Here is a 72089-nt window from a genome sequence, read left to right as displayed (position 1 = left end):
ACTGTCTAATCTTTGGAAGACACGGCAACAATTTAACATAAACATCTCATGTCCAATTGGATTTATTCAAACATTGACTGAAATGTCAATTAATCTTTCATTGCCTGGAATGCTCTGTTCCAGAGGGAGGAGCTTAGGCTTTATAATGGAAGTATTTTGCTCACTTATGGTAGTCGCTGGGGGACTGCTGAGCTGACCCTCCCCTTATTTTTGTTTCCTCTTTATTTTCTATTTGATGTTTTTGTAGTTTTCTTTTGATGTAAATAGTTCTTGTGGTCAACTACAATAAATGGGATTTTTGCACCTTCACTTTTTGACTGCGGCTTGTCATTATCTTTGTATGGCATTTTTTTAGTTTCAACCGACGCACTTATGCGATCGTAGCCCAATGATCGCTGGACCTTGTGTGGCCAGCTCCCCCGACGGCTCCACTCTGCTCGGGCCTGTTCATCGCTGATTGCAGCTTTAACTAACTTTGTATCTCAGTAAGAACAGCAGCATTTCCTGTTATTTCTGTCTTTGGCTGCTGGATGTTTTATGAAAGTCATTTCTGGGGACCATGGGAGGCATAAGAGGGGGCAGTGCGGGTTGAGGGTCCGGCGGTGGAAAGACTGGAGCTGGTTGCAGGAGCTGCCCTAAGGGGCACTGTTCTACTGGCGGGGCGGGAGCCGCCAGGCAGGGTAGAGGAAGTGGCTGCCAGGCTGAAGACAGCCTGCTGCTGCTCAAACTCTTCTGGCCAGAGCTTGGGCCTTCTGTCTGGCTCCACTGGCCTCCGCCTCCTAGATGACGTCGGACATCTTCTGAGCCGTTAGTACCCTGGCCTTGGTGTTATTCCTCCTTACTATGTCGAGGTTTGTAATTAATCTCAGCCAGGAGATGGGCCAGGTCCACTGAGATCCTGCCCGATGTTACCAGGGGACAGGTGAGGTAGGGATTGGGAGGAGGCGCAGGCAGATTCTGTGGAGTGGGGATAGGGGGTGGGCTCAAGGGATGGGGGATTGGGGCTGGTTGACAGTGGGGAGGGGGAGTCATGATAAGGGCAATCAAGGCAACATCAGGCATAGCCCAGGAAGATGCCGATGAATTTGCCAGTCAATGGCCATTGGTTCCAGAGGGTAGAGGCCAGACTTCCCTAGCCAGCAGTCTCTTAGGATCCTTGACAACTCCTTTTTAAAAACCATGAAAGAGTGGCTCACTGCTGACAGATCTCCTGTAACACCAGATAAATCTGCCTTCAATGGTCTGGAAAAACTCACATCCATGGGCTGAAGGATATGAGAAGTGTGTGGTGGCAGGCACAAGAGAAAGACCTCCTCCCTCTGTGCCGCCCGCACTAGCTCTGGATCCAGGTGCGACCAATGGCTGTCCATTATGAACAGCAGTGGGCGCTCCTTGGTGGCAAACTTTAGAAAGTGCCTGACGAACCACTTCCTACACAGCTCACTGTCCATGTACCATTCCCGTAGATAGGTGTGGGGGACCCTTTCTTTGTTATAGGGACCCCCTGGATATCCCTTCGTATAAATGACAAATGGGGGATATCATCCCCAGCCGCATTGAGACAGGCCAGGACGTTGATGTGGTCTCTGGTTCCCTGGACCTATCTGTAGGTGCTTGGTCCCCCGGGGCACAATGGCTTGTCGCATAGTTGAGTCAAGCTGAAACCTTTTCTCATTGCAATTGTAGAGTAGAAGGGGCTTCTCCCCCAACCCGTGGGCCCCCTCCTGGTGTAAGATGCCCTCGCAAGGTAAAAAATGTCTCGGGTCCTGGCAGTGAGGCAATGGTGGTGACACTAATGGAAATCGATCCACCACGTCTGGCTAATCGTGGCCTTGGGTGTTTTTGGGTGGCGGGTGTTATGAATTGCCAGAGCGTGGGCTTGGATTTGAGGCTTCGTCAGTGGAAACCCATGAGTGGCAGAGTGCAAACAGTATTCTGCAAACAATCCTTTTATACCCAGCTGCTGGGTAGAATCTATATGTTTACCAATCAACATTTCAATTTGCAACTGTCAAACTGGCCTTCTCACTTTTGGCTGGAAAATGGATGTGGTACAGGAGGACAATACGAGGATGGTGTATTGGCGTGCTTCAGAGTTGTAAGCTACGTTAACAGTAGCAAGTTGAAAATGCTATGCATGCTCTGAAATATAAGGAAACCCCTGACAGAAATGCGGGATACAAGGCTGTGAATAAGTCAAGTTTATTATAGCCATTTCAACAATATGATAAAATACAGTTGATAGGAATGTGCTTTGGTATGCTCACATCACAATGACAACACAACATACACAAGAGAAGAAGGCACATAAATAACAGGTAAAATAACACTAATAAAGTGCATGGTAACAGAGAGTAGCAGCAGGTTCAGTAGTACAAAAAGTGCAAAGAGAGGTAGGCCATGGTTATGAGGTAGACCATAAAGTGCTTAGTGCATGTTCAGGTGACAGTGAATAGCTTGTGGATAGGTACTATCCCTAAAGCGTGACGTTTTACATGTGATGCTCCTATACCTCTTCCCTGATGGTAACAGAGTGAATAGATGGTGTGCTGGATGGGAGGGGTCAGAGGTCATGTTACTAGCTTTCCTGCACACATACAGTTTCTACCCAGCAGCTGGGTAGAAAAGGACTGTAGAACCTGATAATGTAATAAATTCCCGATAATGTAATAAAAATCTGCACTTGAGTCCATTGAAAATGTAATAAAACCTGATAATGTAATAACTCCCCGATAATGTAATAAAGTGCATTTTCCAATAATGTAATACACCGTTTTACCAATAATGTAATAAAGTATAACATTAATGGGAGGTTATTACATTATCAGGTTAGCCTTCATTTCGCAAGTCCTGATAATGTAACAATTCCCCAATACTGTAATAATTTAACAGCAGACCACCCATTACTTGGGTTTAAGTGGTCATACTGTGTAGGCAACTCTAGCTCAAGAGCTCTAGCGCCACCAGCAGGTCAAAGTTGAATGTTTATCAACTTTTGACCCGTTCATCCGTTTTTCACAAACGAGGTATCCAAGACACACGCATGCATTCAACTGCTTCTTGAAATCTAAAGGTGCTTGGTGTTATACTGTATTACATTATTGGTAAAAAGTGTACATTATTGGGAAATGCACTTTATTACATTATCGGGAAGTTATTACATTATCAGGTCCTACAAGGACTGTTATAGTGTGAGGCTATGGTGGGTAGACCACAGCCAATGATTTTAGAGGCCCTGCGTACTACCCTCTCAAGCTGTTGTTTTTCCTGGCTGGTCGCACTACAGTATATTCTTTAAATATAGTAAACAATTTTACTTTCAGGGGGTTCTTCAGTGACACATGATTGATTTTGGAAAAAGGTCCTCCAGCTGTTGGGTTAGTCAGAAAGGTTTCAGTAAGAAGCCAAAGGTATATTCACAGAAGAGAGTCCACAAAGGAGACTGACTTTGATTGTGATGTATGTTGGAAAACATTCATCTGGGAATCAAATCTGAAGACACAGAGAGTCTACACAGGACAGAAACCATTCTGGTGTGGTGTTTGTGGCAAAAGATTTAACCGGCAGGGAAATCTCAAGAGAAAAATGAGAGTCCACACAGGATATACTTGACTAAATACTAAATACTAAACTGTGTAAAAGCATGTAAGAGGAACTTAAATATATCCAGACCATTATAGTACAGGCCACTCTACAATAGGTTACAATGATAATAAAAATGAAGGTTTTAGACTACTATCAGGGTTGCTTGGTCAAGTAGCCTACTGAACTAAATATGATTTTAAATTAGGCAGCTTAGTTTAATTCCTTTATTGTACATGAAAATGCCTAGTAATGCAAATTCTCTATCCATAAATATTCCAACTTTAAACATAAACAACTTTTTATTTTGCAAGTGTTGTTTTGTTGTGTTAAGTTTTCTCATTAAACTTGCTGTCACCTGGACTCAACCATTATTAGGGACACACACACACACACACACACACACACAGAGGTATTATGAAACACGCATATACTATAATATTACATTATATTCTAGTATATGCATGTTTCCTTTTTGAGTTTGTGAATGATCTTTAATGTGTGATGAATATATATTAAAAATTAAAATAAATAAGGATTTGTTTGTCTGTGCAATATGACCGCATCATATCTAAAGCATTTGTCACTCATTAATTTGTAGTTAATCAGTTTGGGTGTTTACTGCAGTATGACTTTATTAAGTAATTAGAATTTAGAGGTTTTCTGTTTAACATTGAAGGTACTTAGTTTAATATCCAGCAAATTAATCACAATTAAAGCCAGTTTTAAACGTGATTACTTGTGAAATTCAAGAGATTAGTTTTATTTTGAAAACCTAGTTTTATTTTGAAAACGTCCGGTTTTGTATTTCTTGTTGTCACTGTGCATTTCTTGATCTTTACCTTCTAACGGAAGTGGAACTCGGACTGAAAAACTGAGTTCGTCTGTAATTCCACAGGGGGCGCTGCAGGTGACTATAAAAGCAACTTTTCACAGAAGATCATTCTTTCATCCGAAGAACAGACGAACATTAAGTAAGTCAGTAAATGGATTTTTGCTGTCAGTGGTGTGTGTCTGGGGCTGTAGCTGTTTGAGAAGCGTTTTGCTTTTACAATATTGTGTTGTAATTGATGCTTTGTTAATAGAGAATTTCTGGCGGCCTTCAGAGCCGTTGTTGGCCTCGGCAAAATGGCGCGTCAATAAGAAATTGTAAAACGGGCAATATAGTTTTCAGTGGTGCAGTTCTTCAAACATGAGTTTGAGGCTGGCAGACATACTGCAGGCCTTACCGGACAGCCCGGTTATCAAAGGTTGTAACATGTGCTCTGACCGGTGTCAGAGCACATGTTTAGCATGTGTTGGCTGTTTAGCATGTGAAAGCACAGCAGATGTAAAATGTCAGTCGTGTTAATTAGCAGCTAGAAAAGTCATAAAAAAGGCATAAAGCCTTTGGGCTGCATTACAATCTGTGTATTATTCATTCTTTCCATTTTTCATTTGGCAATCAAAAATCAAATAATGAAAAATTGACTGGTTATTTCATTTTTTTTTTAAATTTTATTATAACACACAAAAAAAAGGAAAAAATGCTTGCTTTTTCATATTTCAATATTAGGCTCAGATCAAAAATACGAAATGGAAAAACAGGCACCAGGACTGAATTTGATTTTAATATTTAATTGGTCTGGTTTACGTGACCCAGAAGTTTGACTGCGGTCAAGCCGTCACTCACTTCTCCGTAGTCAAATCAGCCGACCAATTTTATATTAAAATCAAATTAATTCCTGGTGCCCGTTTTTCCATTTCGTATTTTTGACCTGAGCCTAATATTGAAATATGCTGGGGAAAGCATTTTTTGTGTTGTAATAAATAAAAAAAATAAAAAATAACCAGTCAATTTTTCATTAGTTGATTTTTGATTGCCAATTGAAAATGGAATGAACGAGTGATACACGGATTTATGTGAATATTGTATTTAAATTATTTTTTTTTTTTTTCTTTATCAGACAATGGCAAGCCTGATGGAGTTTGTGGCCTCCACAGAGCTGGAGGTGGAGGTCGTGAGGCAGCAGCTCCAGCTCCTGAGTGTTTCTAGTTGAAGATTGATGGATGGTTTTAAGGATAGATAGATGAATAGATAGAACCATATCTTAAACAAACCACAAGTGACCCGCATGGACCTGTACACCAGCAGCAGACCACAGGGAGATCCATGTTGAGGTCCTCCAGGCCCTCAGAGACTTCACAGAGAACAGTAAGTGCTTGTGTTGTGATTTGTACATTAAAATATACTCACAGTAATATTCCTTTGTGTTTTGAGGCTGGATAGAGCTCGAAACCGTTCCATGAATACAGTTTGTCAGTGAGTAATTTTAATGAGTGATCAAGGTTAATTAACCATTGGTCAGTTTTCCTCAGTGGCTGATATTCTTACTAAATGAATAATCAAATCAAAATCACTTTATTTATCCCTGAGGGGAAATTCAGTAGGACATGATACTAAAGCCATCCTCATTATTTCACTCAAGGACACATTAAACAAACAGCAATTGTTTGGGCTTCTGTAGACCTTCACTTTCAGCCTGCAGTTTTAACCTTTTGATGCACAACATATTGACCCCCCTTGTAATGCACAACATGGGTCAAAAATGACCCACATTCATTCCCCATGTTATTTAATATGTTTCTGTGCTCCATCTTTTCATATCAACTTATTTTATGATTGAATATTCCAAGTATTTTTTTTAAATATCTTGTTTTTGATAATGACAGATCATTATTTCCATTTTGCCTCTCTTACTTTATGAAGAAAAAAAGTTTTTGTATTATAGCTAACTACTTGGCTAAGTAGCTTGCTAAGCTTACTACTTGGCCAAGAAGTTAGCTAAGTAGTTAGCTTAGCAAGCTACTTAGCCAAGAAGTTAGCTAAGTAGTTAGCTTAGCAAGCTACTTAGCTAAATACTTAGCCACGAAGTTAGCTAAGTAGTTAGCTTAGCAAGCTACTTAGCTAAATACTTAGCCAAGAAGTTAGCTAAGTAGTTAGCTTAGCAAGTTGGCTAAGTAGTTAGCTTAGCAAGCTACTTAGCTAAATACTTAGCCAAGAAGTTAGCTAAGTAGTTAGCTTAGCAAGCTACTTAGCCAAGAAGTTAGCTAAGTAGTTAGCTTAGCAAGCTACTTAGCCAAGAAGTTAGCTAAGTAGTTAGCTTAGCCAGCTACTTAGCTAAAAACTGGATATGGGTCATTTTTGACCCATGTTGTGCATTAGAAGGGTAGTGACACAAAATGGGATTTTATTCAAAAGTGAATTAAGGAAAACATAAAATTATGATGTATGATGATCAAAAACAAACTTATTGAGGAAAACCTGGAATACTGAATGAAAATAATTAATTGCAAAGATATAGAACATAAAAACTGTATTGGGTCACTTTAGACCCATGTTGTGCATCTAAGGGTTAATGAATAAAATGAAGTATATAAATAAAATGTTTGCTATGGTTCCTAATCATCATAAGTCATCTGTATTTCTTCTTGATGTGTGTGCAGACAGAGGATGAGGAGGAGGCAGAGGAAGGTGAGATGGTGCAGGTTTGTTTTAATAAGTTGTAAATGTGTTTATCACTGTGTTCCTTTTTAATTATTGCTGTTAAAAAGCTGAATAAAACCATGTGCAGTTTTAATCGATACCATTTCATCACAATATTTATAATTTACACAACATTTAAAAAAGGCTTTAATACATAAATGCTTATCTTGGTTCCTTAAAATGACAGTAGAGGAATTTATGAGCACTGTTACTCATGATTAACCCTTGTGTACTCCAAAAAAAAAAAGTGTAACACCCCGTCCTCCTCAGGGGTCAAAAAGGACCCCATGACATCAGACTGGTTTTAAGACATATAGGGAAAAAAATATCAACAGCTATATTTTTTTCACCTTGAACTATAATTTAATTTTTTTTTCATTATAAATGGTCAATTTTAGTCAACTATACAAAATTAGGCCTCATATCAAGAGGGAAAAAAAGTAATGACATTTTCAATAGTTATAGTGAAATAATTTATTGATGGGAATGTACAGAGTAGGTTATGTCAACTTTTAGTGAAACTTATGTTCTGGAAGAATTGTTCATTTTTGGGTGTCAGCAAAAATGAAAAAAAAGTATAACACCCATCCTCCTCGGGTCAAAAAGGACCCCATGACATGGTTTTAGGACATGTAGAAAAAAATTATTACCAACTTTTAAGGCAACTCATGACCAACACATTGATATATAATTTTATTATTATTATTGGTCAGTTTTAGTCAAATTCTTTTGACCCCTGAGGAGCACAGGTGCGACAAAAATTTATAAAACACGTAAAAATGTATGAAAGTTGAAATATTATCTATAAAGAATGCAGAGGGGCACATATGCCGAAAATTTCCATAAATTCTATGAAAGTTAATCTTAATGGTATGTTGAAAATGACTTGGGGTCAGAAAGTAGGACACGAGGGTTAAGGGGACATACGGATGCAGCAGACACATATTTGTCAATTAAGTCTAAAGTTCTTAAAATATGTTTTCTGTTCAGTGACATTTGTAAAAACTGTACATTTTATTTATGCTTTATTAATCTATCATATGCATGTGGAGAAGAGAGGGTGGGAGAGAAAGAGGAACAAAGAATGAGAGCAATATCAGCATTAACACTGTGATGAAGCTGGTTGTCTGTTAATATGTTTGTGTTTTGGTTGATGTGCAGAGACGGCTGGCCTTCTGGTCGTGGAGCAGGAGGAGGGGAATGGAGAGCAGGAGGAGCAGCAGCAGGAGGAGGAAGAGTGGGAGCATGAGCAGCCAATGTTCCTTTCATTTTTATTTAATTAAAAATAATGGTGAACGCCACAAAAAGGCACTGTTTATCAGAGCTGGAGGTGGAGGCCGTGAGGCAGCAGCTCCAGCTCCTGAGTGTTTCTAGTTGAAGATGGCTGGATGGTTTTAAGTATAGATAGATGAATAGATAGAACCATATCTTAAACAAACCGCATGGACCTGTACACCAGGAGCAGGCCACAGGGAGATCATGCCCCAAAATATCAGGTTTTTGCAGCTGGAGGCTGCAAAGATGAATAAAATGTCCCTGGAGGAAGAAGTCGAGCTCCTCCAGGCCCTCAGAGACTTCACAGAGAACGCTATCATGAAGTTGGTTCTCTGTTAATATGTTTGTATTTTGGTTCACCTGTGTGCAGAGATGGCTGGCCTTCCAGGCATGGAGGAGGAGGAGGAGGAGGAGGAGGAAGAGCATGAGCTGCCAATGCTTTTCATTTTTATTAGAGCCTGAGAGGATTCTTTTCCTTTATTTCATCACTTTGAGTAGTGTTAACTGTTTTCCTCCAAAGAGTTAGTTCAGATAAAGCATCTATGACTCCTTTTCATTAAACTTTTTTTTTAATGATTATTTTTGTTTGTCTTATTTTTTTTTAATGTAGTAATAATAAAGTCCAGTATTAATACCAGCAGTTAATGTTTATTAACATTTCACTGATTTGAGAAAAATCAAATCATGCATTGCTATTCCAACCAATCTGTTGCATCTTCTGAGCATTTCTAAACCCTTTCAAGCAAAGTGTTATTTTGTTTAATGTGAAATAACCCTCATTTACTAACACAGTACTAGTATATACACTGTAAAACTTTTTACTGTAAAATTACAGTAAATTACTGGCAGCAGTTTCGCCAGTAATTTACTGTAAAACTTACAGTAACTCTACTGTTTTATAGAAATACAGGTCCGTTTACTGACAAACTGTCTCGTAACGCAGAAAAAAAATAGCATGACATTTAAATGTTTAACTATAAATTATGTTACAACTAATCCATTTAAACTGTATATTAGGATTACTGAAAAAACATCACATTGTGATTATTTCAGCCCAGACAAAAAAGAAATAAAATAAAACTTGTCTTCTTTTCGAAAATAATGACTTAACTTTCCTGACATGCTCAGCTGAAAACAGTAAATTCCTGAAAAAAATATATAATTTTGATCGTTGGAATGCCTGAGCAATCATAATCCCACAATGCATTGTTTTCACAGCAATATACTGTACAATCATAATACAGCAGGTTACTGTTAGAATTTGACTGTAAATTTACAGCAAAGTCTTACAGTGTAGTCCAGCCCAACTCTGCATACTATCTTTGAGATTAAAATGCATTTCAAATGACACTTGTTGTTGACTTGTGTAAGGCAAGAGTTGCTTAACTATAGTTGTTTTTGATGCTGTAGTTAGTTGCTGAAGTGGATTTTATTGAGAAATGTTTGTTATTCGGTTTGCCTCGTTTATATAAAGGAGGGCTAACGAAACAATGGAAATATTTTAATATAAAGCAAACCAATACAACCTTAATCATCAGCAGTTTAGTCGGCACCTCACTGACTAGCAGTGCCTAAAAAACTGAACCTAGTAGATAAATGATTTTTATAGGGGAACTTATTTTGTATTTGATTGGATTAGTAAGATTAATACCCTGTAAGCTTTAATAGCCAGATTTTCTGAATGCAAACATATTACAAATTGTCTTTTTTATTTATTATCACTAATAACGGAGCCATGTTAATGCTCCAAATCATTTAACCCTCTGGAGTCCATCTATTTATTGAAAATACACATTTTATTTACAGTAATAACTCAATTTATATAATATGTAGACAAGCTGAGAAAGCCAGTTAAAGTTCAATCATAGGAGCTTTCACAGTGCAATTTATGTTTCTAGACCATTTTTAAAATGTGAATTTTCTTTCTACAATGAAAACTTACAATTTTTAATTTACATGCAAATACTGTTTTGTAGTTTAATTATTTTTTCTGCTGTTTTTGTGTGTATAAATGGTACTTTTTTTAAAAATGGTACATTTGCATAGAAACCTGTGTCTTTTGTTTGTATTTTGGTTTCCTGGCAGCTTTATATTTGTAATTTAAAACAAATGTAAAATCTGACTGATAGCCAAATTTGTGTCCAAAAAATAGGAGCCATGGATGTGATGTAAGGACAGACTTAACCCTTTATAGGGCACTCCTGGAAATTGAAAATGTCAACCCTCAATTGAGTCATTATTATTACTATATTTAGTATCGTCTCTTTCCCACAGCAACCCTAAATAGACAATAACACATCATTTGCATCAATCACCACTTTATCTTTTGCCTTTAAACTATTTATCTTTTTAGACTACTTATTACATGTTGTCCTCGACCCCCGCTCACTGAACACAATCTCACAGTTCAGATCAGAAAAACTCAGTTGATATGATGAATTTTGGACAAATAATGAAGCAAATATTTTATTGTTACAATATGTTTATTAATATTTTATTGTTACAGTATGTTAATGTTAATGTTAATGTAATATTTTTGTATACTGTTTATTGTATCCTTTGGATCCCCATTAGTCTTCATAGAGATGAAGACTATTCTTCCTGGGGTCCACATTAAATCAAACAATTTTTACACAATTACAGCATTTACACAGATAATAATATGAGGTCATTCATCCTAACATGAGTATAATGGATATTAACATGAGTATAATATATATTAAGTAGTACAAGACATGATTACAAAAATTTACATGATTATAGAAGAGTATACGAGGTAAGCATAAATTGTACCATGATGTTCAATGCAGATGTATTAACATACTTGAGTTCAACTTAACATGATTTCATATTTTCATAGAAGACTATTGCAGCATAAAATTATGACGAAACACTGCTTCTCTCAGTTTCAGTTTAAAACTCGACGCTCCACTGGTTGTGATCAAGTGTGGGGGGAACATTATAAGACTATAAGCCAGTCTCTCCTCCACCAGCATCCATGTGAGTCTCTTGTGCATACTCCTAACACTTTCTCTAAAAGAGCACTGCAGAGCGAGGCGTGCTGCCCTGTTTTGAGTGAGCTGCAGTTTAAAAAGGTCTTTCTTTGAGGCACTGGACCAAACTGTTGGACAGTAATTCAGATGAGACAGAACTAAGGAATTAATTAATAGTTTAACAGTTGATTCATTCAGCAGGTAGGTAATTCTTCTGATGTTAGAGATATTGTAACTCATTTTGGACATTGTTGATATGATTCGACCAAGATAAAGTTTCATCCACTGTTACTCCCAACAGTTTGACTTCTTTGACCTGGTCTTGCCTTGCTGGTATGAGGGTGTGGCTACGAGAGGACGTGATAGAGAGAGGGCGTCTGAGCTGGATGGCAAACTGCCAGGAGTTTCCTCCTCCTGCTCAACGGAGCGTTTATGTGTAAATTTAAAGGAAAATAAGCTCCTTTGCTTTGCCATGTTTAAGTTTTATTTTAACTAGCCTGTCTGTATTTAGTTTGCTTGAAAAGCTTGCGCGCAAACTTCATTAATTTCATTGGATCGCTTGCTGGTGGCGATGCAGCCTGTGGGCGGGCTTAAGAGTCCACACGTGGGGTAGAAGCCGCTGATTGGCTGAGAAGCTTTCACTCACTTTCCCAGGCTGGATGAACAGCGGGAATAAAATCACTCACTACTCACGATAGGCCTGGGTCAAAATGGGTGGGCCCAGGCCCACCCGGGCCCAATAGTAGCGTGGTGCACACTTTAATGCATACGGCATGTCATTGACAAAGATGGAGTATAGTAGCGGCCCAAGGCTGCTCCCCTGTGGAACCCCACTATTCAGCATTGCAGTACTTGAGAGTGTGCCATTAAACATGACACATTGTTGTCGGTTAGACAGATAACTTTTTAATATTTTAAGTGCTGAATCATTTAATTTATAAGCTGACAGCTTAACAACTCATGATCTATAATGTCGAAAGCTGCGCTGAAATCCAACAGCACTGCACCTACAATTAATTTCTTATCATTACTTTTTAACCAATCATCCATAAGCGATGTTAAGGCTGAGCAGGTCGAATAACCTGTTTTATAAGCATGTTGGTGCTCAGAACTAATGCAATTTTCGTCAAAATACTTCTGAATTTGAAGAAACATGATTTTCTCCATAATTTTGCCTAAGACAGGCAAAATGCTAATTGGTCTACTGTTTAGGTCCTGATAGAGGCTCTCTATTCTTTTTCGACAATGGAGTAATCTTTGCAACTTTCCACGGCTGAGGAAAGACACATACATCGAAACACAACTTAAAAATATGAAAGCTCGGCCTCACCACTATTCTAGCCGATAACTGCAATAATTTGGCATCTAGATTATCAATGCCACAGTGATTATCACATTTAATTGATAACAGAAATTTCTCTAGCTCCTCTTCCTTGATCATACTGAAACTCAAGCTGCATTCCTTGCCTCTTTTTTAATAATGGAATCTGAAAACGCGCCATGCCTCAGCAGCATTTGAGATCTGATTGCGTCAACTTTTTTAATGAAATAATCATTGAAATAATTTGCAATATCCTTTGGTTTTGTTATAAATACACCATCACATTCAATAAATGTAGATGTATTTTTTATTTTACCCTTACCCACAACTTCATTAAGTATTCTCCACATTTTTTGTTATCATCCTTACATTCTGCAAATTTAGATATATAGTATTGTTTTTTCTTTTGTTTGTTCATTTTAGTGATTTTGTTCCTCAGTGCACGGTAAGCATGCCATTCCTCTGGGTTTCCATTTTCAATAGCAGACTTCTTTAGTAGGTTTCTTTCTTGAATATAGGTTTTTAGTTCGTTGTCAATCCAGGGTGCTTTAACTGATCTCACTCATTGTTACTTTTAATCTAAGTCCTTTGCTATAAGTTTAAAGGTCCATTCTGACCTCCTGAGTGTGTAACAGTCAGCTTCAAGCCAGAGACTCCTTGGAAAGTAATAACTTGATACTTTAGGATTTGTCAGAAAAGACACAAAATTACCCAAAAAAGAATCAAATTAACCATAAAATGATCAAAAAAAGACACAAAATGACCAAAAAAAGACAAAATGATTAAAAAAAAGGCACAAGATGACCAAAAAAGACACAAAATGACCCAAAAAAGAAACAAAATGACCAAAAAATTACATAAAATTAAGCAAAAAAGGACTCAAATTGACCAAAAAATGACCACAAAAAGATACAAATTGATTAAAAAGAATATACAAAAAAGACACAAAATAGCCCAAAAAAGAAACAAAATGACCAAAAAAGACACAAATTGACCAAAAAAAGACACAAAATGACAAAAAAAAAGAAACAAAATGGCCCAAAAAAGAAACAAAATGACCAAAAAAAACCACAAAATGACTAAAAAATACACAAAATTATAAAAAAAAAAGTCACAAAATGACCAAAAAAGAAACAAAATGACCAAAAAAAGACACAAAATGACCCAAAAAAGACATTAAATGACCAAAAAGACTAAAACACATTAACACATGAACACTTTAACACAGTGGAGACAGAGCTGACTTCCAAAATGATTTGGCGACCCCCAGAAATCATCTCGCCACCCCAATTGGGGTCGGAACCCCAAGGTTGAGAATAGCTGGTTTGTATGAGAAGCACACATAAGTTAGTTGTATACTTTTTTAATAGAATGACAATAAAGGAAAGCTTGAATCTTGTGTGATTTACTGATTGGTCAGATGCCACAGTGTCACTATCTGATGGAGAAATCCATGTGGTTCTATAAACTCGCAGAGAGCGAAGAGAACTGTTATAGATGTCCGCTCAAGTTACCAAATATGGTTCTTTGCCTGATGAAGGGTTAACGATGCTAAACAGAGACAGAAATTAATGCATACTTCAGATTGGACTTCAGAGGTTTTATACATCTCAGCCAATTCTTGAGCTTGCCCCTGCTGTTTACTCCCCAGGAGCGTTCATGGCCACTGGTCCAGCAGAAACCACAATCATTGGCTCCTTCCTCTGCTCCACAGCCTCGACGTCTATCTCTGCAGACAGACAAACAGACGTTGTCAGTAGGGTTGTCACGATACTAAAATTTTCAACTCGATATTCGATACTCGGTACCATTTTCGATACCACAAGGATAAAAACAAAGACCCCAAAATTATTAACAAGAAAAATGCAACATGTCAAAATGAACGGAACCACGGGTTAAATATTTATAATAAAAAACAGTTGTGCAAAAAGAAACTGCAACTATGATAACAAGCTTCAGGTCTGAGATAGTGCAAAAAATAAATAAATACAATAAACAATAACAATTAGAACAATATTTTGAGGTTGTATGCTGTGCACAATATTAGGCAACTTGAAAAGTCGACTTTTCTCTGCTTCATTCTGGGACTTCCATCCATCCATTTTCCTCCGCTTATCCGGGGCCAGGTAGCGGGGCATTCCAGACGTCCCTCTCCCCAGCCACAACGTCCAGCTCCTCCTGGGGGACCCCGAGGTGTTCCCAGGCCAGGTGAGACATATAATCCCTCCACCGTGTTCTGGCCCTTCTTTTCAGTAATAGGTAAGTTTGAAACGAAAGGTCGGGGGGTATCGATACTTTTGAAAATCAGTATCGTATCCAGATCAGGCGGCAATCTCCGTGTCTGAGCATGGAGGCCAACCAGGAAGTGCCTTAAGCCTGCAATCCACCAAAAATTCCAGCAGGGGGCACTAAGTTTGGCTGCAAAAAAAATTAGCCCATTCATTTCAATGCAAAATTTGAAAACTTCTCACTTGATGTATTACCTCAGAAATTTTTTTCAGGACAACACTATGGTCTCAATCACTAGTAAAAAATCATCTTCAAGACAATTTGATGTTAATAGTTCTAATAATGGCCCCATTTAGAAGAAAATAGAAGATAAAGAATCGTATGATTTGGGGCGTGGCTACCTTTGATTGACAGGTCACTAACAAGGCAAGCTGTCATCAGGAGAGAAGCAGAACAATGCGTATCCATGGCAATGTGTCAATAAAGTTATATATAACGTTATATAGATATAAAAAAGTACGTTTAGCGGTTTGGAATCGACACTCAGTAGTGGTTCAGAAAGTACCTACCCAAGGCAGGTACTTTCTGAGACGCTACCTGAGACGCTAACCGGTCATGTTGGATGGATCTTGGGTGGATCCTCTCTCCCAAGTCACACCCATAGCGTCTCACTAGAGTGAAAAGTACCTAATGGAGATGTGCCTAATGTGATTTCTACAAAATTTCAACTGATAAAAGACTGAAGGACCAAAGACTGGGATACTTGGTCCTGTGGTGTATTTGACCCACCTGTGAATGCTCATGGAATTTTGCAGCGCAAACCTGATGAAGCTTCTGGTGAAACGCATTGTTCGCTCTCAATAAAACACGGTGAAGTCATCCCAGTGTGCAGCTGTATTCATTCTTTATCTTCACCAAAGTTGTTCCTGCATCCTACCAGCACCTGATAACCTATACTGGCTGTGCACAGAGAGCTTTTCTCTCACAGTATCTTAGTCAGTTCAGTCCTTGTTATAGTTTCCTTAATTTGTCCTTTAGGTGGAAACTCAGTGTCTTTTCTTCTTTTTGTGTCATCCCTTTAATCAAAAACTAAAAAATAATTAAATAAAACAATGTTCATCTACCTGGGCAGTGTGATTTTTTCCCTTTTGGTGAGGTGCTCCCTGGTTTCCCTACTCCTTTGTGCTTCCTTCAGAGTCAGTAGAGTTGGAATTGAACACCACTGCCCTTTGACACGGTTCTTACCTCGATCTCCACACTTGAATAAATAACATTTGTGTGTGCTGTTTTGATCAGCACATCAAGAACAGCATGTACAGTGCATATTAAGTCAATAAGCTGCCATTCATCTTGTCTCAGAGCATGAATAGACATGATAAACAGTCAACACAAGGGTTCTTTGTTTAGGAAATTGGTGCTGTTACATCAGACAACCATCAGTCATTTTAAACTTCAGTCAATAAAAGGAAGGTCTTCCGTATCACTAGTCATCCCTGACAGTTAGAATGGTCAGAGTAAAAGGACAAGAACAGAGGGCCTTGTTTTTAACTAAATACTAAAAATCAAAAAGGTCAAAAGAAAATATTTTAGAAGGCCTAAACTATATATATATATATATATATATATATATATATAATTGTCATGAATTGTGTTGTTTCATTTCATTTGGGTGGAGTTTTTGTCCTAGCACTGGCTACATGAACAGAGGCAGGCACCAAATTGTCTGTACCTCTTTGAAAATTTAGTACCAATTCAGGTGCCATTTTAAGTCATACTCCCCCTCTACTCTTATGCCTGTCAATCATCTTTTCCCACCCTCTTTTTCAGACCCTGCATTCCGCTTATGGGAGAGAAACGGCATACTGACGTTCGATGAATAATATATATACAGAGCTTTTAGTAGCTTCTCAGACCTGTTGGCTTCACATGATTTGATGCCCAAAAAACACTTAAATTAGACAATGTGTCTCATTTTTATGACTTCCCCTCTCCAGGGCTGGACTGGGACAAAAAATCAGCCCTGGCATTTTTGCCCCGACTGGCCCACCACAACTGATAACTCACAAAGTATCTTACTGCTCTCCTAACCATGTAGATATCTGAACTATATAACTCCACACTACACTACATTTAGGCTACATAAGATGGCCCTCATCCTAGATTGTAAAAACACAGGAAGTCAGAATAGATAAGTTTCATTCTTTTTTAATATAAATGCAATAACATGCAGCAACAACAACAAAGCAAGATAATAGGCCTGCAGGAAAAAAATTAAAGAACACACAGCACTGTAAAAGTACAGTGGAAACTCCATGCTCACTTTAAAATGGTGCTCTACTAATGCTCAAGAAACAAATGTTTACATATCTAAAAAGATCCCTTTGGGTGGGCAAATTAGCCTGCAGAGACAGAAATGTCCTACTAGCAAATGTAACACTGTCACACTAACATCATAATTTTCACATCCAACAGCTCGTCTGTTTATCAACTCCAGATCTATCAACAACTGATCAAGCTAGCACAGACAACAGCAAATCAGCTTCAAACACCAACAGAACTGAGCAACATGAAATTATGACGAGGCACTAGAATGTTAAACTGGTAACAACAGCTAGCCTAGCATGTTGCTGTGCCAGTCAATGAACTTCAACCAATTAAGTCATTAAGTTAAAGTCCATAACTGTTAAGCTCCATTAAAATTTCAGACAAGTCGTTCAGCCCAAAAGTGTTGCCGGCCCACCAGGCATTTGCCCGATATGCCAGATGGCTAGTCCAGCCCTGCCCCTCTCCACCTCCTAAGCAGCCATGGGAAGACCTATTTAAACTCAAACCAACTCAGAGGTCACTTGTTTCCCAAATGTATCAGGGTCTTCTGTCATTCGTTCAGAGCACTGCTTGAGAATCGCTGCTGCCTTGGAGCAGGAGCTGGAGGAACATTAACAGAATACTGTATGTACTGCCTCAAGCGAGGGAGTTCAAGTATCTCAGGGTCTTGTTCAGCAGTGAGGGTAGAACGGAGCATGAGATGGACAGGCGGTTTGGTGCAGCATCAGCAGTGATGCGGGCGTTGTAACGGACCGTCGTGGTGAAGAAGGAGCTGAGCCTAAAGACAAAGCTCTCGACTTACCGGTCCATCTATGTTCCAACCCTCACCTATGGTCATGAACTTTGGGTAGTGACCGAAAGAACAAAATCACGGATACAAGCGGCCGAAATGAGCTTCCTCCGTAGGGTGGCTGGGCTCAGCCTTAGAGATAGGGGGAGGAGCTCAGACATCTGGAGGAAGCTCGGAGTAGAGCCGCTGTTCCTTTGCGTCAAAAGGAGGCAGCTGAGGTGGTTTGGGCATCTGGTAAGGATGCTCCAGGGCGCCTCCCGTTAGAGGTGTTCCGGGCATGTCCAACTGGTAGGAGGCCCCGGGGAAGACCCAGAATACGGTGGAGGGATTATATCTCTCTCCTGGTCTGGGAACGCCTCGGGGTCCCCAAGAAGGAGCTGGACGTTGTGGCTGGGGAGAGGGGCGCCAGGAATGCCCTGCTTAGCCTGTTGCCCCCGCGACCCGGCCCCGGATAAGTGGACGAGAATGGATGGATGGATGTAATTCTTCATCATGTGCCCATTTGGGCCCGATTCAGTTTAAAATTCTTCAAAGATTGCATCTGTCAAGTTCAAGGCTATCAAAAACGTATTCATTGAGGACACCGGTGTTAAGTGTGGAGACGCACCCTGCCACTTGATTCATGTGTTTGTGTTATACCCCAAACTTGAACATTACTGAAACTCCATCTTTAGAATCCTCTCAGATGGGAACGGACCACACAGTAGTAGATGCTGCCAGCATTCTACTGTTAATTTACAAGACAATTGTTTACAGTGTAAAGTGACAGAAGGATAGTACAAAAAGCAGCAAAGATGCAAAAGATGCTGTTTGGTTGTAAACCGTCTTCATGTTGTTGTTGTTGTTGTTGTTGTGTGGATGGTTGTGGCAGTTGAACGTGGCGGTGTGTTCAGGCTGTAAGCTAGTCATTTGTCCCTTCTACACACCTGCTGTTAATGGCCGTCCCCTCCAGCTGCCCTCCCCTCCTCACTGGTACTTGATCTCTGCCTGTCCCAGTTATATAATGACATGTCTGCTGGGTTCTGTTGTCAGAAGCCTGTTTACGATCAGCAGAGTGTTTGATGACCTGACTCAATGGAATCGATTAAGTCATGCTTAATTAGAATTGAAAATGGAATGCCATTGGGGTTGAAGCCATAGTTACAGCATGTTTTCTCTGAGTGCGCTGTTAAGCATGTGTTCTGATGGAGCGATGCAATGGCGCACCATTAGCATGGTTCAGTGCCTCCAGAACCACTCTGGAGATAATTGCATTGCAGTGTCCACAACACATTCATACACCCTCCATGATGTATGTGTTAATGCCCCGAGGCTGTGTCTTTGTTGCTTTTCTGTCTCTGGCTTCATATACACACAACAGTAGATCATATCTATGTAGCAGATATAACAACCATAGAAACCAGTAAAAAAAACAGTAATCATCACACCTTATCTTCAACAAGCTTCCTGCTGCATGATATCACTGATATTGCCAAGAGCAATGTGCCAGCTTTAATGAGCAGCAGTGAGAATACAGTTAGATCAACTGTGGGTCTGAAATGGTCAGAAAGGTGCTGATCTAACTGCTACAATTTTTCAGGGGTCTTTTTAATGGCAGGTGATATTTTGGACCAGTGTTGGTCAATTAAAGCTGATCCAAAAATCTATCTCTTATTTACTGTTCACCTCAGCTTGCTAGTGTCACAGCGCTGCTCTTCTTTACCATAGCCTGACTCTACAGTGCAGCATTTCAAATCAAAATCAAATCAAAATGACTTCATTTATCCCCAAGGGTAAATTCAGTTAGTCTGGTAGAATCTCTGTTAGAATGAGACAGCCTGATGGCTGTAGGAGAGAAGGATCTTTTGTATCTCTTTTTGGTCCATAAAGGTTTTGTGTAGCGGATGTCCAGCTCTTTAGACCAGTCTGTCCAACCGCCTTCATCTCTGTGTGTGATGCTGCCTCCCCAGCAGACTGCAGCATAAAACAACACACTACCACCACAGACTGATAAAACATCTGCAGAACCGCACTAAAGGGCGGCTCTGCCCCTTTTTGTAGAGAGCGTCTGTGTTTAGGGACCAGTCCAACTTATTATCCAGGTATACACCTAGATACTTAGAACTTGGCACCACCTCCATGTCCACCCCACAGGTGTTCACTGGCTGAAGAGGGGGCTTGAATCTGCAGAAATCTCTGATCATTTCCTTAGTCTTTGAGGTGTTCAGTAGGAGATAGTTCTTGTGACTCCAGTCACTGAAGGCTTTTATCAGATCCCTATATTCAGATTCCTGTCCATTCCTGATACACGCCACAATAGCAGTGTCGTCGGAGTACTTCTGGATGTGGCAGGACTCAGAGTTGTATTTGAAGTCCCCAGTGTACAGTGTGAACAGGAATGGAGCCAGAACAGTGCCTTGTGGAGCCCCTGTGCTGCTCATTAATCTCCCAGAAACACAGTTCTCCAACCTGATATACTGTGGTCTTCCTGTAAGGTAATCTGTGATCCAGGAGATGAAGGAATAAGATGCATACGATATATAAAAATAAGATGGATAAGATATATAAAAATGACTTAGAGTTCATTAATAATGTGTGGATGTGAAAAACTGTTTGGGGACATTGGTTATTGACTGTGACAGTGAGGTTGGCAGTGGTTGGCACTAATTATCATGAACAAAACATTCAGGTAACAGTTTTTCTCTTCTTGTTGGATAAAATGACACACAGCTCATATCAGCTCTAGCTTATTAATGTTCTGTGAGTAACTTGATAAGAGGCCAAAACTAAATTAGTCCATTATTTGGTTTGTGTGCTCTCTGGAAAGAGTCTCTATACGTACCACTTAGAAACTCAATAAACCACTAAATAATCACAAGCAAGAAGTTTTAAAGTGATTTTGTAGTTCCAAACAATCCAACAGGGCTTGGTAGATATCCAATATTAAAGGACTGGAATACGTACACACATGCATTCATGCATACATAGATATATACATACATGAGTAAATACATACTTACATACATGCACAATACATACATACATACATGTGTACATACATACATGTGTATACACATACATAAACACATGTATACAAACATACATATATACATACGTAAATCCATACATACATACATACATACATACATACATACATACATACACACATACATAAACACATGCATACAAACATAGAGAAAGCTGGCTTCATGCTCCTATGATGAAGAGGTATTCACTTCCAACCAACCCATCAGCATCATCAACATAAGGTAGTGTTTACACTCATCCACTCGAGGCAGGGTTTGTGATCCTCTGGATAGAATCCAAAACATGAAAACAAAGAGAAGTTTCTTTAAATGTATCTGCATTGTTGCAAACATCCAGAGCACTCATGTCTGTTTCACATTATATCAATAATCCATGTGATTCACAGGGACTGCATTAATGCACTCAGTGGGTGCATGTGTACAGCATCCTCCACCAAGGTTATGTGAGGACATGGAGGCATAAAAACACATTAGCTGGGTGATTAAATCAGCAGCCATCAACACAAATGTCCCAGCTGCCTCTTAGAATGCCACTAGTGACAGACAGAAATACCAGGGGTGGAAGTAACACAGGGTACTTTTAAGTGTTTTTAGATATTAGTAGATGGAGAGTCTGAGTGGACTGGTTATAGTGGGACAGAGGCTGAGTGGACTGGTTATAGTGGGACAGAGAGACTGAGTGGACTGGTTATAGTGGGACAGAGAGACTGAGTGGACTGGTTATAGTGGGACATAGACTGAGTGGACTGGTTATAGTGGGACAGAGAGACTGAGTGGACTGGTTATAGTGGGACAGAGGCTGAGTGGACTGGTTATAGTGGGACAGAGAGACTGAGTGGACTGGTTATAGTGGGACAGAGAGACTGAGTGGACTGGTTATAGTGGGACATAGACTGAGTGGACTGGTTATAGTGGGACAGAGAGACTGAGTGGACTGGTTATAGTGGGATATAGACTGAGTGGACTGGTTATAGTGGGACATAGACTGAGTGGACTGGTTATAGTGGGACAGAGAGACTGAGTGGACTGGTTATAGTGGGACAGAGGCTGAGTGGACTGGTTATAGTGGGACAGAGAGACTGAGTGGACTGGTTATAGTGGGACAGAGAGACTGAGTGGACTGGTTATAGTGGGACATAGACTGAGTGGACTGGTTATAGTGGGACAGAGAGACTGAGTGGACTGGTTATAGTGGGATATAGACTGAGTGGACTGGTTATAGTGGGACAGAGAGACTGAGTGGACTGGTTATAGTGGGACAGAGAGGCTGAGTGGACTGGTTATAGTGGGACATAGACTGAGTGGACTGGTTATAGTGGGATATAGACTGAGTGGACTGGTTATAGTGGGACAGAGAGGCTGAGTGGACTGGTTATAGTATAGACTGAGTGGACTGGTTATAGTGGGACAGAGAGGCTGAGTGGACTGGTTATAGTGGGAGAGAGAGGCTGAGTGGACTGGTTATAGTGGGACAGAGAGGCTGAGTGGACTGGTTATATTGGGACATTGACTGAGTGGACTGGTTACAGTGGGATATAAACTGAGTGGACTGGTTATAGTGGGACAGAGAGGCTGAGTGGACTGGTTATAGTGGGACAGAGAGGCTGAGTGGACTGGTTATAGCGGGACATAGACTGAGTGGACTGGTTATAGTGGGACAGAGAGGCTGAGTGGACTGGTTATAGTGGGATATAGACTGAGTGGACTGGTTATAGTGGGACATTGACTGAGTGGACTGGTTATAGTGGGATATAGACTGAGTGGACTGGTTATAGTGGGACATTGACTGAGTGGACTGGTTATAGTGGGATATAGACTGAGTGGACTGGTTATAGTGGGATATAGACTGAGTGGACTGGTTATAGTGGGACATTGACTGAGTGGACTGGTTATAGTGGGACATTGACTGAGTGGACTGGTTATAGTGGGATATAGACTGAGTGGACTGGTTATAGTGGGATATAGACTGAGTGGACTGGTTATAGTGGGACATAGACTGAGTGGACTGGTTATAGTGGGACATAGACTGAGTGGACTGGTTATAGTGGGACATTGACTGAGTGGACTGGTTATAGTGGGACAGAGGCTGAGTGGACTGGTTATAGTGGGACATTGACTGAGTGGACTGGTTATAGTGGGATATAGACTGAGTGGACTGGTTATAGTGGGATATAGACTGAGTGGACTGGTTATAGTGGGATATAGACTGAGTGGACTGGTTATAGTGGGACATAGACTGAGTGGACTGGTTATAGTGGGACATACTACTCCAGGGCAACACGTTACTGCAGAATTTAAACATGCATTTATCATAAAATACTTGAACTATTACAATCCAACGTATGTACTACAATACTGTGCAGGAAGTGTGTGTGGTTGCAGAAACTTTTGGTGTTAGTTCTGAGTCAGCTCTTTTTGTGCAGAAGGCGTCTCAGCTGTTCATACCCAACAGAATGATTTAATTCAGCAGAATGAGGAAAAAGCTCCACTGTCTCTGCAACAGACTCCAATGTTCATCTCTTCTGCAGCCTGACTGAGTTTTTTTCACATAACAAGCACATCATTTTTGACAAGCTGCAGCCTAATGGCCATCAAACCAAATACAATAGGCAGATTTTCCAGCCACAGGAGGGTTCCTCTTATCATTCACTAACTGCCAACTGAGCTGAAACATTAGTGCCACTTTCTGAGACTCACACTTGTAGTTGGATGTATTCACACATGATGACGTTAATTAAACACAGTTAGTTTCACTTTATGGTGTAAAACCGAACCACAAAAAATTCAACAGAGTGGCTGATAACAACACACATTCTGAGTTTTACTGACTGCTTCAGAGGGCAATAAATGATTTTATTATGAGACAGAGTTGTGAGAGGGAATGTAGTGGAGACCTGCAGTGAAGCTTCATTATTATTCAGCAGGAGGTTTATTGTGAGGTACACACAGGGATGCACTGGGAACATTTGAAAAAGCTTTTCTTTCTTTGTCAATGTAGTTATACTGGAAAAGTATAAAAGCTCAAGCTCTGCAAACTCATTCTAAAGTTGATTGAAAGGCACACAAATTCTTTGAATTTCTTGTTTTAACCAGGTCTTAGTAAGGGCTGGGCGATATATCGATATAAAAAATATATCAATATATTTTTAAATGTGATATGGAATTAGACCATATTGCATATATCGATATAGTTAAAAAAAAATCTTTCTTTACAAATAAATGCTGCCCTTAACTAGGGTTTGTCATATTTAGTTATTTTGTAATGTTCGTTATTATCATATAAAAAAATATTTTTATAGGCTATTTTTATTTAACATATTTTTTTATTCAAATGTGCACTTTATGGAGCTTTGATATATATATATATATATATATATATATATATATACGAATTGAAGAACGAATTGAAGCGGCACAGTCCTGCTAATAGGCTAACAGTTAGCTCTGTAGCAGTACAGTGTGTATGTGCTGCTGCTGCTGCAGGAGGTGTTCACTTAGAGATCTTTGATTGTTTACACAGTTAGCGATGCCGGTTAATTCACGATCACCATGTTTATGAACAGTGGAGACGCTATGCATAATTAGCCATGCTGCTTTGTTTATGATCAGTTGCTGACGTTGTGCACAGTCAGCGACGGCGGCCACAGTTGCGTCTCCCGTGTTTAATCCATCGATTATGTGATCACGGTTGAAACTGTCGCTAATCGGTTACGCAACTATTGAAAACCATACGTCACCTCCAGAGTCTCTAAATCCCTAAATAAAAGTCTGTTGGTCCAGTCATATATTGTGTCATTGCAGTTTTCTTAAAATTTTGTCTCGTCTCGTTCTCATAAACCCAATATCGTGTCTCCTCTCATCTTATCTCATCTCTTGAGCTGAGTGTATCGTCAAACCCCGACTCAGGATTTGGAAAAACATGCCCATACGTTTACGTATCTTCAGCAGACTCAACTACTGTAACAGAGTCTGTACAGGTGGCTCAGACAGCTGCAGTTCATTCAGAACGCTGCTGCTCCAGTCCTCACTGAGACCAGAACAGTGGATCTTATTAGTCCAGTTCTCAGGTCCTTACACTGGCTTCCTGTTTGCCAAGTAATTGATTTCAAAATACTATTGTTGGTCTACAAACCACTGAATGGTTCATTTCTGATCTTCTGCTTAGCTACAAGCCACCCAGAACCCTCAGATCATCTGGGACTGGTCTGCTCTGTGTTCCCACAGTCACAACTAAACATGGAGATGCAGAGTTTTTATGCTCCACATATCTGGAACAAACTCCCAGAAACCTGCAGATCTGCTGCAACTCTCAACGCCTTTAAATCAAGGCTGAAGACTTTCTGTTTGCCACTGCCTTTACTGAACCGTAACTTTTATTCCTTTGATATTTGATATTTAGATAAATATTTCATCGGCTCGCTTTCAATTTTAAAATTCTATATACTTTTATATTTTTTCCTAAATATTTTATCTGCTCATTTTCAGTCTTAAATTTTATACTTGATATGAAGATGAGAAATGTAACAAAGACAAGTACACGTTTGATTAGTTGTTTATAAAAGCCTGTAATTCAGAAATTACTGATAGAATTGTTTCATGCCTGTATCAGGGTCTTTTGGATTTGAAATCACATTCAACTTCATATATTAAAATAAAATGGGAGAAGGAAGGAGGGATAAATATATGTGAGGAAGAATGGACGGCAATATGGAGGTATCAATGGATGTGTAGCTCGCAAAAGTGGAGGGAGTTTGGCTGGAAGCGCCTAATTATGTACTTTATAAGACCCTCCCAGAAGTCTCACTATGATAATAACTCTGCTGTCTGCTGGAGGAACTGCAGAAATCAAAGTATAAACCACTACCATGTTTTTTGGGACTGCCCCGTCACGAGGGACTACTGGAGAAATACACAATGCCCTACAGCAGTGATTCCCAACCTTTTTCTTGAGGGACCCACATTTTTTACCATTGTAAACTTTGGCGACCCTTCACTGTGTTATGGGACAGTGGTACAGTCTTAAATGTGTTAGCCACCTGAGGTCTACATAGCATCTCAGCCATTTTAATGCAAGCAGGTTTAACCAGGGTTTCCCCAATGCTGTGTGGCTTTTTGGCTTGTGCATTAAGGAGAGAGCACTCAAAAGACTTTTTTATTTATTTAAATAAATAAATAAATGTTTAATGTAGCCCTTATTTAGTTGTTTTTGTCACACTAATGAATTAAATGCTGACTCATCTATATTTAAACACATTAGATTTATTACACCCATTAAAATCAAGAGGGCTTTGCGACCCCCTGTGGATCTTTGGCGCCCCCCTGGGGGGTCTGGCCCCCCTGGTTGGGAATCACTGCCCTACAGGATATCTTCAAATGTGAAATACCCCCCATACGATACATAGTTTTTTGTTTAATTTAGTTGTTGTAGTTATGGTTGTTTGTTTTTCTTCTCATTACTTGGATATAAACTAAGATATTATTTCAGCATTTAGGGCATACAACAGATGCAAGTATGCTCACATGATGTATACATTGTAAATGTCTGATTCTGGATGTCAATAAAAAATAAAAAATAATTCATACTTGAAAGGCATTTTATATATGTCTCTTTAAAATGTTTTGTGTAAAGCACTTAAAATTGCCCTGATGTTGAAAGGTGCTATACAAATAAACTTCCCATGCCTAAATTGTCCTCTCTTGTAGACATAAAATGTGAAAATAATCATTAGAAACAGACTTAATTAGTGTTTCAGCCCTCGGTTGCGTATTGTGGCACTAATACGTTTTTACCTCTGTATGATGTGTCGTGCTGTCTCTATTAACATATTGGGAGTTTTTTTTCCAAACCTGCTATTTACTATTGCTAAAGGCTTCGTATCTGTTTTGTTTGTTTTTTTAGTGTAGAAGAAATGTGTTGTTTTTCCTGTGTGTTACCGTTTAAACACCTCATTTAAACTGAGTAGTGATAAAATCACAGTGGGAGAAGATTCTGTCTTGTTTTACAAGACGCTTTCTGCTGACTGCACAGTTTGACTGCTAACATGTGTACCTCTTGAAATGAGCCTCTAGTGGTTGGCACAGTTCTCCACTGTGGTAGACCAGACCTCATCATCCAACTCACACCATGTTGACGCCTTCAACAATATCACTCTGTCTTCTTCCACAATCTGTTTGCTGGGGTGGGATAATGGCTCCATTATGTCTCTGGGTGCTGTGGCTGGAGGTTGGACTGTTGCTCATTTAGGAGATTCACAACCCTTCATTACATCATTACGACATTTACAGAGATTTTTGGGGTAAGAGTACAAAAAAACTTGTCAAATCTGTTTCCTCCTGTTTCTCTTTATGTTCCATTGTGTTTGCAGTATTAATTTCTTACTGACATCCCACAGTCACAGTCAAAAGGAATTAACATTAACATAGTGTAAGCACTTAACCCTCTGGAGTCACCAAAAGCTCCAAACAGACTAGAAAACAAAGCAGCGTGGAGCCCTACTGTAAATTTACCTCTAAAGTTCTGGCTGTAAACTCCATGAGGCCAGTTTCACTTTGATGATGATATACCAAGTAAAACTGGAGACAAGCTCAAATATATTTAGTAGAAAATGATAGAACTGGATGGAACCCTCTTATGTTAGGTTTGACACCTTTGTTCACATTTGCAACATTTAAAATTCTTTATTGAGCATGATAGTGTTTTGAAAGTTAAAAAAAAGATTCAAAATCACATTTTATGATGGACTAAAGGACTAAAAAAGACACAGAAGTCACAAAATGACTAAAAAAAGACAAAATGACCAAAAAAAGACAAAAAATAAGAAAACAAAATGACCAAAAAAAACACACAGAAGAAGACACTAAATGACTAAAAAAGACAAAATGACCAAAAAAGACACAAAATAACTAAAAAAAGATGCAAAAAAGACACAAAATTACCAAAATTGTTAGGCTAGACACACAATAAAATAGAGTCCCACTAGAATAAAAACCAGAGTTGATGACAGTGTAGCAGCATAGAGGTGCTGGCTGTTTAGTGCCACTGGTGGCGGTAATGAGGTGGGCCGTATAAAAGCCGCCGTCCTCTCCTCGCGATTCCTTTTGCATCCGCGTCATTGGTGCGTCACTTCCGGGTTCCCGGTTGTTTAGCCGACAGGTATGGCTGCCCGCTGTTTCAACTCATTGATCGCTTGGTTCTTTCTGCGTGCTCACGGCATTTGTGTTTGCAGGGTGATTGTTTGCATGCTGCTCTGGGCAACTCATATGCGGCGGTGCCTTCTGTTTGGTGAGTGTCCCCTCTTTCCCGGCGTGTTAATTGATACTGTCTGACGGCTAACGCTAGTGTGGTCACAGGTGAATGCCAGCAGCGGCCGGTGTCCTCTCTCCCTCTCTCCTCCTTGAGAGTATGTGTGTGTCCCTAACAGGTATGTGTGTATTAGTATGGTCAACTACAGTATTATAATATCAAGCCGTAATGCTAACAGTATCTCTTTCTAATTAGGAGTGTGCAATTAGCTGGTGGTTGCTGCTGCTTTGTCTCCGCGGCTGTCTCCGTGGCCGCTCTGTCTTTATTAAAGACTGTCCATACTAAAGACGTTGTCTCCACTAAAACTGTCATCTGTAATCACCCTGCTGGAGCTCGTTCCTGGGCTGCTAAATGCGCAACCGCGCTCAATAGATCTGGTGTATTGCAGCCGAGCTGCTGCCCGCCGTTGACGGCCCACACCGTGCCCCCAGAACACTGATTCGGACTTTGATCCAGACCCGGAATGAGTGTTTTATTATAAGTGTTTATTTTAGGATTATTTTGTACACCATGTTATTTTAGGATTAAAATGGGCAGTCACTGATTTTGTTAACATTTGATTTTGTGTTTGTTTTTGTTGATTTGCCCACTAATTTGTTTATCCCTTTTTCTTTAGTTGCTGGAGACTGGTGGTGGTGGTGCTCGTGCTCGGGTGGTGGTGTCCTCCCCTTTTCCGTCGTTTGCTGTGTCCAGGGAGTGGTCTTCACTAGAGTGTATCACGTATGTCGGGTGTTTTAAGTTGATTTCTTTATTGTTGGTGGATCTCCTCCCCCCTCTGCACTAGCCCTTGTCCATCCAGTCAGCTCCAGCTCTCCCCCCCAGTTTGCTTTTCTTGCTTTTATATTTGAAGGACTGTTTTTAAGATTATTGTGAAAAAAATATAATAAAACTATTTCTATTTTCATAACCACGTCTCCTGCCTTTGAGTAAACCTTACCTGTGTGCTGCTCCCAAATTAATTCCCTGGGTGAAATTCCCAGGGTGGCGTTGTCGGTTTCTTTCCTGAATTTGGCTGTTTAAATTATAAGGTTTAATTTCTTTAGTTCACTTTACACTCGCCACAACAGGATCACACACAATCACAAGATCACATTTATGTTGGTTTTTCTTTTTGGTTCAAAATGTTTTAATCCAGTAAGTCAGAATACAAAATAAATTATTGTTATGTCATATAGGTGAGGTTGTGCTGAAAAAATATATAACAACATGGCATTTAAACATTTTTAAGTGGTGTATACAGGCAGGATGAAAAGGATTCAAAAATGTAGAAAATAGCTTATAGTTCAGCATCAGAAAGGTGATCCAAAATGCTTTAAGTGTGGAATGTCTGAGGAAATGGTCACATGCCCAGAGCACACTGTTTAAGGCCCCCATCACACTGAGATGAGTGAGAACAGTACTGTTTGACAGGATAGTGTGTTTTCAAGCATTTTTTTGACATAAGGAATATTCACACCACTTGTCAATGCCACACGTTGTCCAGGCAGCCAATCAAGTCAAGAGGCGGGCTTTACTACTCTACCACTTCCTTCCTGGTTTTGATTCTGGTAGATAATTGCACAGAATTTGATCCATTCGGTATGATGACATTTGTAAAGTCTAAAGAGCTGTAAGATGCTACGGCCCAATAGATGGGGAGATCATCTTATTTAGCATCTAACACTGTATCCACTTCTCTTAACATCTAGAGCAAGGATTCCCAAACTGTGGTGCGTGGGCCCCCAGGGCCGCTAGGGGGTGCGCGAGATGAAAAATGTAATGGCGGTCTGGTAATTACACAATTACATTTTTTTCCCCCACTCACAATAAAGAAGTGTAAATAAACATTTCCTTTGTAAAATGTAAAATCACAAACTGTAATATTAATTAATAAATAAATGCAGGCTATTCAAAATGCACTTCATCTTAAAATGAAGCGTAGAAGCAGTTATTTTTTTTCAACGCGGCTCAAAATATTATAAGATTTTCCCAACTTATGTGCTTTCTGCCTCTGATCCTGAGCCTGTCATCATCCTCTTTGCTCTTAAAAGTGTAAGCTTGCGCATAACTTTGTTGCATTATATTGAAACTGTGTTACAGCGTTTCAGATTAATTCAAATGCGAGACCGCATTGTTGTGATCATGATTATTTTATTACAGTATATGTGTGTTCTGGTCATTTGAGCATGAGTAAACATGTCGCCTTTAATATGGCTATCAAAAAGCTTTTTTTGAAGGTGTGGGGGATTGGGGGTGCGTCAACCTGTTTGGGACATAGAAGGGGGTGTGCGGCTAAAAAAGTTTGGGAACCACTGATCTAGAGTATTTTGAGGTATGGGATGTCTGCTATACGGTAACCTTTCTGTCCAGCTGAAATCAAAAATTGGGCGTCTTATTCAAGCCGCTATGAAGGTGGTGTGGAGGTGTGAAAAGCTCCTCATGCAGTCCATCTACCAGCAGTCAGAGCTCAGACAAGCTGAGGAAATCTTGTCTGACCAGACACATATTCTGCACACAGCCATCAGCTAGAGCAGTAGTTCTCAACCTTTTTGAGTCGCGACCCCCAATTTAAAATGCATGTTGTCCGTGACCCCCGCTCACTGAACAGAATCTCACACGCACAGTTAAGATAACCCAAATAATAAACAAAATGACCATAAAAGACACAAATTGACCAAAAAAAGACACAAAATGACCAAAAAAGACACAAAATGACCAAAAAAAGACACAAATTGACCAAAAAAAGACACAAAATGACCAAAAAAGACACAAAATGACCAAAAAAAGACACAAATTGACTAAAAAAAGACACAAATTGACAAAAAAAAAGACACAAAATGACCAAAAAAGACACAAAATGACTAAAAAAAAAGACACAAATTGACCAAAAAAAGACACAAAATGACCAAAAAAGAAACAAAATGACTAAAAAAAGACACAAATGATTTGGCGACCCCCAGAAATCATCTCGCGACCCCAATTGGGGTCCCAACCCCAAGGTTGAGAATAGCTGAGCTAGACGCTTTACAGTCCCCACTAGCAGGCTTCACTGGTTTAGGAATTAATTTGTGCCCACCTCAATTAAGATCCTAAATGCTCCAAGGACCAAACAAACTACTACAATTGTACTATTGATCATGACCCATGGTATTATACAGTGGGCGAAGGAGGGTTTGGGCGAGTGTGTGTGTGTGTGTGTGTGTGTGTGCATTGTTTCTTGTATACTGTGTATCAAATTTATAATAGTTTTGGATTTTTCATTAGTTTTAGTTTTAATTTCCTTGTGATTTTTTGTTTTCTAATTCAGCTAGTTTTAATTAGTTTTTAGAGTGAGTTTGCTAGTTTTAATTAGTTTTTATTTTTTGGAAAATGCTTAGTTTTAGTTTAGTTTTTATTAGTTGTAGTTTTTTGTAATGGGGTATTTGTTGGGTGCCAGATTCAATAACCCAATTACTCCCGCCTACGTTAGCTTTGGGCCAATCAAAACTCTCATATGATTGTATCACGTAAATCTGACACACATCACTCGCTCACACTAAGCTTACAGCTCCTGCTGTAATATGTAAATATTTGTTCCTTTCCTCGAGAATGTGATGATTTTTCAACTGTTGGTTTTAAATAATTCCTCAAAGTGCTTAAGCCATGAAATTTGAAAAATTAACTGTGTTCATTAGGACTTTGCCAGTCTTGTTACTGTTCATTTTCTGAAAGCTTTAAGAGCTGTTACTTGAAAATTAGAAATGCTGTGAGGTCAAAATGTAATCTGAATAAAAATTACCCTGTGTTTAAAAGTATAGAAATGTTATTAACATTTATTTATTCAAATTTAATTTGTTTAAGTTCATCTCTATGAAACTCGCCTTAAGTATTTAGGTTGAAAAGTTAAGAATATAAATAATTCCTACGGCATCTAGGAGTACAAATGTCAGTAAACATGTTTAATCGGCATGAGAATTATAAGGGGGTCCTTGAACCCCTGCTCTGGAGGATCCTGGACATTGGGACAGTCCTTCAGTGGATGTCTATCACATAGTATCCTTCAAATCCAGCCGTTTGAGGATCCTTCCTTGACTCTGGGATACAGCTAAGGAATATTCACACCACTTGTCAATGCCACACGTTGTCCAGGCAGCCAATCAAGTCAAGAGGCGGGCTTTACTACTCTACCACTTCCTTCCTGGTTTTGATTCTGGTAGATAATTGCACAGAATTTGATCCATTCGGTATGATGACATTTGTAAAGTCTAAAGAGCTGTAATATTAAATTGTTTGATTCCCTAAAGAATCAGGACTTATTCAGATTCTTACAAATGAGGGATTACTATATAAAAATAATTAAGAAACATACTGACAAGTTACATCCTACAGTAAAAGTGTTTGTACAATCTTACAACAATGTCATTCCCAAAGCTGTGTCAACTCTGTATTCTTGTTTGATGGAAGCTAAGCATGATTCAACATTAAATGTCAAACTCTTGTTTTGTCTTACCTGCCTCCCGCTGGGACGCCCGTTTGTGCTACTTGGGGCCGGTCTGGGGGTCCCCTGGCCTGCCCCCCCTGACGCTCTGGTCTGGCCTCGCCCCCTCACTGCGACGTATGTTGTTGTCGTGGCTATCATTGTCATGATGCGTTGGTTTATGTTGGGTCAATTATGTGTATGATCTTGCACATCTTGTTATTGCGTAAGATGTTCTATATCGCATCAAACTATATTGTGTGATGTCTCCCATCCTCCCCCTGTGTTATATTATATATTATGTTGTTTATTTTTATTTTGTATGTATGTGTGTATATGTATGTATGTATATATATATATATATATATATATATATATATATATATATAAAATTATTATTATTATTTTAATATTATCTTTTTTTTATTTAATTAGTTATTTTATTTATTCTTGTTTATTTGTTTTCTCTCTTTCTTTCCTCTTCCCTCTCTTCTCGCGTAAGCGCTTCTTGCTTTGTTTGCCTATTTATTTTCATTGTGTTATACATATTAGTGAGCCATGTTATATATATTTATATATATGTCGTAGCATCTGCCCCTCATCCACATACACACAAAGCACACGCACACACACTTGTGATGCCTCTGTGCAAATTGTTTATCATTTATGTTTTTCTTTGTTGTTGTTGTTTGCGCTGTATGTCTGCTGTCTCTACTTGTGGTCCACATGGTGTAGTGTATTTGTCTCCCATGTCACCTTGTTTGTTACGTCATTTCACCAAAAATAATAAATAATAAAAAAAACAACATTATATGTCAAAGCTAAATGGGAAAAAGAACTGAGTGAAGAGATCCCGGACGACATGTGGTTAGATATGTGGAAAATACACCAGACAACTACTCAGTCACATGGATGGAGAGAATTCACTTGGAAAAACCAAATTTGTTTCTTTAGAACGCCCAAGATTACTAACAGACAAATGAACACTCAACAACCCTGCTGGAGACTGTGCAACAGTGTGGATCCTAACCATACACACGTGTTTTGGAGCTGCAGTAAAATTCATCCTTTCTGGGATCATATCCATCTCGTGCTATGTGAGTTACTAGGATACAAAATCCCCCGATCTTGTCTTGTCCTATACCTGGGACATAAGGAAGGATCGCTGCTCAAAGGAGACCAATACTGGATTAAGATTCTTCTTGCTGCAGCAAAAAAGTCCATCACAAAGAACTGGCTCCAGTCTGTTGCACCCGACTACAGACAATGGCTCAACATTATCAGTGATATTCAAACAATGGAGAGACTCACATATAGACTAAAAACTACGTCAGCGCCGCGGTCGCCGTTGCAAATAGGTAACACTCTAATCAATGAGAGCATTTCCACCGGGCGCGCTGCGGAACATTACAGCAACGTCTCAGCAGCGTCTCTACGCAAGCATTAGGTAGGACTTCTATTTTCCCCGCTAGCCGCTGCCAAACCGCGTAAATCTCAACAGAGCAGATCGCACCAGACAGGAAGTCCGACTCAGAATCAACGTAAAACACTTCCGCCCCCTTTCAAAATAAAACACAATACGCAGTTCATGCAGCCTAAAACTACTTCACATCAACATTATGTTATGACCGGGGCACCAGATCAGCAATCAATCAATCAAAGGGTCTCAGAGGATCGGAGACACGGACGACAAGAGACTGATTGTTGAAGTGGAACATCATACAATCATTTATGACATAACATATTGTTTTTATAAGGATAGATGGTCAGATCTTTCACGTCACAGTAGCAAAGTAAGCTGTTGGTTGTTGTTGTTGTTGTTGTTTACTTTATACACACAGTTTATCCATAGACTGTATAAATAAGAGTTTATCATGGGATCTCGCGGTCTCCCGTATGCTCAGGATTACCGCGTGATCTCGCGTGTATACGGCCAGCTCGCTAAGCTGACGTGACGCTGCTGTAACGCGCCCGGTGTGAATTGACGCCGGGCAGAAGACGCAGCTAAACCGCGGTGGAGCCGTGCTGCTGCTGTAACGCGCCCGGTGGAAATCCCCAGGAAGACTAATTTTCTAAAGGCTGGGATAAATGGTTGCTGTACATGTCAAAAAAATTAAGAAATGTAAAATATTGTTTATGTAATGTGGAGTGCCCCCCAACAGGCACTGTTCCCTTTAATTTCCCCACTTTATATCTTTCTTTCGAACTTTCTCTCTCTTTGACTATACTCTATATAAAACCAATAAAAGAAAGTTAACAAAAATAAAAATAAATTGTTTGATTCACATTCAGGCAGCTAGTGGCAGTCCTACAGGCCCAATAGATGTGGAGGAGCAGCAGATCATCTTATTTAGCATCATGGAGCTGTGAGCAGCTTTACTAGGGAACAAGCAGAGGCCTGCCTCTAACACTGCATCCACTTCTCTTAACATCTATTAATAAATGCAGATGAAAGGTTGACATTAGTGTTATTTATTACAATGAAATCTATAATTCAACTTCAACCCAATATTCAAATACTAGGTGGCAAGGTGTATCTTTCTGGTAACTATAATGCCCTTTGCTTATGCTCCCTATATATCAGGAGACTTTAAAAAGATTTGGAAAAGACTCCAGTAAAACTATCAGCTCACACCTGCTCACATCTAAAGACAAGTGTTTAGAGTTTTTAGTCTCACACTGAGATTTTAGACAGACTGTCAATCTTTCAGGGTCACTATTTACAAGACTGCAACTAGATTCTTTTGGCATTTTTTTCCTACCATGCCATTTTCCCCCCATTTTTTGGCTCCAGCTGCTCTAATGTGCAGTGGTTTGTGTTGAAAACAACAACAACAACAACAAGAAGATAGGACGCCACAAAATGGCACTCACAAAGAAAAAGGGTTTCTGTTTTTATCATATGAAAAGTTGATTATTGTTATGACCAAGGGTCATATGGTTTAAGGTTTTGTCCCTTGCAGTACCTGGTGCAGGTGTTCCTCCCTGCCAGAGGAGGCGGTGCTTGGTGTTCTTTGTCTCTCTACTTTCTGTTTCCCAGGTGGTGGTAGGACTGGGATTGGACACAGTTGATCGAACAGCTGATTGAACCGCTGATCGAACAGCTTAAAGGACTGCTGCTGAGGACGTTTCTCTCTCTCTTGGCCCTTTGTCTGACTCCCAGCCAGACACACTAGTGGAAATGTTTGTAGATTGTTGTCAGTAGTGTTGAGATCTTTGTTCTCTGTATTATTTTTAACAAAGATACTTTAAGTTAATTGTTGCAGTCCTGGTTTGTAGGGGTGGGTAGCCTTTTGTTTAATCACTTAAACGTTAACTGTTTTTGTATAGGGAGGTCAGGTAAGAAACCTGTATTTAGGGCCACGTAGCAATCGCCCCGAGCACTACTGTTATACTGTGGATTTTTTCTTCTTCCTCTTCCGGACGCAATTTTGCCCGCTACTAGTCCTACAACTTAAAGAGTCGCAGGACAAATTATATATCAAAACGTGCGGTTTGATCGGGATCGATGCGCTATTACATTTCTCTACAGAATACAAATTTTCCGCAACGTAAGTCTCGAAGAACTGCCCAAATTTTTGCATTGACGTGAATGGGACGGCCGGGAGAAAATGAGCGAAAAAGAACAATAATTGGAGATTTTTAAACGTCTACTTCTCCGGCATAATTTCACCTAGAGACTCCATTTAAACTTTAAACAGTAGACACACGTCTTGTGTATCGGTGTATTAATCCACGTTTCGATAGGTCATATAGTTTTTTATCAATCCCTGTTCAATGACCATGATCATTTTTGGAGAAATTCTGAGATTATAATGGGTGTGTATTGCACGGAATGTTCGTGTCACAGTGTGTGATGTCATCCTCCAGACACACATGCTTCAAATACACACGCACACACACGCAGTGATTTTAATTACACACAAACACACGTAAATTGATGTGATTTTCGTTACACACACGAGCATAAACGCGCACACCCCTCCAGATATACACACACACACACGCACGCACACACACACACACATTTTGAGGTTAAAGGGCATAGGTTGCTGTATAAATAAATACTTGAAAAGGAATACTTGTTGTAGGTGTGCTCCTTGTATATTATGTAGTATTATAACATTACTAGTATTAATTGTTTGAAATCTCTGAAGAATCTCATCATAGTGTACACACACCGGCAGTAGCCCCCGTGGCCCTTTCAGAATTTACCCAGAGGAAATTTTCTAGTTTATTTTACATCTTCATTTTCAGGTCAGTTAGATTTAAAATGAGAAATGTTTTGTTTGTTGTTTTGGCTGTTGCTCACCCTGAAGCAAAATATTTATTGTTGTGAACAATAAATCATTTGGACTGTATATCGGTTTACGCTTGTCTCTGGGAGTTGGGGAGTGGGCAGAGAGCATTAATGCTGTGTACTGGTTACCCTAGGCCAGGGTGAAACACTATTTTACAGTAAAAATAGATATAAGGAAGAAAAAAGGAAAGGAACATAAATATATGACATCAGTATATTTTTATTGAGGACTGAGCTTACTATCATTATTGTGATCATCTATTGGTTGGTGATTGTGTTACGTCAGAGACTTGAGATAATATCAAACATGTTTGATATGATCCAAACCCAAGACAAGGAAAAGACTGATATGAAACAGAGCAGATTACTACCTTAAACTTAACCATGGAGATGACGGGAGCGCCGTGACTCCAGTAAAACTCCTAGATTTACTAAAGACTTTCAGCTTTTAGTCTGGGACTGTGGACGCACTTTGCTAAGGCAACATGTCTTGGTGTGAGATGTAAAAAAGATATCCAAGAACAATATGTCACCAATACCAACACACAAATGGAACGGGCTTGCACGTGTGCAGGTGTCTTTGCGTAATTGAACAGGATCTACATTCAATTAAGTGCTACCTTTTCTACACCAGTGCATGACATGATGGCATCAGTGCTTTTAAAAAAAAAATGTTAGCGTCTTTCTGCTCACAGGAGAAGGAGACTGTGCTGTTGTCGCCTTTGCCAACAATGTGGAGAGGTAAGTAAAGAAAATAAATGAAACAATTGAGAGAATGTGATTTTTCATTTTTCCTCACTGAATTTGGCCACTACTCGCTTTCACAAAAGAAGCAGTCACCATTTTTAGTACTCCTGACCATAGACTGTATATAAATAATGGATGTAGTCACCGTGACGTCACCCATTGGTTTGTGGCCAGTTGGAAGCATCGAGTTCAGCGTTACACTCGTCTCCATCTTGTTTCCGATACGGGGATCAGACCGTATCTGGACTGTGGAGGAGCGAGAGGGATCTGATCACTGACAACAGCCTCTCTACACCTCAACCTGACTAAGGCCTCGTTCAGACTGCCAGCCAAAATCAGATTTTTAGAAATGGAACTGGATGGCTCTTTTGAAGTCTGAACAGTCACAAATCACATGAAATCTGATTTTTGCAGACCTCATCGAAGCCACCTTCGGGAGGTTGTTTCAAATCGCATTCTGAACCGCTCCAAACACTCAGATTGGTTTTGACTGTCCGTGATGTCACTCTACGCGGCACACGTAGCGCGGGCAGCGCGGAGACGAGGTTTCCACCGGCAGCCGCGCCCGACTCATACGAGCCCGACTGGGGCGTCCATCCGCCCGGTTTCTCCCCTGGTGCGTCTGAGATGTTCTGCACCTCTACTGGACAGTGATAAGGCCAATATACTGAGGTGACCTGCCTCCATCATGTTTGTTGTTGTCGCCGTCGCAATTATATGACGTCAGACACTCTGACGCCGTTACTACAGCAACCTGTCAGATCAGTCAATGATGTGGCCCAGTCTGAACACAGCCATATCCGATTTGGACACTTGCTAAAAACAGTGTGGACAGTCAGCCCTAAAAATCAGATTTGAGTAGGAATCTGATTTGAATCAGATTCGCCTGCAGTCTGAACATGGCCTGAGAGAAGCTGCTGCCAATTCATGTTAGCATTAACTGGAGCATTAACTGGGATGTGAGTTTTAGCTAGCAAAAAACAAAAACAAAATGTTACTGACCTCAGAAAACTGAACAGCGACTCCTTGGAGTGTCTGTTAGTCCAACCAAACGCTGAACAAGACATTTTTACTGAACAAAACGTTCAAATAAACTGTCATTAAGTGAAAATACAGTGAAAGCGTCAAAGTTATGAGACCAAACCACTAAATGTCCTTTTTTATATCTATATAGCGTTATATATCACTTTATTGACACGTTGCCATGGATACGCATTGTTCTGCCTCTCTCCTGATGACTGCTTGCCTTGTTAGTGACCTGTCAGTCAAAGGTAGTCACGCCCCAAATCATACGATTCTTTATCTTCTATTTTCTTCTAAATGGGGTCATTATTAGAATTATTAACATTAAATTGTCTTTAAGAAGATGTTTTACTAGCGATTGAGACCATAGTGTTGTCCTAAAAAAAATTCTGAGGTAATCTATCAAGTGAGAAGTTTTCTCATTTTTCATTGAAATGAATGGACAGATTTTTTTTGCAGCCAAACTTAGCGTCCCCTGCTGGAATCTTCAGTAGAATGCAGCTTAAGGCACTTCCTGGTTTGCCTCCCTGCTCAGACCAGGAGGTTGCCGCCTGCTACTGACAGACCACTGTGCACAAAGCATTATGGGTGCACAAGGAGCGCTGCGGATACATACAGGTATCCTTAGAAATTGACTGAAAATAAGGACTCTGTCCTCAGTTGAATTGTAAGGATCCTTGACAACGGCCAGTCCTTCAGCGGGTGTTGATGATGTTTCCTTCACATTCAGCCGTTTGGCGATCCTTCCTTGAATTTGAGACGCACCTATTGACTGACTGAACAGGTATTACCATGTGGCAAGGTGAATGTGGAAGAGCTGAGAATGTAAAGGACTCTTGATTGCAGAATAAAATGCAGCTGGTGAAGCTTTGCCCTTGAAACCAGCACACCTGTCTTCACTCAGGTAATCAGGTCAGCAGACAGACACACACACACACACACACACATTAACTCAGAGAGGCAGAGGGAGAGAGGAGGAGAAAAACTAGGCGCAAGTGGAGGGCATGACAATTATGTCCAGTGCTCTCAGCGTCAAATAATGCTGTGGATATACTGACATTGGATTTAATGGAAAGTCTGGTGCCTTGGTAGTCAGAATGAGACTGGGCTGACTATAAGAAATGTCAGGCAGATGGATATGGTGTTTATGAAGAAATAGTTCAAGTTATGCTACGTATACATCAGGAGACTTTGAAAAGATTTGGAAAAGACTCCTGAAAGACTATCGTGTCACACCTGCTCACATCTGAAGACAAGAGTTTAGAGTTTTTAGTCCCAGTCTAGTCTCACACTGAGATTCTACAAAGACTGAATCTTTCAGGGTCATTATTTACAAGACTACAACTAGATTCTATTCACATTTTTTACCTACCATGCAATTTTTTTCCTCATCATGCTCTAATTAAAAACTGACTAACTGGAGGAGAAGCAGCTTTTGGCTCCAGCTGCTCTAGTGTGTGCAGTGGTTTGTGTTGGAAAAAACAACAAAAAGAGGAGAAGTTGCCACAAAATGCCTCCTCACAAAGCTGAAAAAGGGTTTCTGTTTTTATCACATGAAAAGTTGACTATTTGATAGCTCAGGGCAGGATCATGTCTCACGCATTGAAGCATTGGTCAGCATATATGGTCCTAATGAGGACAACCCAAATTTTTTTGAAGATTTCTTCTTAACCTTGTCTTCATTATTTGGCTTGAATATTATCAGTGGAGATTTCAATGGCACTTTGAACCCATTGGTAGAACACTCTACAAAATGTGATCCCCATAAAAAACAATCTAGAAAAACAATTTTACAATATATCACAGACTTAAACTTATCTGAAATCTGGAGAAAAATTAACCCAGATAAATTGGAATACTCATGCTTTAAGACTCGCTACAATCATCCTTATTTTGAAACCTGGGAAAACACCGACCGACTGCTCTTCTTACAGGCCTATCAGTCTTATGGGAGTAGACACACACAGACAGATTTACGCACACACCCACACACAAACAAACAGACAGCAGCACCAAGACATACAACATACACACACCAACACAGAATAACACAACACACACACACAGCAACACACAAATACATTCACAAACACAACACAGACACACACACACACACACACACACACACACCGTCATTACAACCATGAATACAGACATATGCATAGCAATATCTCCAAACTTAACATACAACCTTGGAAGGTTGCCATTAATGCAAGATATATAACAGTATAAAATCAAATGTATTCATAAAATGACATCAAATGACAATCAACATACAATAATAAAACTATGCTATTTTCTATATAACATGCTATTTCTTTCAACACAAGGCTATGTAAACAAACTACAGTCTTTTTCCTACAAAACATCTAACAATACCTCCTTTGACACATATATATATATACAAACACACAACCAGACTTTGCAAATTAATAACTACCCCAAAAAAGTGCTATTTCCTCCTCTAAAAAGGAGAGCCATTGCCTATCATTTCCATAACCGTACATATGCCAAAACAATTTACGAATACTTTCCACACTGAAAATTGCTGTACATTTGTGAAAACACACCTGAGAACTGTAAAGTGTAACTGAAGTGTAATTAAAGAATGGAAACACTTCTATTGTAATACCATCATTTTGTAATATAATGCCGTATTTGCACTCTATATCCGACGCAGTTTTATTCAAAACACATCTACACTGTGTCCGAATACCATGCACTCCTCTCACTTCAGTTCACTCTGGTAGTTCACCCTGATTGTGACATTTTATACTGAAGACTGAAAACGCTCATTCACACAAGTAATACATTTTTTACCACGCAAATACATTAATGACAATAAAGTCACAGAAATTGTACTTTTACACTCCCCCAGAAACAATACCAACCTGACATTTACCTACAATTACAAACACACTCGATATAACTGAACCCATGACCGTAGTGTACGTAACTTCGCCAGCTCACTACCAACATACCACCTTAGCTGTGCTACCTTCATTAGCACACAACTACATGAAAAACACACCAACAACACGCTGAAAAGTCCAATTCAAACAAACAACACGCTAACTGCTAGCTATAGGCCTCCCATACCACACCCACACACAGTCTAACAGAGCCTAAACTATACGCTAACTGCTAACTCGCTGCGCTAGCTAACAACGGAACACAAAACAACAAGCTAACTGTTAGCTACAGGCCTCCAGCTACATATCACTAACAACTTACAACACCACAAAAAACACTCAGGTACAGTCAGAACACAGAGTTCCCTTTCAACAAAAACTATACACTATAAACACACAACACCAAACACAGACGAGCTAACGCAAAAAGCATGCTAACACCTAGCAATATTTACTTACTTTGCTTTACTTCGACTCCAATATCCAAGAGAACCCTCCTCGACGGCTTTCTATTGATGTCTTGAGGTCTTTATCTATAAAACTGTAAAGTACAGTAAAACTTTCTTTGTTTCTTTCTGTGTATGAGCTCTGAGTTAGCGTTTCACCCACTCGGCTGGCAAACAGAAAGGGGCGTTTCTTTTAGCAAGGCGAGATTTTATACCAAGCACTGCTTGGTATAAAATCTTGCGTTGCTTGGCAAGCAGTCTGTTGTTTTTTACAGTTCGCTTTTATCCAATCACAACTATTGGTACACAAACAGCCTCATCGCATTTCAATCTCATTGGATAGTACAGTTCATGTTTAAGGTGAAAGTTAAACAAATGACGACGCCTACAGGAAATACCAAAGCGACAATTTTCAAAATACACGTCGACTGTACTAATAAAATTACACACAATCACTAGTCATCACGTTTCTCAATATGAAATTCGCTACGTATGCGTCACATGACACAAAATACAATGACATTAAGCACAAATTCTTGAATAACTATAACTCATACAATTCTTTACGCACTTACAATCAGTCACAAAAGGACACACGCACGTCATATAAAACCATACCGCTGGACACTTTACAACAACTGCACATAACACATTTAACATTGTCTTTCATTCTGCCATGTCAAGGCATAAACTAAATACCTCTTACATACTGTATTACATACTAAACACAGTAATGCCACAAATATAATCTCAATAACTATAACAATAACTGTGCTCATACACAAACGTACTAATACTTTTCTTCTTTTAATATTACATCAACTATACGTATACATAACATACTGTCAACTACTACGTTTCGCCCATTATAGCCTCGTACCTTGCCTTCCATCCCGCCGTACTCCCATATTTATGTTTTCCAGTAAATTCCAATTTACTAACACAGTCACCATCTCAGCTCTGTCACAGATTCATGCAGTGTTTCCGATGGCACACGTGATAAAGCACACGCTGTAGACACCTAGACACTGCTCAGCGGGACACCCGTGTTCGAAACCAGGCCGGAACATTTCTTCTTCTTTTTCCTGTCTACGCCTTTCACTATAAATATCCCTTTAAAAATACAGCTATAACATGCCCAACACATATTTCTTACATAAATAATGGACTTACTCACCATTACATTACCCATAGGGTTCTAACAAACTGATCAATCCAGGTGTATGTGATTCTTGCTGTTGTCACAACTGGGTTACGCACACCTGGATTCATCTGTTTGTCCAATAATAACACACAGACAATACAGGACCTACATAAACTTTATGAAATAATACACCTATGCATTACGCCTAAGCTACATATTAAGGATTGACAAGTGCTACCTTTAACTCTCTTATGCACCTGCCATACAATATAAAGCATAAGGGAATTTGGTAGAGGAACTATTATTGCTTGAAATACAGACACTTGGTCCTGTCTGACCAACCACAAGACAAATGGCAATAAAGACATTACAATACAACATTATGTGCTGGATGTAATTTCTCAGAAAAACACTTTCTCATGTCACTACTAATAACAATCTGCACACATCACATTACACATTTCAAGATGTGCCATTTACTTCACAACGCAATGTGGCAATGCACTCTAATCTCTTTTAAAGGTAAAATACCTCACACTAGGTTACTTCTCGAAGTGTTGTGATTGAAACTACTTGACATAAAACACTCCAAGTGTGTACAATCCTGCAAAGTAGATTAAAGGTCATGTATTGCCTTTAAAAAAGTTACCCTATCTATAAATATTCACACCAAAACAATTGTACAACAAATATTGTTATCATATTGGCACATTAATTGCCTATACATAATTACTTTAGTTCTATTATATCACTACTACTAACATACACTGTTCACAGGTGATGTGATAATGACATCCACATGATGTTTTTTGTATTCACATTAGCCCATTTAAAGAAGAACCATCATATAATACCAGACAACTAAGTAATGTGTGAAACAAACAAACAATATACCAAATGCACATTGATATAGATTTTGTGTTATGCCATTTTGGATCAATTGTTATACATGTCATTCTGAAAAATGTCATCTTTACAGTACTAACCAAAAAATCAACTAGACACCACAACTTTCAAAAGACATTATTTATTAAATACTGCAACACACAAAATATACATTTTAAAACAACATCTAAAAGGGCACCAACAGCACCTCCCCTATTCCCAAATCTTTCCCCTCCCTCTCTCCTTTCTCCTCCTCCTCTCCTTTACCCTCATCCTCTCCCTTTACCACCTCCTCTCCTATCTCCTCCTCCTCTCCCTTCTCCACCTCCTCTCCCTCCCCCTCCTCCTCTCCCTTCTCCACCTCCTCTCCCTCCCCCTCCTCCTCTCCCTTCCCGTCCTCTTGGAGCTGCTCCCCATTATTCTCGTCGTCCTCCTCCATGAATAGGGCAGGCATCTCTGTAAACAGGTCAACAAGAAAACACAACCATATTAACACACAACCAACTTATTATATTATTATTACTATAAACAATATACTACACCAGCTCACCGTCCTCTGCCTCTTCTGTGTCTGCAAACACATAGTAAAGAAATACAAATGAGATGAAACAATTAGGCACCATGACCAACTTTTCCCCACATACTTTCATTCATGCAATACAACTGCACACTGACATTGAACACCTACAACTGCCTAATAAAAAACAATTTCTTACAATATTTCCTTGAGTGCAAAAACAACTAATTCACTCATTTTCCAACAATAACACAGTACAAACCACCAATGCCTCACTTACCTTCATCCCACAAACAAATCACACACACACAAATTGTGTATATATGCATTATCACAACCTCATTACAAATTACAAAATTTATGTCACAATATTTTCATTCACACCTCACAACTCAAACACTTACCATCTGCCATGAATTCTTTGCAGCCTTTCAGACAGTTCACCTCCACCTCTAGAGCCTTTGTTTTTCGCTTCTCCTCCTTCAGCTCAAGATGTAGCCTATTGACTTTCATGCACAGCATTCTCTTTGTACGTGCCAGTCTCGCCATTAAATCCATGGCCAGTCCATGTACCTCTACGCTCCTTTTGTACAACTCTTCCCTTGGCACATGAGGATCATTGGTAGCATACTAAAAAATAAAGGAACACATCCCATGTGAAAAAGTATGCAAAACTCATTTGACAGTAATACATTGCTTTCACATTATATTTAGTTTAGTCTTTCTATCCTTAACAACATCAATCAATCTTCAACAACAACCACTTACACTTAAAAGCTGTAACTTCTGACGAATTGACTCGACGCCAGGCTCGGTTGAAGATGGAAATCCAAAGGGGCTTGCCATTGTCTGTGACACAAAATAAACCCGTTACACAATCCTATATCATATTCACACACATTAAAATACACACACATAACCTCAAAGGAACTAAAGGACCACACACAACTTCATGAAGGCCACAAACAATAACTACTGATGCTCTCTCCGTTTTATTGTTATACACTATATTTCTATCTAATATTTATACCAGCTGCATTTCAAGTTGCAACTTAAATGTATTTATACTAACATTTAACAACGTCTCCCTGGACAAAAACATTTTCTCTTCTCAATGACGCTTTTTTTCAGTTGCATTAATATATATAATCTATATTCATATTGTCTTCATTTCTCAAGCTGATAATTAACACTTCTGTAAAGTCACATTTACTGTGCACCATGCTTTTCGCCCGAAACTCCGTGAAAGACAAAACACATACATACTTTGCCACTTCTACCCCGTCGAATAGAAACGCCATTTTCAAGACTCAACAAGCACGCACAAATCATCATGTTACAACGCATTAATTGCAACAAAAAAATTTTACAAGGAAAAGCACTTCTTAAACAGGTTCAGACCCAAAACCTCACCAACAACACTAACTGGCAAAATTTGTAACAACATACACCGGTAACAATTCCACAATAATTACTTACTTTAATTTAACGTGTTCCTTCTAAACAGCGCAACAACAGCTCCTGCTTGAAAGTACAAACACGCCGACCACAATCACAACAGGAAATGATCCAAACCGGAACCTTTCAAAATAAAACTCAATCTGGAAAAAAACGCATCTTTTGCTTTTAACTACACAACAATACAATATGCTTCCATTATACATAATTTGCTAGATATTAAATGCCATGTATACAGTCACATAAACAAATTCAACTAAAACATTAACTACAAATTAATTTAAAAACAACTTCTACTTTAAATGTTTTCTTATGGCAACACAGACAAAAAACAAAATAATACATCAATTTCACGTTCATTTTATATTGCCAGACATTTAACCTCATACAGTCAAAACATGAATGTCACACATAATGAACAAACTCAACACATAAGCAAAAATACTTTTACACACATTCAATGACTCAACCATATCAAAGCATAAAAAACAAACATGATTGATATTATCTGTTACAATAATATAAATAGCAGTAGCATCTTCACAACTACATGGCCATGCCACGCAAACAAAATATGATGTCTCACCATAAAACACTACATTCTTATAACTTGTACATACTTTGTCCCATGTGACCCACACTTCTCCTACTTCATTACAATCCTGCCCTTAACACTTCTACATAACAATATTTCATGAAGCCCCGCCCTTATGCTTTATCCACGCCCCCTTTCATAAAATGACCACGTTGCATACTTTACATAACTCCTCCAACAGATTTATTCCCATTGACTTTAAACTTGTTCAGTACAATCACAAGGTCTTGGGGAACACAACTTATCAACACCTTTACTGACTGTTACAATATGTCGCCATGACATGGCGCCAAATTACGGTGTCTCGCCATCTAACACCAGATTAGATAACTTGACCATACATTGTCCAATCTATCCCACATTTCACACACGTGATTAGGCTCCAGCCCACAACACAAGTAACATGTTTTACCCCTACCCCGAGCACAGTGGTAGGAGACATACCATTTGGGACGCACAGGGACTGAGCCTACAGCGCCGTGCCCGACGTGGCCTCCGCTGACATCGCCTCCCCCTACGGCTATTATTATTTTTACGGCAAATAAATCGCCTTTTTCAGGCCTTTCTCATATTCAAAAACTCCCCATTTTTGGTATACACATCTATCTCCCGTGAAATTTACATATGGTAGTGTTCGCAGCAATGGACGTGGAAACATATCTCAATAGCGCCCCCTTGAAATTTTCAAAACAGCCTCGCCATATAGCATTTTTTCACGTACACACACCAGGTTTGGTACATATGTGTATCAAGGGCACACGCACCAAAAACTCTCAAGAACCCATACCCGAAAACGTACAGGAAGTCGGCTATCTTGACTCGAACACGGCGTTTACTGCTGTTTTTGGCCATTTCCACCCCGCATACTTTAACGAACTCGTCCTACAGATTTCTTCTGATTGACTTCAAACTTGCTCAGTAGCATCACAAGGCCTTTGGGATCAAAAGTTATTCAAATCTTTACCGCAGCTCACACTATGTGGCCGTGGCATGGCGGCAAAATATGGCGTCTCGCCAAAAAACAACAGATCTTTATCACTTTTACATACTTTGTCCCATCTGCTCCAAACTTCTCATGCTTCATCAGAGTCCAGCCCTTAACACTTCTAAATAACCATCTTTCATCAAGCCCCGCCCCTTATGCTTTATCCACGCCCCCTTTCATACAATGACCACGTTGCATACTTTACATAACTGCTCCAACAGATTCAATCCCATTGCCTTCAAACTTGGTCAGTACCATCACAAGGCCTTGGGGAACACAACTTATCAACACCTTTACTGACCTTCATAAAAAAATATGGCGTCTCGCCATCTAACACCAGACTGGATAACTTGACCATACATTGTCCAATCTCTCCCTAATTTCTCACACGTGATGAGGCGCCAGCCCTGACCACACCCACATGTCAATATTGAAACACAATCATAGCGCCCCCCGCTGGCTACAGAAAATAACATGTTTTACACCTAGCCCGAGCAGTAGGTTTCACGTAGAGACACGATATTTGGTACACATATGAATCATGTGGAGACGCACCAAAAAGCCTCTTGGACCCATACCTCAAACCCAACAGGAAGTCCGCCATCTTGCTTTGAATATCGCAATATTCAGCGTTTTGGGCCATTTCCAGGTCGCATACTTTAACGAACTCCTCCTACAGATTTTACCCTATCCACTTCAAACTTGGTCAATACCATCACACGGCCTTTGGGATCAAAAGTTATTCAAATCTTTCACGACGGTCACACTATGTGGGCGTGGCATGGTGACAAATATGCCGTCTCGCCATTTAACACCAGACTGGATAACTTGACTATACATTGTCCAATCTGTCCCAAATTTCGCACACGTGATGAGGGTCCAGTCCTGAACACACCCACATGAATTTACACACACTCATAGCGACCCCTGCTGGCAACAGCAACTAACATGTTTTACACCTGCCCCGGGCACAGTGGTAGGAGACACACTATTTGGTACACATAGGGACTGAGACCACTGCACCGTGCCCGACGTGCCCTCCGCCAACTTGGCCTCCCCCGACGGCTCCACTCGGCTCGGTCCCGTTCAGTCCTGTTTACAGGCCTAGTTCTTTTAGTCTTTCTATCCTTAACAACATCAATCCATCTTCAACCACTTACACTTAAAAGCTGTAATTTCTGACGTACAGACTCGACGCCAGGCTCGCTGGAAGATGCAAATGCAAAGGGGCTTGCCATTGTCTGTGAGCACAAAAAAAACCACTACGCAATCATGTATAATATTCACACAAATAAAAAAACACACATAACTTCAAAGGAACTAAGGGACCACACACAACTTCATGAAGGCCACATATAATAACTACTGATGCTCTCTCCGTTTTATTGTTATACACTATATTTCTATCTAATATTTATAACAGCTGCATTTCAAGTTGCAACTTATGTGTCTTTATGCTAACATTTAACAAGGTCTCCCTGGAGAAAAACATTTTCTCTTCTCAATGACGCTTTTTTTTTCCATTACATGAGTATATATAAAGCTATATTCCTATTTTGTTCACTTCTCAAGCTGATAATTAACACTTCTGCAAAGTCATATTTACTGTGCACCATGCTTATCACCCGAAACTCCGTTAAAGAAAATAACAAATACATATTTTGCCACTTCTACACCGTCGGATAGAAGCGCCATTTTGAAGACTCAACAGGCACGCAGACAAAAAACGCATTAATTACAAAACAAAATTTTACACGCGAACCACTTTTTAAACGGATTCATACCCAAAACCTCACCCACAACATCAACTGCCAAAATTACTAACAACATACACTGGTAACAAGTCCACAATAATTACTTACTTTAGCTTGACGTGTTCCTGCTAAACAGCGCAACAACAACTCCTGCTTGGACGTACAAACACGCCGACCACAATCACAAAAGGAAATAATCCAAACCGGAACCTTTCAAAATAAAACTACATCTGGAAAAAAAACGCATCTTTTGCATTTAACTAACAATACAATATACAATATATATATATATACAATATACTAACAATACAATATGCTTCAATTATACATAATTTGCTAGATATTAAATGCCATGTATACAGTCACATAAACAAATCCAGTAAAAAAATTAACTACAAATTCATTTTTTTTTTTAATTGTCATTTTAATGGTGTCTTATTGCAACACAGACCAAAAACAAAATAACTAATCAATTTCACTTTCATTGTATATTGCCAAATATTTCACCTCATACAATAACTCAAAACATGTATGTCACACATTATGAATAAACTCAACACATAAACAAAAATACTATTACACACATTCAATTACTCAACCATATCAAAGCATAAAAAACAAACCTGATTGATATTATCTGTTACAATCTAAATATAGCAGTAGAATCTTCACAACTACGTGGCCGTGGCATGGCACCAAAATATGATGTCTCACCATAAAACACAACATCCTTATAACTATTACATACTTTGTCCCATGTGACCCAAACTTCTCCTACTTCACTAGAGTCCAGCCCTTAACACTTCTACATAACAATATTTCATAGCGCCCCGCCCCTTATGCTTTATCCACACCCCCATTCATAACATAACCATGTTGCATACTTTACATAACTCCTCCACAAGATTTAATCCCATTGACTTCAAATTTGGTCAGTACCATCACAAGGCCTTGAGGAACACAACTTATCAGAACCTTTACTGACCTTCACAATATGTGGGAGTGGCATACCAGCAAAATATGGCGTCTCGCCATCTAACACCTGACTGGATAACTTGACCATACATTGTCCACTCTAGATTAAGGTACATCCCACAACACACCCACGTGTCAATATTAACACACAGTCATAGCGCCCTCTGCTGGCTACAAGAAGTAACATGTTTTACACCTAGCCCAAGCAGTAGCTTTCACGTAGAGACACGACATTTGGTACACATATGAATCAGGTGGAGACCCACCAAAAAGCCTCTTGGAGCCAGACCTCAAACCGAACAGGAAGTCCGCCATCTTGGTTTGTATATCACAACATTCAGCGTTTTGGGCCATTTCCAGGTCGCATACTTTAACAAACTACTTCTACAGATTTTACCCGATCAACTTCAAACTTGGTCAGTACCATCACAAGGCCTTTGGGATCAAAAGTTATTCAAAGCTTTACCGACAGTCACACTATGTGGGCGTGGCATGTCGGCAAAATATGGCATCTCGCCATCTAACACCAGATTAGATAACTTGACCATACATTGTCCAATCTGTCCCAAATTTCACACACGTGATTAGGGGCCAGCCCACAACACACCCGCATGTCAATATTGACACACATTCATAGCGCCCCCTGCTGCCAACAGCAAGTAACATGTTTTACCCCTACCCCGAGCACCGTGGTAGGAGACACACCATTTGGTACGCAGAGGGACTGAGCCCACAGCACCGTGCCCGACGTGGCCTCCGCTGACATGGCCTCCCCCGACGGCTCCACTCGGCTCGGTCCCGTTCAGTCCTGGTCACAGGCCTAGTTACATTTATTTTTGGTCATTTTGTGTCTTTTTTGATCATTTTTACATCTACAGTCATGGAAACATTCTTGATAATAACCAAAATCATTATGAATAAGACCATGTTGTGTTACATCACTGTGACAAACCCAAGACTAGGAGAAGACTGATATGAAACAGTGTAGATTAATACCTTAAACTTACTGTGACTCCAGTAAAACTCCTAGATTTACTAAACACTTTCAACTTTTAGTCTGGGACTGGGAAAACTATTTGGTGTAAGCCCAGAATAAAGTTAACCTAAAATCAAATGATAAGTGATTTTTGTGTACGGATGTGTTCATTTATAAGTAATGGTAAGAAGTTTGTGTATTTTTGGACTTTGTATAGAGCCAGGCCAGCTGTTTCTCCCTGCCTCCAGTCACATCCTGACTCTGAATCTATCTGTAACAGAGACAGACAGATATTGATATCCATCTTTTCTTCTCAGTATTTAAAGCAGCAAATACACCTAATTTCCAACTTTTCCAAGTTTTGCCCTGATTACTGTTAAAAAAGCTCCAAATCCAGACTTGTTGATCACATCCAGACAAGAAAACAAAGCAGCATGGAGCCCTACTGTAAATTTACCTCTAAAGTTCTGGCTGTAAACTCCATGAGGCCAGTTTCAGTTTGATGATGATATACCAAGTAAAACTGGAGACAAGCTTAAATATATTTAGTATAAAATGATAGAACTGGATGGAACCCTCTTATATGTTAGGTTTGACACCTTTGGTCACATTTGCAACATTTAAAACATTTTATTGAGCATGATAGTGTTTTGAAAGTTAAAAAAAAGATTCAAAATTAAATTTTATGTTGGACTGAAAGGACTAAAAAAGACACAAAATGACCAAAAAAAGACACAAAATGACCTAAAAAGACATAAAATGACTTACAGAGACACAAAATGACAAAAAAAATACACAAATGACCAAATAAAATAACCAGAGTTGGATGACAGGATCACACACAATTACAAGATCACATTTATGTTGGTTTTTCTTTGTTTCTTTTTGGTTCAAACTGTTGATCCAGTAAGTCAGAAGAAAAAATCTATTATTATTAGGTCATATAGGTGAGGTTGTGCTGAAAAAAATATACCAACATCTTTTAAGTGGTGTATACAGGCAGGATGAAAAGGATTCAGAAATGGATAAAATAGCCCTATAGAGTTAACAGCTATGGAGTGCAGGAACATGTTTACATTATATTCATCAATAAACTGTTCAGATATATTTTGTAGGAATTTTGTTTCCCAACATAAAATGCTATTTTCAGTATCTTTTCATCTAGCTCTCAAAGTGATGTATAATTCAAAATGCTGGAATGTGTCCCACCCAGAATTGTTTTTTAATGAGCTCATACTTACTAAACAGCTGTTGTGGAAACATGTTTTTGCCGATGACATTGTGAGTCACACATACTGCCTCTAGGCGTTTCCTGTTGTGTGACAGGCAGACTGAGCTCATAGTGCCACTGTCCTGTTTTTAGAAAATCCAAAAAGGTTGTCTACGTTCTCTCTTATTGGCTAAAATAGGAACCCTTGGCCACAAAAGATACAGCAGTCATAGACTGTCATAATGCAGTGTTTTATTGTATTAACTTATCATTTGTTAAGGAAATTAACTCTTTTTCCAGCTTTGACATTTTGTATTGAGAACATGATTACTTACTTCCAGCCAACGTGTAAAGACCCAGATCTGAGAAGGAGATCACTATTATATTGTTTTATATTCTCTTTGAAAAATGTCATTCTTTGATCTGACAGCTGCAAAGAAATTGGTAGAATGAAAATGATGCATGTTTCCTACTAGTTTTCCTTCTAGGTGAATGACAGGTGGGGCTGCTGGGGCTGCAGCCGTGCAACTGAATAAGACTGATTTCAGGAGTTTAATAGGAAAAACACACTGGCCCTCATTTATCAATCGACGTAGAAATCAGACAGATCTGAGCATTTAGGCATGCATGTTTTTGTTTTTCCTCCATTACAACACCATGTAAGAGCTACTCTGTCCGACCACTAATCTCAAACTGTAGAATCGTGAAGTTTTGCCATAAGGGCTGTTTCCACTACCGGGAAATACGCGGAATGAGGCGGGTCTCACTCACCAAAACGCCCCTAATTTGAGTATGAGCAGTCCGGAGCCGGCTTTTGTTGGGACTTTTTTTTCGTCCCTATCAAAGAGCAGGGTCTTTTTTCTCCCCTGAAAACAGCCTGGTTACTGATTGGATAGATCGCTAAGCAGGATGTGACGTAGTACTCCACACGACAACAACACGCGCCATTTCAAAGCAGTGTTGCCAACTTAGCGACTTTGTTGCTAAATTTAGCGACTTTTCAGACCCCCTTAGGACAATTATTCAAGAAAGAAACTGGAGACAAATCCAGCAACTCCTTCTTACTCTTCTTAACGAGCCAACGAGCCGGAGGCCGGCTTGTTAAGAAGAGCCGCCGTTAGCTACAGTTAGCTCTGTATCAGTACAGTGTGTATGTGCTGCTGCTACAGGAGGTGTTCACTTAGTGATCTCTGTTTGTTGACAACAAGCACCGGACATTCTGTGCACAGTTAGTGATGCCGTTAATTCACAATCACTGTGTTTATGATCAGCGGAGACTCATCCACATCCTGGCTGTCCTCGTCCAGCCCGCATGAGGTTACCCAGAAATTAGAAATCAATACAACCGCCGTGCTTTTATTTTGAAGGCGGTTTACGTACCCAACTGCAAAGACCTGACTCTTTAACTGATAGTTCACAAGATTTATTAAAAATCGTAGCTCCATGAACATAAAAATAAGACATTCCTTGGTCACCTTGTGAATCTACCGTAAGAGCTAACAAACATTAGCTTTAGCACTTGAGCTAACAAGCACTTTTACTATAGTTAAGACAACAAATATAGCCACTAATATATATGACAGAAGAAAATAAACTTTAACAAACCTTGTGTCCTGTCAGCCAGCCACTATAGAAGCCTTTTTCATACTTTATATCAACTTTATATGAATTATGACGCACTCGTTATTATTTACTGTTCGTTTATCATTTTACCGTTCCACCTGTTATTTCCTGTCACTACCTTTCAAAATCACCCGTTTCACACTGGATGGCGCCTTTTCAAAATAAAAACATCACAACATTATAAAACACCTAGAAAATGTACAAACATGAAAAACAAGCTCTATAATACAAATACACCATTAGGAACCTTTCTAAAGGTCATTTACAGTTATAAATGGAAAAGTGATATAGCAGCAAAAAGTAGTAAATACTCCAATCACTATATTTGATTTACTCCACATTAACAGTCTTATCATAACATGTATTCTTCTCAGTAGCAGCTCAAAACCAGATCATTTACTGTATTTTATAAAGCGATTAAATTAATATTAAGCAGAATTTAGTTCCGAGTTTTGGTCCGGCCCCTGCAACCTTCGTGGTATTGGTCATGTGGCCCCTTGGGAAAATTAATTGCCCACCCTTGCTCTGGGGGCTAACTTGTAGTGGAGACACACAGAATGAGAGACTTTTGAGAGGGCATGGCCTGAGACTTTCCCGGTGGCCACTTTCCCCCCCTAGTCGAAATACAGCTATAGTTAACAACTCTCAAGCAAGTAGTGTCAAGTAGTGTTTCGATCCAATCATTTCCTCCTGTTAAAATCATGTGTAACAGGGCATCCTCATTGGTACAGCAAATGCTACTCAGGCTCAGTCCTTGGTGCAAATGGCTCAGGTCAGCTCAGACAGAAAATCCGACATAGAATCAACATAATACACTTCCGCCCCCTTTCAAAATAAAACACAATACGCAGTTCGTGCAGCCTAAAACTACTTTACATCAATATTACGTCTCGACCAGGGGAACCAGATCAGCAATCAATCGATCAAAGGATCTCAGAGGATCGGCGACACGGATGATGAGAGACTGATTGTTGAAGTGGAACATCATACAATCATTTATGACATAACACATTGTTTTTATAAGGATAGATGGTCAGATCAACAGATCTTCAGCGTTGGAGAAGCAAAGTAAGCTGTTTGTTGTTGTTGTTGTTTACTTTATACACACAGTTTATCACGGGATCTCGAGATCTCCCATACATTCAGGATTATCACATGTTCTCGTTATCTCGCGTGTACACGGCTGGCTCGCTACGCTGCCGTTACGCGCCGGGTGCGAATTTACACTGTGCACAGGACAGAGCAAAACCACGGTTCAGCCATTCCGCAACCGGTGGAAATCCCCAGTAAGTGTCCTCGCACCTTTAGCTTTACTTTATTCCGTTTTAAATACCATTTTGATACATTTCTATGAGCAATCACAGATGCTTTCAGATGGAAGTCGCCAGTTAACAGGGTCACTCATTAAGCTTACAAACTGCAGTAGAAGACAGTTTATTTTAATATTTGAATGTTTAACTTATGAGTAGAGATTTAAATAAAAATAAAAAAACTTAAATTTTTATGGTCTGAAAATACAAGTCTAAACACATCGAGCATTCAATAATATTAATATGACTTTTAAAATTACATGAAGCGGATCATTTGACTGTGAAATGAACTTTGAGCTGCCCACCAGTGGCCAGAAGGTCACCTCTACTGTTCTCTTGGTCTGGGAATGTCAAGCCTTTTTAATAACCTATTTGTGGGACAAGTGCAGATAGATTACAGCCAGGTAAAGGTTAAAGCAGATTATGTTTGCACATAGTTTAATAGGCCATTAGCCATCACAGTAAGTCTCTCACTATTTATGGTTCTGCTGTTGCTTCCTGGGCTTTGCAGTGCTGCTATAATCAGTGGCAGTGTATTCTGTGGAGCTTCTGAATCATTTATGTGCCGGTGGAACTTCCTGTTCTGTTCATGTTCCTTTGTCATTTAGCTCGACAGGATACTTCCCACGTGTTGACATAAAGCATGTTTCTGTCTGCTGTGCTGCTGCAGAGTGTGTCATATCTGCCAAACTAATTTGCCCTTTCAGATTGATGAGGAACAACTGTGTACTGCACAAAATAAAGCAAAATCAAAGAAAAATGTGTTAGGTCTGACTTCTGCTTTCAGGACTAAAATGTTCAATGGTTGTATATTTCCCTTAGTTTAGTGATGAATTCAAGAATTAAAGCCTAATTTTCTTTAACAGTGTTACAAGCTCTGCACAGAATTAATCGATCAACCAACAATTTAATTGCCTTGCATCCCACTCATTAAGAAGACTTATTTGCTCATTTCCAAGTTATTTTATTAGTACTGGTTAGTGAGGTACTAAAATTGTGCTATATCACGTCAATGCTTGCTTCCACTCTTTTTCATTTAAAACAATGAAGCTGTTCCTGAAGTTTACTCTTCATGTTCATAGACTGATCGCATAGGTTAATAAAATGGAAAGCAGATTCTTGCTTTAACTTATTGTGTTTAAAGTTAATGTTGATTGCGCAATGAAATGGCTTATAAGACACTTCATTTCACTATGTTATTCTGTCGGGGTCATCCCTATGTTCCCAGGGTCCTACGTTCCCCGTTTTTCCCAAAAAGGGTCCTATGCTCCCCTGTTGCAATACATACCGGGGAGCATAGGACCCTTTTTCTGTTTAACAAACACCTGCACATGAATAACAACCTGCATTCTGTATTAATTCTGCAGTGTGTGCTGCTCATGGGCACTGGAATGCCTTTATATTATATTATTTATTTATTAGCCTATTATTTGCATCTGTATATAGACTATCCTGAACATGATTGTGTCCGCTGAACACCGGCTAATATTCTATTAGGTTGGATGAGTAAGGTAAAGGTGGTCTTTTTGTTGTTCACAGTCACAATAAAACAGATTTTAACGACATCGGCAAATCATATTAATAAAATATAAAACTTGTGGTGACACACTTGAGTTTAATCTGTGATCTGCCTTCACTTCGGTTTGAAACTACAGAGATCTTGCGATGTATCAGATCAGTCTGATCAGCTGCTGTGTCTAATCAATAACCAATGTCCAGTCGGGGGGCGGGGCCACCGCTAAAAGACTTCATAGGTTGCTCTCGTGTATCCTCGCTTCAGGCTCCTCCGATATGCCTCCTCTATCCTCTATCCTCTATCCTCCGAGCACAAATAAGAGCTTTGGGATGGTCGTTAAGATGGTGCACACGAAAGAACTTCCGGTTCAATCGAGGAAAGAGGATAGAGGAGACATAAAATAAGGGACATGGGATGCACCTGTAGAATCCCTCAAATTCAGCCGTTTGAGGATCCTTCCTTGACATTGGGATACAGCCCCTATTTGGACTGGGGAGGTGCGAGGACGGGTGTTTCTAAAAATAAACTGTTAACTCTAAAACAAAATGTACGTTACTTACCAGAGAAAACGAACCGTGACTCTTCGGTGTCTGTTATAACTGAATGCTGAACAAGACAATTGTAAATAACCAAATTGTTCAAATAAACTTTCATGAGATGAAAACACATGGCCAAAGGGTCAAATTTCAAATATGAAAACACGTCAAAAGCTTGACATTTTAGCGACCTGTCAATCAAAGGTAACCACGCCCTAAATCATAAGCTTCTTTATCATCAATTTTCTTCTAAATGGGACCATCATTGACAGAGTTAATATCATATTGTCTTGAAGAAGATTTAAACTAGCAATTGAGATCATAGGGTTGCCACCAGAATATTTTCAGAGTTAATAAATCAAGTGAGAAGTCGTCTCATTTTGTATTGACAGGATCAGAGTTTTTCCGCAACCGTTGTTAGCGACCCCTGTTGGAATTTTTGAGAGAATGGGGGCTTAGGGCACTTCCGGGCTTGCTTAATCAGACCGGGAGGTTTCCTCCTGTTCCATAGACTGTATACAGATGGATGACCCAGCTCTACTTCCTCCCACTGTACAAAATTGAAGTCAGGCACAGAAACAGGTGCTCTGTGCCTTTTTGTAGAGAGCGTCTGTGTTTAGGGACCAGTCCAACTTATTATCCAGGTATACACCTAGATACTTAGAACTTGGCACCACCTCCATGTCCACCCCACAGGTATTCACTGGCTGAAGGGGGGGCTCGAACCTGGGGAAATCTCTGATCATTTCCGTAGTCTTTGAGGTGTTCAGTAGGAGATAGTTTTTGTGACTCCAGTCACTGAAGGCTTTTATCAGATCCCTATATTCAGATTCCTGTCCATTCCTGATACACTCAGAGTTGTATTTGAAGTCCGCTGTGTACAATGTGAACAGAAGTGGAGCCAGAACAGTGCCTTGTGGAGCCCCTGTGCTGCTCATTAATGTCCCAGAAACACAGTCCTGACATACTGTGGTCTTCCTGTCAGGTAATCTGTGATCCAGGAGATGAAGGAAAGATCCACTCCCATCTCTGAGCTTATTTTTGAGTAACTTTTGTTACTTTTAGTACATTTTGTTGCTGCTACTTTTTTTTTTGTACTTTGTTTTGAATGCAATGATTTGATGTGACTATGTCAACAAATAGGAATGTTGCCATTATCAAATAATAAATATACCAGTCATATCATGAACGATACGATCTGGCTAACCGCTATCCATTACATGCTGGGGTTCAGTTCCCTGCAATACTGAAAATAATAGATAGGAACTGAATATGGGTGGATGGATTTCCAGTGCAGACATTATTGCAGAAGACAGCAGCGTGGTTACAGTGACAGTGTGTACCTATAGAAAATATAATTTGTCCACCTATTGGGAAAAAAAGCTACACAATTGAAACCATCCTGGGCACAAAGAAGCACAAATGTGCAGTATGTTATGACCTCCAGAGAAACCCTGGCTCCATCTTTACTCCATCTGAACCCTGACCTTCTGTTGTGCCAAGCAGCAGTAGCAAACATGTTCCTTTCTGTCATCCATTGTGTTTTTTAAATGATTCCTCGATGGCTTGCATATTTACTTCTTCCACACACTGCAAAAAAAGGTGTGTCTAAAAACAAGATAAAAACACTAAATCTGAGGCAAATGATCTTGCTGCATGGACAGAAAATTTCACTCGACAAGATTTCTTAAATGAAGATTGTTAAATCTACAAATAAGCATGTTGTATGCATAAAATAAGAAATTAATTCTTAAAACAAGATAAATTAAAGCTGCAAGCAGCGATGAACTGGCCCGAGCAGAGATTTATAGTTTTTATCTTGCTTTTAGACACACCTTTTTTGCGGTGTATAGAAAACATAATTTGTCCACCTGTTGGAAAAAATAGCTACACAATTAAAACCATCCTGCACACATGTGCAGTATGCTGTGACCTCCAGAGAAACCCTGGCTCCATCTGAAGCCTGACCTTCTGTCGTGTCAAGCAGTTAGCAAACATGTTCCTTCCTGTCACCCATTGTGTTTTATAAATGACCGTGAATTCTTGATGGCTCACATATTTTCTTCTATATATATTCTACCATCTGAGTTGCAGCGATAGGGTGAGTAGCAACCTGTACTAGGTGCACAAAGTTTATGTAACATGTGCCTCCTGTTGCTATGGAGGCTGTGAGAGGTAAAAAAAAAAAAAATTCTGATGATCCATTTTCTAACTGTGATTTAAATTTTGTTCTCTTGTGTTTAAGAATGGGGGGCGGGGAAGAGGTTTTCCTGGATAATCTTAGCTAATTTCCTTATTTATCTACAACCCCAATTCTTAAAGAAGTTTGGACGCTGTGTAAAAAGAGAAAGCATCATATTCAGAATGGGTGTATATTTGCAAAAAAAAAAAAAGTTTTACAGTTTGAACATTGCATGTCTTGTCTTTGTACTGTATTCAGTTGAGTGGAGGTCTCAAAGGATTTAATTGCTTTCTCTTTTTATTGTTTTTCACAGAATCCCAATTTGTTTTTTGAATCAGGTTGTATTTTTTCATCAGTGCAACAGGTGGGACAAATAAAAAGTTTGCCAGGATGATTTTGAATTTTTATCTGTGAAAACAGTTGGGGGATCAAACATTTTTTAGATCAGATTGTTTTTTTCTTGTATTCTCAGCAGCCTCAAGGCTCCAGTATGTTCCTCTGTCCACCTGTGTCCCTTTATCTCCATAGGGACACATTGATGCATTTTGTACAGCTGGTACAAGTGTGCCACATGTTGCCATTTGTTTCCCAGGCTTTAAAGGATTTTGTACTTCCACAGAACAAGACAAAGGTGCAGGATGCGAGACACTGTGCATTGTTGTCTGTGCTAGTTTAATGGGCCATTAGACTGTAACATTTTTAAAGGAAAGAAAAGGTTATTTCAGTGGGCTCATTTATCATTTCAACTGTGCCTCTTGGGCAAGGAATTGAACGAAAAATTTAGTTTAGTCTGAAGTAGTTAGTCTGAAAGGTTTGGAATAGAAAATATCTTTCAAAGCTTTTTTTGATGGATAATATGTATTAACAAAATTAATATTTTTTCAGTTACCCTGCCAAAAAGTGTTATTTTTAAGTGGTATTTGTCATGTAGCCTATAATATTTAATATCTATCTACATGTTGTACTGAGTTAATTAGTTACAGTAGCTGCTCAAAATCAGTAATCATAAACTACTGTCTTATATCCTTTCAGTAAGCTTTTTAATATGCATGTTATGCTTCTAAATGACATGATGTAATTTTTCACTATGAATGGTGTCATTTCCACTGGAATGGGGGACATCCCCCCGACATTTAAAAAAACAGAGCGGGAGGGTTTGTGAACCTGAACAAAGGAGTTTAGATATGTAAGAGCTGTGCCACTTGCATATCTAGGCAAGAGACAAGGTTTTGAATTTGATGCGGGCTGAGACTGGGAGCCAGTGCAGAGAGATGAGGAGCTGGTTGAAGACCAGACGCGCTGCTGTGGTCTGGATCATCTGCAGGCTTCGTGGTGCACCAGTAGCTATAGTTGCAGTAGTCTCATCGTGATAACACAAGGGCCTGAACCAGGAGTTGTGTTGATTGCTTGGTCAGGTAGGGTCTGATCTTTCTAATGCTATATAGGGCGAATCAACACAAAGGGCAATTGTGGCCACATGAACCTTGAAGGAACGTTGGTCATCAATCATGGCACCCAAGTTCCATGCAGAGCTTGTTGGCATGAGTTGCATGGAATATCCTAAACCCGGTACCTGCTGCCTTTTTGCTGCCTCATTCCTCTAACCTCTGGACTCTAGGTTACTTCTGTTGGGACTTTCCACATATTGTCAGGCCGGGCTCAAGTCAGGACTCAGATGCAGAGCAGGTTTAAAGGTTCTTTATTCAAAGAATGCAGCAGGGTAAGTCCTCTCAGAGTGAAAGAAAAGGGCTATGAAACACCTGACTCTGAGTAGAAACTAAACAATAATCCTAATCTAAGAAAAGGGGGAAAACTAACTAAACTCTTGAGGGGAAAACTATTAAATAACACCTACAAACAAAAAGAGCTCCAAAAGGGAGGGACCAAACCTGATAGGAAAAATAAAAGATTCTACTAAAACACTATGAAAATCTGGATCAAGACTAAAAGGGGGGGGGGGGGGGGGAATAATGAAGAACACAAAATCACTCCAAAAGGAGGAAAAATAAAACAGCTGACTCAAAAAGCAATGAATCTAAGAACTGAAAAGAAAAGTCAATCTTGCGATGAAAACTCCAAAAGGCGAAACAAGACAAGCTGTGGCAAGAACAAGATAAGTGGCTGGTATGGTGACGAGTCGAACACACTGGACCAAGACAAGGGAAAACACAGACTATTGGAACACATGGAGGGAAGGGAGCACCAGGTGTACACAATCAGTAATTAGGGGAGACAATCAGACAGATGACACACGGGGACAAAACAGGAAATAACAAGACCGGAACACAAAATAAAACACCACCTTATCAATAAATACATTTATCAATAAATTGTTGAGAGCTGCGCTGTAGTGTAGTGGTTAGCATTTGCACTTGCACATGTATCTTATGTTAACTGGTGACTCTAAATTGCCCCTATATGTTGCCCCTATATGTCAAATAAGTGGTTATCTGTCTCTATCGGCTACCTTGTCATAGTCAGGAGACCTGTCCAGGGTTTACACCACCTCTCACCTCATGTAAACTGGGATTGGCTCAAGTCCCGGGTAATTCTTCATAATGAATGGATTAATCCTTGAACAATTCCTGTCTGATTTATTGTCTACATTCTTGTGTTTTGTTTTTTGTGGTTGACCTAATGCCAAAATGCCTCCAGCATTAAGCCTGCACCATGTACTGCTAGCTTTAAGACCGTTAGCCTAGCTTCCTGCCTGCCCAGATCCTATAACATCTAAAAGAAATTGGCCTTCAATGGATCCCTTGACAAAGCACCCTGATGCAGTGGCACCACAAGAAATTGTTCGTAGTGGTGGCCAGATAGTGTACTGAAAATCTTCTGAAGGCAAAATTCAGGCAAAGACAGAATTTTATTATGCCATTGTAATATGTAGGCTAGCTGAAAACTATGTCAATCTAAGGCTAAGTTTACATGATGACGGTCTGAACAGAAGACGCAAAAGTGGCGTCGCGTCTTCACTTTTTATTCCAAGTTTAGACGAGGATTTTCAAGAGGAAATCTGCTGCATACAGTGATGCAAAAGTGTGTGAATTGGATTGGGTATGCATGGCAGGCGGCATCACTTAAAGCGATAAGAGCATCTTTGGGCATGTGGAAGTTTTCACGCCACACATTTTCATCAGCTACTCCTTCCACAAAGTTCAAGATCATCTGGGCCAAGTTTAGAGAAGATTAGACAAAATTTGTGATAAGAGAGGCCTTTTCAAGGTTTTTGATCAAATCAAAGATGGCGGAAAATCCAATATGGCCAAAAAAAACCCATTGAGGATGTATTGAGCTCGGATTGGCCCAAGGGTTCCAGTGATACATCCTTTGTGAAAAACGGATGAACGGGTCAAAAGTTAATAAACATTCAACTTTGACCTGTTGGTGGCGCTAGAGCTCTTGAGATAGTGTTGCCTACCCATTATCACCACTTGAACCCAAGTAATGGGTGGTCTGCATTATCGGGAAGTTATTACATTATCAGGTTTTATTACAATTTCAATGGACGCAAGTGCAGATTTGTATTACATTATCAGGGTTATTACATTAGTGGGAATTTATTACATTATGAGGTTCTACAGGGTGGTTTCAAATTTTTGCGTTTTTAAGCCCCCAAAACACCGTCCCCATCTAAACAAAAGGCACTTCTGAAAAAATGTTTTGTCAGTTTTACCTGCAAGCGTCCTCGTGTAAACGGGGTCTTAGAGTTAAGGAATGATGATACACTTTGGTTTCCTTTTTTACAGTTCATGTTACTAATTATCTGATGTGAAACTGGTGTGATTAACATTTTGAGTTTCACAGAACCTGTTTTATTATATAATGTATCTTTATATACATGTGTTTGGTGATTCATTGTTCCTCCAGTCATATTCTTAAAGAGACAACTATACAGCTTTAATTTGAAGGAGTACATTTATTCTAAGGAATAAAAGCTTTGGTGGGAACAAGCCTACTAATTTTTGAAAGCACCAACACAATTTCCCATACAACTTTATTTGCCTGTTGCTGTTTGTGTGTCCTCAGAAGAAGACATGATGCCCATGGCTCCCAAGGCTATTGGCTTTCTTAGCTGCCAGTCTTCTTCGCCAGATCATCATCCAGAGCGGTTCTGCCTGGCGCTGGCTGCCTGGCCACCCTCCACTGCAGCTCCGCCTGTCTGCCCAGCCCTCAGGCCCTCCACCCAAGTTTTCCTGCCCCACTGATTTCATCATCCAGGCAGATAGTGAGAGCTGGGAACTGTGCCTCTCCATAAGTGTATGTTTATCTCAGCTGCTGTATTAGTACATTGTTTTTATGTGAGGAGCAAAATGGAACTAAGCCTCTAAGCCTGATGATTTTAACGAGTGCAGAGATATCATCAAAAAAAGTAATCAGATATCATACAATCAGTGTCTAGACTGTTGCCATGTGTGGGATGAAGTATGTACACACACACACACACACACACACACACGTCCAAAATGGTCAATTTATATCTCCAAATTCTTCACTTTATAGGGTCTCTCTTGAGGTCAGCGTGATCCATGAGACTGTAGGAGCTGGAAAACACTACACTGTAAAAAATGTCTGTAGATTTTAAGGTGAAAAACTGATAAACCATGACAGTAAAAGACCGTAAAATGATAAATGGGTTAATTCAGTTTCAGTAACAATGAAACACCGTAAATGTATATATCAGCCAAAACAGTATTTTTTACAGTTTCATTTTTTTAATACATTACTCCACTGTAAAATACACTGGCACCGTGCTTGTAGCAAAAAATATACTGTAATATATATACAAGCCATTTTTGCATTTCTTTTTTGTAAAAATACTTTTTCTCACTGTTAAATGTACTAAACACCATATCTCTAACAGAATTATACTGTAATATTTAATGGTAAAATCTTTAATTCATGCGGCATTTATAAAGTATTTTCTTGTAAATTATATGGCAGAACAGCATTTCTTTTGATGGAAAAACTTTTTATTTTTTACGGTAAAATTTGGAATAAAATGGCAATCTTAAATGTGAAATCAAGAGTGCTAATATAATTTTACCGTAATATTACAAAAAGTTGCACAGTATTTATTACGGTAAAGTTCTGGCAACCACAGCTGCCGTTTTTTTTATTGCGTTTTCTGGTCAGCGTCTATTCAAATTTGGTAAGTGTATGAGGGCTTAAAACATTATAATGAGTGTATGATTCCTATGATCAACTATGCCTCATAAGTGATACCATTTGTTACACAGACCATTAATCATTTTTGACCAATTGAGAATTAATACGAAAGGTAAAAGGTCCTCCAAAATATCACATCAGAACACTCATTTGATGGAGGTAACTGTTTCCTGAATGTCCACTGTGCAATTATGTAGGATATAGAGAGACCAGGGGCCTCATTTATCAAAGAGTGCGTAGCTTTCGTACCGGCTCCTCCCACAAATGAATATGCTGATGACGTGCAAATGACTATAAATAATCAGCATGCCCGCTGATTATCGACAAAACAATGGCAAATCAACTTACTGCCACTGCCCGCTGATTGGACGTTGTGATCTGGGTTTGAGTTTGAGTTCATTTATTTAAAACAGGGACAATACATATGAATGAACATATATATGTAAATATGCAAGATTATAGCCAACGGCTAATTTCCATCTTTAGTCCCTTTGGCAGGTTGATGTCAATACCGTAACCATAACAATAAAATCAATAAAACAACGGTAACAACAAGTAGAACAGTTGGCCTTTATGGCCAGAATGAGCAGGAGGAGAGAAAATATGTTCTTGAGACCACAATAGAACAGAAAAGAAAAAGAAAAGTATTGGTGTATTAGTGCTGAAGTGTTAAAGTGTTAGGTGCGTAATTATGTTGCAGGTTGCCTGATTGCACAGTAAATATAAAGTGCTATTTTAAATGCACAGTCTCTGGGGTGGAGGCAGGAAAATGAGCTTTTTGTTGCCTCAGGTCTGAGATCAGCAACAAGGTGTCACTTAACCAGCCGGATCAGAGAGCTGCACCATGACAGAAGGGTCCCTCTACACACGCTCCTTCTAAACTCTACTGTTGTTGTCTATTGTTCAGAGCCGTCAGAGCAGCCAGTGCGTAATGCTGCCAAAATAATTTTACACATCAGTTTATAAGCCACACTTAACTTGTTGTCCCAATTAAACATCACGTACGAGATCAAATATGCACCACACCCGACTTATTCTGAAAGGATTTCCAACACACGTTTTTTCTCCAGGGAGAGGGATCTGTGGTCATGGATCACTGTGCACCTGCAGCGTTAACATCTCCATGTTAAACCAAAGGGGAAACAATCAGCGATCGGCACTTTAACACAGTTATTAAGGCAGGTTAACTGTGAAAAATGTATGCGCTCCATAATCAGAATCACAAGACCTTTATTGATCCCCGTAGGGAAATTTGGTATATATAAAAAATGTGGAAATGGCAATATGTACGCTATAGACTTAAGAAAATATGCAATCTTAAAAAACATACATACTTCAACATAAGCACAAGTAAGCAGCAGTGCGCCAGGGAAATCTAAAACATAATGATTGATCAACAATAAAATCCTCTATCCCCTCATATTAATATCAATGGGTGGAGGGTGAAAACTGCATTTCCCTCCATTGTCAGAGAGCTATAAACTATAAACACAAAGCCAGTTGTGTGACATTTGAGTTTAGATATGAAACACGTTTTAAATAGAGCATAAAAGACAGTAGTTTCTGCCAAACAAAAGATTGCGTTGCCACCGCACATTCTCACGGCAAGTTCACTTTTCATACATGTGGCGTGTGGGGGAGAAAACAGCGTACGCAGCGTTGATACTCGAGGCCCCTGGAGTCTCTAAAGGTCCATTTAACTTTTAAAAAATTAACAACAACTCTGACATCAAACTTTAATCATTGATTAAGGTGAACAAAGTAGACTGGGAGTAACATTGTCCCAGGTTTCTGTGTGTTATTAAACTTAGAAGACACTTCTTAAAAAGACATTATTAAAAAACCTTTTAACAGGTGTAAACCAAGACACAACCCTGAATAGACTTTATATAATGTCTGATGGATTGGAAACAGCTCCCAGGTCAAAATATGTGCTTAATTGATGAGTCTCTAAAAGCTGCATTTGTTATTTTCTGAAGTCCATTAGAGGAGTGACTGCAGTGTAACACATGGACCATTATCATGTAATCACATGGACGTCAGCCTCTGAGTAATGTACGATCTCTGAATATTTTAAGATGAAACACGGGAACTGTGCGTGTGTTTCTTCTTTAATATCAGCCTTAAGCCTGTGTGACATATCAAGTCAAGGATTTGGTTTGTCACTCTTGGCTGTGTCAATACTCTCCCTGTCATAACCTGAGCATTGCAAACCAGCCTGGAGTGAGAGCTTAACAGCTGACAAATACTGCTGCTGATCAGTCGACACAGGAAGTCTACTGATGCCAAATATTCACTGAGGAGGTGAGCCATTCAGTGGACTGTGATACATTAAAATCAGCTCCTGTGTTCCCAGGCTGCGGTTTCTGTGGTTGCCATGGTCACACAGCGAACTGCAACATCAATTTTTTAAGTTAAACCATCATAAATGGCCAATGCAGCAGCAAATAGCTGTGTGCATGGTGGTGAGATCAGACACCACCCTCCCTGCTCACCACTGTTTAACATTTAAATAATGGAAGCTGCCGATTGCTCGATGTATGAAGCACCTGTATGACTCCCCTATGACTACTCTGACTCCCAGCATGAGAGGGAATACTTTTAGTATATGTGTGACGTATAAAAACATAATAGGAGTTATTCAGGTTGTGTATGTGTTAATATAGAAGAAGAAGATTACTTTATTAATCCCACAATGGGGAAATTCAACCTCTTTAACCCATCCTTTTTTACACACAAGTGAACACACCATGCAAGGAGCAGTGGGCAGCACATCACTGCGCCCGGGGAGCTGTGTAGGGGGGTTAGGTGCCTCGCTCAAGGGCACTTCAGTCCTAGACCTGTCACCGGCGACTCTCCAGTTACACGGCCGATTGCTAACCTCTAGGCCACGGACTGCCCTAATAATAATATAATGTAGAGATGTTCCGATACCATTTTTCCCCTCCTGATACCGATGCTGATACTTGTGCTGTGGGTATCGGCCAATACCGAGTACCGATCCGATACCAGTATGTTATGAAAATTTTAAAAATCATACTACACCTGCATGACTGTGATATGATTATCATTGTGGTAAGGCATGGCTCAGGTTAAACCCTTTGTAAAACATGATTAATACAGCAGATTCAATTCAACATTCAACATTCACTTTGATGAAGTCAAAAATGACCCTCATTCATTCCCCATGTTATTCAATGCTGCTGTGTGTTTCTGTGCTCTATCTTTTGATATCAACTTATGTTATGATTGAATATTCCAAGTATTCTTTAAATATATTGTTTTTGATAACAACATATCATTATTTCCATTTTGCCTCTCATACTTTATGAAGAAAGACATTTTTTGTATTATTACATAGCTAACTACTTGGCTAAGTAGCCTGCTAAGCTAACAACTTAGCCAAGAAGTTAGCTAAGTAGTTAGCTTAGCAAGCTACTGAGCTAAATACTTAACCAAGAAGCTAGCTAAGTAGTTAGCTTAGCATGTTACTTAGCTAAAAAATGGATACGGGTCATTTTTCACCCATGTTGTGCATTAGAAGAGTAGTGACACAAAAAGGGATTTTATTAAAAAATTAATAACATTAGGATGCATATGATGATCAAAAACAAACTAATTGAGGAAAACCTGGAATACTGAATGAAAATAATTTATTGCAAAGAACATAAAAACTCATACATATCGGGTCACCCATGTTGTGCATCAAAAGGTTAAGAGCAGCAAAGAAGAACTGTGCCAGAGCTTAATGGAGCGAACCCTTAAATAGATTACTAATTTAATAAATTAGGTGGTATCGGATCAGTGCCTGGACTCCAGTACTCGATTATACCAACGCCAGCATTGCCAGAAACAACTCTAATATATTGCCACTCAAATGAATTCAACAAAAAATGTGTATATAATTTAAACTTATCTGCACTTGTCTGAGGTGCTGTAAGAACTATTCAAGTTAGATTTAATCCTGCTGAGACTGTCAGTTGTGACAGACCCAAGTTATTACTGTTTTGATCAGAAAAGCTTTAGCTTCTTCATGCCATGTGGTCAGCTTGTAGCTTCCAGCTATCATCATCATTCTTCCCACTGTCTGTGCCTCGGAAAAGGATCGTTTGTGCGTTATATTCACATTTTCAGTCAATTCTGTTGTTGCACAGGTGTTGATGTAGAGCATTTTCATTTGTTACATAAATGTTTAGCTTATTTGCACTGTGTGTTACTGTGGCTAATGCTAAATTAACAGTGAACTACAACTATCTACATCATTTACAAGGTATGTACAGCTATTTACATTATCATCTCTGTGAATATATTATGTTATTTGAGTAACCATTCAGTGAGTGATGCTATATTTTTCTATTTCATTTCAGTTTTACAAAATTGTTTCATGAGAATGAAGACAACAGTGAAGAACATGCAACTTTACTCCAGCTTCTGACCTTCTCTTGGAGCTTGTTTGCTATCTGTCAATTAGTGTACACACACACACACACACACACACACACTGAGGACAGAATAGCAAGGGTTCGTAACTTTAATTACAGATATCTCAAGGCATTAAATAATCAAGATAGAAGGCAAAACAAAAACACTGAGCTAATTTGTAATTATGATTGTATCTTTCAGTTCCCATGATTGAGCCATTTGTTACCATTTGCTGCAAAAGTATAGTTGCATGCCAAGCCTGCATGGACCAGTGGCTGCTCACTTCCAATCAGTGCCTCAAATGCAGAGCTGACAACTGCAGAGAGAACTCGTTCAGACTGACTGGGCTTGCTGGGGCGCTGTCTTCTCTGAGTGGTGTTATTAAAGATTAAAAGGTGATTTATTTTTTAAAGTTTGTTCTGTTTGAACCAGGCCTGGAATTTCATCATTTGAGGGGCAAGGCCACTTGGCCTTTTGTGTTGTCAATATTTCAACAGCACAAAAGCCAAAAGCCAGGGCACCAAGGCCATAAAATAAAACAATGATTTTAAGTCCACGTCCATAATGAATTTAATTTAAGGACTAGTAATGATGCTTCTGAGGAAGATTGGAGTCTCAGTTGAAACTGTAAAGCAGGTAAAGAAACATCTCCTTGTACAGTAAAATGCATCAATCTTGTGCACTTTGAGAGGTAAATGAGAGCAAACACCTCACGTAACATTCACAACCGGGAGATACTGTATTATAGAATCTTTGTTATCCTATACTGTATCATTTTTAATTGCTCTCAACATGCTTTCCACTAGGACATGGAGCAGCCAGCCAGTGTGGAAAAATAGCTGGCTATGAAGGTCCGGGGGGCCTTCCCCCCGCCGGAGAATTTTTCTTCCATAAAAGCCCAAATTTGGTGCCACTCACACATTCTAAAGCCACTTTTCCATCATATACACTGATCTTAATCATTGCATATTTTAAGAATTACTTTAACGGAGAATAAGGGTTCTTGTATATTTTATTTAAGCCATCTTATTTTGACAATCTTCTTGTAAATTCTGTGGTCTAACAAACTGTGCTCTTATTTTGAAAGCTGCATACGGTTAGTGACAGGAAGTTATTCAAAACAGTAAGTCACAGTTTAGTGTGATTAAAACAACTTTAACTGTTAGCTAATATTAGCCTGTGTGCCACCACTGGCACACGGGGAGTGTATTGTGCTTTTATTCTGAAAAGCAAACGGAGTGTGTCAGCGCTTCCCTCATTTTAACACCCTTTTACCAGCCCTTTTTAACCTGATTTTATTCTGTGAATAAACATCAGTGTTCCTACTCATAGATCTGTGGTTTTCATGGTTTTAGCAACTGCTCTCATGCCTGATTTTAAACCATACAGTCATTTTTAATACACCTTTTACAAAAATAACAAAAATACACCATAGCCCCTCCACACACCCACCTGCAGCCAGTTCAAAACCTAAACGCGGCATTCCTTGACAGAGTAATCTTTTTTTTTTTTTTTTAATAATGGTTGCCCCTATTACTTAATTTAGGTTTTTTTAGGTTGTGCATACCTGGGATCCTGTGTGCAATGGCAAGAGGGGGCAGAGCCCCCTTAAATAAATGTCTTGCCCCCTCAAATCAAAATTTTAGAAGTTGAGAAAGCACATTTTAATGTACTCACAAAATTAATATACATAACAGGTTGACAAAATAAATACAAATAGTGGAAAAATCGGCCGAAAAAGGGACACACTGCTGTGCGGCTGTGGCTCAGTTGGTAGAGCGGGTTGCCCCCCGATCGGAGGGTTGGTGGTTCGATCCCTGACCATGGCAGCCTACATGTCGAAGTATCCTTGAGCAAGTTACTGAACCCCAAATGTCTCCCGATGCTGCGTTTATCGGTTTGTGAATGAATTCCCAATGGTGGCAGGTGGCATCGTTTAGGGTAGCCTCTGCCACCAGTATGAATGTGTGTGTGAGTGGGTGAATGAGTGCAGTCTGTAGTGTAAATATAAGTGCAGGTCCATTTACCATTTACACACGATACTGTGTCCATTTCCCTTCATCTCTCCGTTCCTCCGCTGTGTGTGTGTTGACAGGCTGCGCAGCACAGACACACACACCCCTCAGCCCTCAGTAAACATCCAATCACTGTTGCAAATGAAACAGACCTGTCCACTGTGTGTAAACACCTGCAGGAATACAGGGAAGCCTGTCCTGAGTTGCGTAAATTGTATGTATTTTATTCATTTATTTTAATTTTCAGTTTCAGTTTCCCCCCTGAGTGGCTGCCACCTTATTGTGGTCAGGGGGGTTGCGTGCCTCAGTGACCTTAAGAGCTAAACCAGCAGGAGCCTAGTCTTCAGGTGGGACACCTGGACAGGTCTGAAGGTAGAGGCCTGACAAAGTGTAATCCACTTCTCCAGGTTGGGGTTGGACACATAGACCCCTTTCAATGAAGAAAGCGTTGTTACTATAAGCACAGAAAAAAAAAGTGCTGGAGCATGATGTGTTCACATGATGCCCCCTTCACATTTCTGACTGCCCCCTCATATATGCTGCCTAGAACCGGCCCTGCTGTGTGCAGTCCACGCTTTCCCAGT

The 72089-nt window shown here is 39.5% G+C and overlaps 2 long non-coding RNA genes across 2 annotated transcripts; both read left to right on the top strand.

Moving 5' to 3' along the window:
* The first annotated feature begins 4533 nt into the window (after nt 1-4533).
* On the top strand, nt 4534-7760 carry LOC131989797 (uncharacterized). Its single transcript, XR_009395987.1, has 3 exons — nt 4534-4556; nt 5529-5776; nt 7069-7760. It is a non-coding gene; the product is annotated as an uncharacterized LOC131989797 (long non-coding RNA).
* Nucleotides 7761-28163: 20403 nt separating this feature from the next.
* Nucleotides 28164-28546, top strand: LOC131989431 (uncharacterized). Its single transcript, XR_009395951.1, has 3 exons — nt 28164-28220; nt 28294-28349; nt 28418-28546. It is a non-coding gene; the product is annotated as an uncharacterized LOC131989431 (long non-coding RNA).
* Nucleotides 28547-72089: the final 43543 nt, after the last annotated feature.

Source organism: Centropristis striata, chromosome 17 (genome assembly GCF_030273125.1).
Source record: "Centropristis striata isolate RG_2023a ecotype Rhode Island chromosome 17, C.striata_1.0, whole genome shotgun sequence".
Classification (NCBI taxonomy): domain Eukaryota; kingdom Metazoa; phylum Chordata; class Actinopteri; order Perciformes; family Serranidae; genus Centropristis; species Centropristis striata.
The sequence above is the reverse complement of the archived record's forward strand: the minus strand, read 5'-3'. Positions and strand labels throughout refer to the sequence as shown.